The sequence below is a fragment of the Prinia subflava genome, chromosome 2, assembly GCF_021018805.1.
Source record: "Prinia subflava isolate CZ2003 ecotype Zambia chromosome 2, Cam_Psub_1.2, whole genome shotgun sequence".
Lineage (NCBI taxonomy): Eukaryota > Metazoa > Chordata > Aves > Passeriformes > Cisticolidae > Prinia > Prinia subflava.
The window spans coordinates 13,902,330-13,974,418 of record NC_086248.1 but is presented as its reverse complement, the minus strand read 5'-3'; the positions used below and the strand labels follow the sequence as shown (position 1 = coordinate 13,974,418).

General features: G+C 40.3%; 1 protein-coding gene across 2 annotated transcripts; it reads left to right on the top strand.

Moving 5' to 3' along the window:
• The first annotated feature begins 16,788 nt into the window (after positions 1 to 16,788).
• Positions 16,789 to 66,727, top strand: LPIN1 (lipin 1). Of its 2 annotated transcripts, XM_063424750.1 has the most exons (21): positions 16,789 to 16,885; positions 26,407 to 26,607; positions 27,884 to 27,979; positions 29,194 to 29,531; positions 29,881 to 30,000; positions 35,600 to 35,729; positions 37,649 to 37,958; positions 39,397 to 39,490; positions 40,831 to 41,012; positions 41,890 to 41,983; positions 44,344 to 44,413; positions 47,015 to 47,092; positions 47,215 to 47,307; positions 48,649 to 48,716; positions 50,716 to 50,860; positions 53,534 to 53,682; positions 55,320 to 55,406; positions 58,094 to 58,246; positions 60,085 to 60,199; positions 62,228 to 62,331; positions 63,180 to 66,727. In XM_063424750.1, exons 2-21 carry the CDS (start codon positions 26,416 to 26,418, stop codon positions 63,337 to 63,339), a joined length of 2,778 nt encoding a protein of 925 aa, XP_063280820.1. In that variant the 5' UTR covers positions 16,789 to 16,885; positions 26,407 to 26,415; the 3' UTR covers positions 63,340 to 66,727. The 2 variants fall into 2 exon arrangements, with proteins under 2 accessions (XP_063280820.1, XP_063280812.1); XM_063424742.1 differs by lacking the exon at positions 47,015 to 47,092.
• The last annotated feature ends 5,362 nt before the right edge of the window (positions 66,728 to 72,089 follow it).

The window sequence follows — 72,089 nt, the reverse complement described above, 5'->3', positions numbered from 1 at the left end:
AAAGTAAATAAACAGAGAGAATAAAAAACCCAGCTAGGTTTTAGAGGGCAGCCCCAGATGTGGCCATTACCTTCCACTTGTCATGACCTTTATGCCTCTATGGAGGCAGGTGCCATAGGCAAATGGACAAAGGGTTCAATTCATAACATGAAAGGCTCATGCAGCTTTTCAGTGTACAGCACCCATTTTTTTGCTGTCGTCTTCCTAACCCCATCCCCACCCCTGAAATTCATGCCTAAATTTGCACAGAAAACAAATGGGATCACAGAAATGCTCCTTTCTGAAGGCTCCCCACAAGCTTCTCTAAGGTATTTGTAGAAGGTATTTGTATGTGACCCATGGCACAGTGTGCTAGCAAACAAAAACAGTGTCTGTGCGTGATGTTATTTGAAGAGCAGGCGCAGCACAGCAGCGGTAGCAGCTTTGCTCTGTGTACTGCTGGGGAGCCTGGGGATCCAGCACCTGGCACAAACCCAGTTTCTCAAGTCTTTAAACAAGCCTGCTGCCAGTTCAGCTCTGCTGCCGTACCTGTTTGACCAGGATCCCTCTGAACTAAATCAAGAACTTCTTGATAGTTCCTTCCTTTTTTCTCTTTGGAGAGTTCTCTGTTTACATGACTTAGCATGTATCTTGTGTCTCAGACTGAACATCAGTGGCTCAGATCAGTTTTGTTTGCTCTGCATCATGAACACCCAAAATTTACAGATTCTCCGTGGTTGCAGATCCTACACAGGGCCAGATCTAGCTTTGAACTCCTTTGCCTTGTACTGAACAGTGAGGGTTTGGATGACCCAAAGCCTCACCAAGCCTAAGCTGATCGTGCAAGGCCATGGGCAGTGTCAATGCTGCAGTAGTGAAGCTCAGCTACCCAGAGCTTTCTGCCCCTGGCTGTGAGGAGGAGCAGCCATTTTCACCCCTCTCTGGTGAAGGGCATGGATTGCCCTCTTCCATGGTCTGGGGAAAGCTGTGGGTAGCAGCTGCCATGTCCAGGGCTGCTGGAGAAGTTGCTCAGGGAGGCCTCTGGGGCTGGAAAGGCTGATGCTGTGAGGGAGGGTGGGGTGAGCATCAGGTGATGTGGATACATCACCTCATGAAACACCTTTTGGTAGCCTGGGGCGGTTCCTAAGAGAAACATTCCCAGGTGCAGTGTTAACTGCAGGCATTAAAACATCTGACAAAAGCAAGTGAGGTGGTGGGGCCACCACCTCTGCCAATGGTGGTGGCAGCCAAACACGTTCCACCCTGCTGAATGGTCTGTGGGAGATGACAAAACTGCCCTTATCAGCACGTGTTGCAAGATGTTAGACAAACAGCCGATAATTCTCTCTGTGAGTGACTAGGGTGAGGTTAAGAAAAGGGAGGAGCTCAGCAGGAGGAATCCCGACCTGGCATGAGGCTCTTTCAGGGTGTATTTCAAAGACCAGAGTCCTCTGTGTTAATCCAGTCCTGGGATGTACTCAGTGTGGCTAAATGAGCAGCTTCATAGTGGCTTACCTCAGTCCTTAATTTTATCTTTATTTCAAACTCACTTCAAACTGTGGTGAGCAAACCACCATGCTGCAGTTTGCAGTGGCTCCAGGACAGAAATGTCATGGATATTATTTTCTTTTTTTTTTTTTTTTTTTTTAATTTATGGGCTGTATTATTAAAAAACATTCAGCTTACATCTGGATTTAAAAATCATTTAAGAACTTGATGCAGTACACTGGGAGATGAACTCATTGAGAGCAGCCCTGCAGAGAAGTACTTGGGGGTTCTGGTGGGTGAAGGACTGGACAGGAACTGGCAATGTGCATCCTCAGCCCAGAAAACCAAATGTATACTGGGCTCCATCAAAAGGAGCTCTGGTGACACCCTGCCTGCAGTGCTGCATCCAGATGTGGGGTCCTCAGTGCAGGAAAGACATGGACCTGTTGGAGCAAGTCTAGAGGAGGGAGACAAAAATGCTGGAACACCTCTCCTATGAAGACAGGCTGAGAGAGTTGAGATTGTTCAGCCTGGAGAAGAGCAGGTTCTGAGGAGACCTTAGATTTGCCTTCCAGTACTTGAAAGGGATTATAAAAAAAGAGAGAGAACAACTTTTTACATAAGCAGGCAATGATCAGATAAGGGGGAACAGATTTAAACTAAAAGTGGAGAGATTTATATTATATTTTAGAAAAAAAAGTCTGTACTGTGAGGAGTGAGGAACTGGCACAGTTTCCCAGAGAAATTGTGGATGGATATCCTTGGAAGCATACAAGGCCAGGTTGGATAGGAATTTGAGCAACCTGGAGTAGTGTGTGGCATCCCTCCCCATGGTGGTGGGGGGTCAGAACAGGATGGTCTCAAGCCATTCTATGACTACAGTGCAGGTATCCATGTTTTCAGGAAGGAAGGGACAGGGAGAACACTGCTCACACTGCAAGAGCTGCCCTGGCACCCATGCTGTCTCCAGAGAAACAGAGGCTGTGAGGGCTGGACAAGCAAGAAGACTCCAAACTGCTGTGATCTTCCCACCCTACACCTGCTCCTCTGTCTCCATGTGATCCCTTGGGAGCCTGGAACTACCAGGGCTCTGAGCATAATGGCTCCTTTGACTTTGGGCAAGGTTTGAGTGAGGTGATAAAACAGAACTAGTTTCTTGTTGTGCTTCCTCTGCTTCATATGATAAAACTTTGACTCTGGCTTTCATGTTGCAAACTACTTAAACTGTTCTGTGGTCACATTTGTGGGCAGCAGCTCCCATGTTGCCTCCTACAGACCAGTGGCTTTATTTTAGTAGCCCTCTTATAGAAGATAAATATAGACAAGGGTTTTTCTTTTTGTTAGAACATCAAGCCATTTAACCAGGAGCTCAGTACTGAAGTTTCTGACAGAACTCCTAGTAGTTACATTTTTTTTCCCACAACATTTATTGATGTCCTAAGCTTTGTCTGACTAGTTACAATCTCCAGGAAAATTAAAGTTGTCAGTCAAACCTGACTTATTTGAGAAGTTAGGAAATGGTCCTCTTACTTTAGGTCACTTAGAAAGGTAATAAGGTAATGGGCACTTGGGTTATCATCTTACCTTGAAAGAATGTGGCTCTCCTTCCTCTTCGTTGCTTAAAATTACTCTGTAGTAGAGATAGCATCACCTCACAAAAGGTACCTAGTCTGGTTCTCTGTGAAAGAACAGACCAGCTGCTTTGCTGGCATCCATACTACAGGGAAAATGTAACTGACTCTGGGCATCAAATGCTCCTTAAGAGAAGTAATAGGATGTTTCTATCTGGTATTAGCAGAAATTAAGCACTCAGCGTGTACTTAACTATGTTTAGAGGCATGATTACTGTAGGAACCTGATTTAAATTACTTCACTAATTCAGAACTGAGTAACTTTGTTTACAACTCAGGTTGCATCAGTGTGATGAGCTAAACACCAATCAGGTGATATTGTGAGACTGAGTCAGAAGTTTGAGACAGAAGAGCTGCTGAGGTCACCCTGCCCATCCCTTGGTTACTCTGCTGTGCTTCCCTATGACTTGTTTCTGCACTATTTTTTTTAAATTCAAAACATTGCATGTAACAGGGTTTTCATCACTAGTTTCTGAATTTTTTCCCACTGTGAGATTTCCTTGTTAGGAAAGAACTCCTGAAAATAGACTCTTATTCTGCTATGTCACTTTATCACAGGCTAATAGACTACAAAGCTGGAAGAGACTCAGAGATCATCTGGTCCATCTCTATGCCTAGAGGCAAATTCAACTATAATTAAAACATTTCTGTCAAATGTGTGTTCAGCTTGCTCTGAAAGATCTCAGCCTCTTCCGGCAGTACCAGAGCTTGGGTGTTCCTACTGTTATAAAGTTTTCCTAATGCCTAAATATTTCCTGTTTCATTTCATGCTCACTGCATTTTCATATCTCTCCCAAGGGGGCATGGATTACAATTACTACTGCTATTTTTTAATTGCAATATATTTATATAAGATATATTTTTTCCTCTAAAAGTGAGAGTATGAAATATAGACTAATTTGTTCCTCTGCAGATATCAGGCCATATCTCTGAGTCTTCTGTTTTACTTCACCTTCTATCAGCTAAAAGAAATATCTTAATTCTTAAACACTCCTTGTTCAGTTGGGAAAAGTACAGTTTGGCTTAATGCTAACAGACTGGGAAATATAGGGTCATAAAGACTCTCTTAAGGGGTCAAAGGGCAAATCTTGCTTTGCACCATAAATTAAAGTTTTCTTTAAAAAATATTGAATTTCCCCTGACAATTTAGGAGTATATTATTTATTTTAGACATCAGGAGAACTGTGCAATAATGCTTGTGGTATGCCCAGACTCCTGGAAGGAAAAAAGTTCAGATAGCTCCAGAGGAGATTGAGATCTCTTGGCTACACTGGTGGTAGTAAACTAAACAGTGACAGTGCCCATTCTCTGGCTTGGACACTACCTGGTGTGATCCAGTCACCTCCTGCTATTCAGCTCCATCAGCACTCAGAACCAGCTGGCCTCCTTGAGAGGCCTGTTGGAAACGCTCTGTGCTCATTCCCAAGCTGGGAGCTGCCAGCTGCCTGTGGCAGCACCCATGCCAAGTGCTGTTTTTCCAGCAGCAGGGCACAGGCCAGAGTGTCCCAGCGCCTCTGCCTGTGCCTTGACTCTGATTGTCTTGTACAGGCAGAGCACTTGTGTCTTATTTCACTAGCTTAAGTGCAAGGTCATCTCTTCCTCACATTAGCTTGTTCTCTAAGGTCAGCAGGGTGCCTGCTGAGGCTGGCACAGCTAAAGGAGAGATTTAATGCATTGTGTCTGCTTTAAAATCATTTTTGCTCATGTCAGTTTGCATTTCCAAGCCTACTAAATAGGAAAGGCCTATGATTTACAACTTGATTTACAACAGTCACTCAAAAAATGGACAAAATATAATTCATTAAATAGGAATTTTTTCCATTAATTGCAGATCTGAATGAAAGCTCCTTAGGGCTGTTTTTCAAATGTGAGCAGGAACAGAGATTAGACAACTCAAAAGATCAAATACATAACTGCAACATCAACTGTACTTTCAAAATGCTGGCAGGGATCCTGGAGAGTCGCGTGGTTTTTGCACGAGTACACAAACAATGTTTTACAGGACTGTCTCTGATCACTGTTTTTCAGAGGAACTGAATGCACAGGCAGCAGCACTTTTGTAAAATTACCAACTCTGTTGCAATACACTGTTGACTTTTCTCCTAATGAAATGTACTGTTTTCCTGTGGCAGCTCCTATTACGATGTTTCTGAGATTTATTTTTTGGATCATGGAATTTTGATTGTTTTTGAAAAAGAAAGAAAAAATGTGTGCTTGCAGCCCTGAAAGCCAACTGTGTCCTGGGCTGCATCAAAAGCAGTGTGGGCAGCAGGGCAAAGGAAATGATTCTGCCCCTCTGCCCTGCTCTCATGAGACCTCACGTGGAGTCCTGCACCCAGATCTGGGGCCTTCAGCACAGGAAAGATGTGGAACTGCTGGAACAAGTGCAGAGGAAGCCACAATGGTGATCAGAGGGCTGGATCACCTGTCCTCTGCAGACAGGCTGAGAGAATTGGGGTTGTTCAGCTTGGAGAAGGCTCTGGGGAGACTCTGGCACCTTCCAGTACCAAAAGGGACAACAAGAGAGCTGGAGAGGGACTTTTTATGAGGGCTTGTAGGACAAGGGTGAACATCTTTTAACTGAAAGAAGGTAGGCTTAGATTAGATATTAGGAAGAAATTCTTTACTGTAGGGATTGTGAGGCACTGGAACAGGTTGTCCAGAGAAGTTGTGGGTGCTTCCTCCCTGGACGTGCTCAAGGCCAGGCTGGATGGGGCTTTGAGCACATCAGTCTCATTAAAGGCGTCCCTGCCCATGGCAAGGGGGTTGGAACCAGATGTTCTTTCAGATCCTTTTTAACCCAAACCACTCTATGACACCTCTTAAACACAAACAGGCACATGCAACAGGAAAATGGAATTATATTGAATTCAGCATTTGCATACAACATGCATCTGTATTTCAATTATTAATTTATCCTGCAAGAGTATTTTTGATCATTTAATTATTGGTGTAAGAGTGCCAGTGTTTTTATTCTGCTTCTGAGAATAGAAAAAATAGACCACTTGTTAAAACAATGGGCCATGTGGAAAGAGATGCAGGGAGCATCCTTAATTCAGATGCTGGAATTCCTTTGTAATGCAGAAAAAATAATTTAATCAGGGTGTTTTTCAATTTTTTAATATGATAAACGGAATTTATAATATCTTCTAGTCCATAAGGTTGTTGAGAGACTTGGTAAACTCTGTTTGAATACTGTGGTGCAATCCTTAGTGGAATGTTCCAAGTGCAAGATATTGTTGTGAACAGAGAAGGCCCATGTGCCCGATGTCTCTGTCCTCCTCTGATTGTGCCACCTCCAACTTACTTGTCACATCTTCCACGTGAAATGATATTCTAATTATACATGTACCAGAGTGTATCAGTTTAATTACCAGTGTAATTAACAGTAATGGAACCCTTAAGAACTGGACCTACCAGAACTAGGTGAATTTATTTCTGTAGTGCTTCTTTTGCTATTTCTGACTGCTCCCTATTTGTAATGGTTTCATGGTCTTTATTCAAAAGAAAGAAAGTTCAGAAAAAGGATCATCTCATGCCTTTTGTATTTGCTCAGTCAAACTCCACAGAGTATTCTGGGTGTCATAATACTTGAGAATGATACAGAGCATAATGTTTTTTCTTTTTTCCTAGTGTGCATTTGTGTTTGAAAAATGTTGAGATTTGAATATGAGGGAATATGGGTATTTTGAGAACACACCACCAGCAAATCTGGCCACAACTCTTCTAGGCAAGAAAGGGAAATCTTTCAAATTATTTGTTTATATCATCATCATCATCATCATCATCATCATCATCTTTATTGATCCTGTAGAGTCAGTCCTTTCAGTATGAAATTACACAATGGAATAAGAAGTATTATAAAATGCAGTTCAGAATTTCTCTTTAATAAATTTTCCTTGTATTTATGTGTCCCTTCATCTCCAGCAACACTGAAAGCTTACTCTACTTAGTGGGTATTAATTAATGTCAATATGTCTTGCAACTCTGGCTTCTTTAAAAATGAAATCACCATTCACTCCACTTCTGTGTGTTCATAAAGAGGCTGTCACAGTAATTGTCACCTCAGCTGTGGGCTCTGTCTCTGGAAGTGCAGTCTCTCTGCTGAGGCTCCTGTGCTGCCTGCCTGCAGAGGAACTACTCATGGAATATACTCATGCCTCTGCTATGCAGACTCTGAGCACCGGGTTGCTTCAAAGGGGCTGAAGTGTGTTCTTCTTGTTCTACAGAACTGCTTTTCCTGTCCTACTGGGTGCTAGAGGTCTTCCTGTACCATGAACACATCTAGGGATGATGCCATATGAAAAGATCTTTGGTATACCCATCCTGCAAAAGAATAAACAGAGACTGTTGTCTATGCTTCTTCAGAGCTCACAGAATTTCCAAGTTCTCTTCAGCTGATGATACAGATCCTACCAGAAGAGGACTAAATCCTTCTGCAAAACCCCTGAAAACTGAGGTAGTGGAAAGAGAATTGAGAACATTTGTCAGTCCAGATAAAAAGTGAGGATGACACAAAGGCCATGTGGCTTACAAAGGAATTTTAGGAGAGGTATTCATTGAAGCTGAGTTTCAAGGACCATAATTGAGACCTGTACATATTAACTTCTGTGTATGGTTAATTAACTGCATTATTTTTCATTATGTTTTGTGTCTTTCAGATTCCACTGATGAAAGATCCTGGTTGGATTCGAAATGTCTGGACGCGCAATCTAAATGTAGGAATTTAATTGTTCATTTGCTTTTTAAATCCAGTGCCCTAGAGCAGGCTGAGCTTGAAGCCCAGTAGACTTTGGTAAAGCAGGATGAGGAGTGTTTAATTCTTGCCCACTTCCTGGTACCCAGTGCAGAGTGTCCAAGTGACACTCTTTGGACACTGTGTTACTATATGTCACCACTATAATGTGATATTATTATTCCTGTGAAAGGCTGGGTGTCTCTGTGAAACTGGTGGCCCTCATATGTAGCCAATACTAGCAGGATAAGGATGGAAACAACATAAAAATTTGGAAATTTGGCACCTGACCTGAGCAATAAGCACAGTGTGAACAAACCAGGGACAAATGTGAGATGGCAAGACATGTCCCAAGCCAGGGAAAACGTGCCCAGACATCCTTGCTGCTGCACTCCTGGGAGGCAGACAGCACATCTTTGTGGTGAGGTGGTGGTCTTGGGACACAGCTATGGAATGCCAGAAGAGCCACTCAGGAGAAGGAATGGCAGGGCGAGAACAGCACTTCCCACAGCAGTTACAGAACTGCCACTGCTGCATGGCTGGGGGAGGAGGCAAAAGAGGCAGATCCAGGGAACAACCTGGTGCTTGTCTTAGTCACTCAGGACTCTGCTCCTCAGCATGACCTACCCTTACAGTGATGGTGGGGCAGAGCATTTAGAGGCTGGCTTGACTGAAGTCACAGGTAAGTCCACAGCATTTCTATCCAGCACCAAGCAGAGCTGTGCAATCACATCCACTTAGCTGAGCTATTGGAGCCACTGCCCAGCTCTTCACAGATGTATGAGCCTGGGTGGAGTGTTGTGTTAACATAGCTACACTGCTATCTCATGTAAATCCCACTCTGGGGGTTCCACACAACCTACACAGTGCACTGTAGGACATTCTCTATGGCTTCCAGAGGAACCTTCCTGATCCAGGAGCCTGTGGAGACTTGCTTGTGGCTTGTCAGTGTGGGAGCTGGTTGGCAGAGCCTGGCAGCGTCTCAGTTGAGTCTGGCAGATGTAGGAAGGTATGTCAGCTTCAACAAATTGAGGATCTAACCTTCATGCTGAGCTTGATATTAGCAGTGTCACGTAAACTGGACAGCTAGATAAGCCAAACAGGCAGTCTGAAATGAGGATGGGGTTGGTTGCTGTTGGCAGGGGTTGGGTTTGGACATGCAATTGAATAGCTGTGCTTTGCAAACAGAAAGGTACCTGGGAATTCAAAATCCTGTAAAATACACTGGGAAGGAACTCCATTTAGCAAAGGACAGCATAAAATGTGAAAATTAAACACATGTGAAGCAACACTACAGATGTGATCTTTTAATTCCAAACTTTGGGAACATTCAGATCTGCATTCAGATGAGATTCTGAAATTTAAAAGAACATCTGCTGGGTAACCAAAAAGGCCATGTGAACTTGTGCTGTAACTTTGAAAGAATGGAGGATAATACATATTTTCAGTAAGATTATACTTAAGGAAGGATCAGGTTATGGGTTATTTGGGCAAAATTTCGAATTATTTTAATGTATTAGTACTATGATTTTTGTCCAAAATTTCTCATAAGCTAGTACAGAAATGCATGCAGAAGAGGAGGAGGAAGAATTCTGTAATATGAATGTGCTACATTTAAAATCTACTCTACACAAAGAAGATTGTGGAAAACTAGCTAACCACTAATGATAAAAGAAATCTTAGAGATTGTGCAAATAAAAGAGGTTTGAGCTGTGCCAATATCTGCAGAGAGAAGTTAGCAGTATGAAACAGAAAGTGAGAAAAACATATCAGGTTCAATCCGCCACAGGAAGCAGAGTTACACAGAACAAATAACATCTGACCTGGACAAGGTAGATAAGCAATAAGCATGATCAACCCCACGCAAGCAATGTGAAAAACATGCAGGGTGAATGAACTGGGCTGTGATCTGGGACTGCAGGGGAGTGACATCTGATATCACTGGGATGACTGCACAGGAAGGCTTTTTTGTTAGTGCCCAAATTGCAGTGTGAGGGTTGGAATGGGGAAAACGGTGTCTGAAGAATTCACATCAGAAGCAGACATGTACCTTGACATGACTCTGAACTACCTGTGGGTATGACTTTGCTTTTTATTCTGTTAAATAGGATTATTTGCTTTGCTTTCTGACCAGTCCTTTGTCTCTTCTTGTACTATGGCAGAGCTTGATACAAAATATTGCTTTCCTGTTGCTAGTCTTGCTTTTTAAAATAAAAAAAATCTTCACCTGTGTGAAACAATAAGCAAGCCCTCTGCTTGTATAATACAGAGCTCACTGGTTTCAAAGGGATTATATTGCTCTGTGTGAACTGAGCAACAGGCCTGACACTTTCAGACTCTAAACTCACTGGGATGGGAATTCTCTTTGTGCATGATTCGATCAACACAATGTGGCTGATGTGAGTAATAGTGAAACAAGCTGATGTTTTTGTGGGCAGAAGCTGCTGGCTTTGAGAGACTGTGCATGGTATGTAGATTTGTCTGAAGTAGATATGCAATGAGGGTAGCAGGATTGAGGCAAAGTACCTGATGGATTCTCACATTTGCATAATGGAATATGAAAAGCATACAGGCCACCAGAACAAAGGCTTTCTGTTCCAGGATGTGCTGGACCTAATGAAATGGATTTTCCTAATTTCACCAAAGTGTATTATTTCCATAGATTTACACAAAGTGCTTGTTTTGACACACACTTCTGCTGTATTTATGGAACAAGGATAAAATATTTTCACAGTATGTTAATTCTTGAATGCCCCTTTTTTCTCTAAACAACTCCGAAACATAATGTTTTTAAACAATTCTTGCATGTGTGTGCAAGTGGTGGTAAGCTTTGTTCAAACAGTGAACAGGAATACATGGAGACAGAATTGACCCATTTATGTAAGGGCAGGATCTAAAGAGCTGCATGCAGAGCAGGCAGGGTTGATAATACATTCATTTATAGTATCTTAATACTGGACTAACTAAAACTGTTTCAACTTTGTCAGTTCAACACTGAATGACATTTCCTTCTGATGGATCATTGCTTCCTGAGAGCCAATCAAACACATCACACTTTGTGACCAGATTACATAGACATAATAAATCTTCCTTTAAGATAGGTGTGGTTCACTTGCAAAAACTGTTGTGAATTTTAGACTTCAAGACTCTTTTACACTGAAGTTTTCATTAAAGTTTTAATTTTTGCTCAGCTTTCAACATAATGGCAAAAATCAGAGAAAAAACCTGCTTTTTTTTCAAACCACATTAGTTAATATATCCTTTGTCACAGCAAATCTAAATTTAGTTTTCCAAATAATTATTTTTAGACTGATGAAGATGAAATTTTGTTTAATTATAGTTCTAAAATAACATTCACTACTATGTTCCTGGATTTTAGAGCTATAACACTTTTGGAGAGACTATTCATTTTGATGCAGAGTATTTTGAGGGAAGGATTTACTGAGTAACCTGGGACACTTCTGCCACTCTTAGAAATCTGAACATAAAACTGACATAAAGTACCATTTTCATGACTGCAAACTCAATCACACCTATTAATGGTATTAACACTCCAGTTGTAGGAATCATAAAACTTAAGCTGATTTCTCAGATAATATCACATAGTTATGCAAGTCCCTACAGAAGATGTAATGAATGACAGCAGCTAAAAAAAAGACATAAATAACAATGTTCCTGCTTTAACACAACTGACTTAGCAGTTCCAGTTAGGGTTTTATACAAGTTCTCAGCCTAAATCAGGAGAATGAACTGCTTAGATAAGAGAAGGAATGCAGTATTTACTGATTAACTGCCCAAGATCAATCCAAATAATTAAAGAGAATTTATTGTCTTGTGATGTGCAGGATTTCATTCTGTGCCTCAGCTTGTTCCTGGGATTTTCACACAATTTTGATCATTAACTTTATCTATATCAATGTATTTTTAAGAACAAAAGAGCCCAAAACAGTAAGATTGTCAGCTTTTACAGCAACCAAGACTGAAAAGATTATTTACTTAAGTAAAATATGCTTTTAAACATTGCCTCTGTTCCATTTAGCTCAAATCTTGTCTGATAAAAATCTATCACAAGAATTCAATTATTGATTGTACTTTGAATTCAAAACAAGCACAGTCCTTGGCTCAAACTGTAATCACTAAAATCCCCAAAAATGGAATTAAAAGGAAAACACTTCTAAGAGAGAGTATCCTAAACCAGTATCTCACCTCTCCCTGATTCACCCGATACAGAGCCTTGAGGTTAAAAATCAGAGAGATCTGAAATCTGTGCTGCCAGATTAAGGTGTCTCCAAGTCTGGCACAGAGGAAGGAATGAGAGGACAGTGTGGAAAGATCTTAGGGCCAGAGCTCCTTTGTGCCTTGCTGTTACAGAAAGCCCTGAAAAGGGAAAGCAGAAGTCCTTCAGGTGGAGGCACAGGACCCACAACTGCTGCAGAGCCTGAATTGGGAAAAGTACCCTTTTAAATGTTATGCACAGTTGTTTAAAACAAACAAAACCCCAAACAAAAACCTACTGCTCTAACCTGGTTATATTCTGTCACTTCAAATATTCAAGAAAATTGAGCATTAGTGAGAGAGGAAAATACTAAGTAGTAAGGGGTTGCATTATCTCACTTTTTTAACAGCAAAATTAATAAACCTTTCCTTACTTTGGGTGAAGGGATGAAGATGTGAACTTTTGGGCAGTACCTGCAGAAGCCTTCTCCCATCACTTCAGCAGTGAGGGAGACAATAGCCACAGTCTGCCTCTCCTCCTGCCAGGCTGCTCACAGTCCCACATCTGCCTCTCTCTTGAGGGGAGATTAAAACCTTTTTCATCCAGTTTATATGACAGCCAGAACTAATGGAGAACTAATGTACCTGGGAGAGTACAGACTTCTCTCACTTCAAAGCCAAGCAAACCTGCTTCTTGTAACGCCAAGGCAGGGACAGAGTGCCCCTGCAGCCACCAGCAGCCACACACAGCACAGCCCCTCCTCTACCCTGGTCTGCACAGAAGTGAAGAATGTTTCTGTCACAGAGAAGCACCAAATATTGCTACTTGTATTATAAAACACATTTTAGATACTTCATTCTCTCAGTAGAGTTACAGAATGAACTTCAAGCTGACCTATATTAGCACTTCATTCTTAGCCCACCAGAGGAAAAAGCTTTACACAAAATATCTGTTAATCATCTTATAAGTGCAGCTGTTACATCTTTGCTACCTACAGTTTGCCTGGTAAGGTGGAAACTACACAGTTGAACTAATGAAGATATTCAGTTTTACAATCCCCAAGCAATAACTTTCAGAACCTATTTGCAAGGATGATTTGATATTGGTAGGCACACACTCTGATCTGAAAATTTCAGACATGAGGCTGAGAGAAAAGCAACAAGTTTCTCAAAAGAAGGAGTTGGTTTCCAAATATCTTTTTCCTCTTTGGGATTAAGATTGCCATTTTAGTTTCCAAGCATTGCAGGTACTGTGAAGAAAAGATTATACCCTGGGAAACAGACCAGCTTGTTTGAAGTTCTCAAAGCATGTTTTGTACTATTTTGTTCTGAACAAATAATACTGATGATTTTGGTTTGCTGTGCTTTGAAAACTGTATTCTGGACAGAAGCTTTACTTGTACAGATGTATTTGATGATGAAAAGCTAGGTTTTGGGCTGGAAAGCATTTCTGTCCATGACAGGATGGAGGAACTGTGTATGATTTCTTATTTCTTATATGTGTGTGCACTTAGACATCAGTATGTATTTTACCTGAGCAGGATACAGGTCTGTGTTTGAACAAGCACATGCAGGAATTGTGGTCTTGGCCAAAGAAAGAACACATTGATGATTTCACTGTTATATCCTTAATCTCACATTGCAATTGCTTTGCTTTATCAGGGCTCAAGCTTTTCTAAGCTTTTTCAGATTATATTTAGAGAGCTCAGCTGCGGCTATTTACAGATTTGGAGCTAAATTGCTTTCTGATGAGATTGAACTGGTACCAGTGTACCTCCAGCAGGGTTGATATATTTAGCCTCTCTTGTTCCTAATTTAAATACTCCTATACTCTTCGGCTTTGATGATATTTGGATCATAGGAGTCAATACAAGTCTCTGTCTCTCAGTAGGTTAGTATTTTGTAGCAGAGAAATTACTTTAGATTGAGGAAAGATCTTCTAGGATATGAAGGAACCATTGAGGTACTCATGGGTTTCCATGGTTAGATGTGGATCTAGAGGAATAAGAAAGGCTCTTCTGAGAACCTTCATCATCAAGCTTGTTATATTCTGAGAAGCAAAAAAAGACTTGTCTAGTGGTTCATTTCCTAGAGGTCCCTGTTCCCCCTTTTTTTTTCTTTTTTTTTAGTGAGGGGGAGGAAAGGGTGTATCTGTCACAAAACCAAATCCAAAAGTACTTGGTTCAAAATCAAGTTTGGTTATGCAATGCACGCACTGATGGCATGAGAGATGTTATCATTACAGATGAGCATTTTGGGACATGATCAATGCTTCCTGCCCTGCCTCTAATTCCAGCTGCAACAGTTCCTGGAAAATTGCAATCCCACATTTGATTTTTTACAAAATAATCCTCTCAGTTTTGCTGTTCACTGGTCATTGCTGTGCCTCATTGACTAAAACTTTATACTACTTCTGATGACATCACAGTCCTCCTGAGGATGATGTCATCATCTCACTTCTGAACACAGAAGTCAAAGAAGAAAGAGAAGAATTTACAGCAAATGATTACAATACTCAGGAACTGTGATGATACAGAAAGCAAAATCCCAAAGCTAAAGCTGCCAAATGGCAAGAATCTCAAGGGGACAGATACAAAGCAAAAGCAGCAGCACAGTCAAAACCAGCAATACGTTAAAGTCAAAGCGGGGGGAGGGAATATGTTAGAAATCTCTGCAAGTAAATAACAGCTATGTATACTTTTAAAAAATTGTCTCCAATCAAGCACTTAGAGGCAGATTAAATGCCAGTATCTACATGCTACAACACCCTGCACTACTGTGCCTTTAAATGAAGGATGAAATGAAATACTAGATAATTGTACTTGAAGGAAAAAGGAAGAGGAAAAGAAAGGGGGAGAAAAAGTGAACCAGACAGAGAATTCAGTAGATTATCAGAGGCAGCTGTGGGTACTGTATAAAAATATCTACTTATGTTAGATGTTAGGAGAGAAATTCCTTTGTTAGCTTCTTGTATTAACAGGCATGGGATTATTTACCAGTATGTCTCTTTGTCTACTGACTGCCCACTGGCAAGAGATTAGGTATGAAATGCCTGGGAAATGAAATTGCAGTTGTGTGTTACTTTCTCTTTGGGACTAAGTATACACCCTTGTTTGTCATGCCTGGGCAGAAACAGTCTTCACTGACTTTTCTGTTCTAAAGCTGAAGTGTACTCATTAGTGTAGCTGTGTAACCAGGAATGGAGGACAGAACAAGAGGCAGGGATTGGAGTCTGAGTTTGCAGCGGGTCCTATCACTCAGTGGCTTTGTCTAAGCTGTGAACTGTCCAAAGATTAGCCAACATGGAGAGAGAGCTAAGAGAGCTGTAGGAGAAAGACGTAATGCAGAAGAACAAGTTGAAGGATTACAGTTGGGTGATGATGTAGAGAAGATTCCAGTAAGATTGTTTTGGAGTCTAACCAGAAATTTAACAAAAATGGAAAGCTTAAGCACTAATTACTCAGCGAGGTCCTCTTCCCAGGCTTCAGCTGCATGTACATTTTGGGCACTACAACATGGAGATGCAGGAAATCCAGTGCTCAGAAACTTGTTTTCAAGCCTAAAACTATTGAAGCAGGGTGCTTCAATAATGACCTTTTTTTTTTTTTTTTTTATGTGTGTGTATATATAATCTTTGTCATCTTTTTCCCCCTCTGTGTTACTCTGTTTCCTGTTCATTTGTCTTGCACATAGCACCATCCTCTCCTGAGCTCTGTAAACAAGACTTCAAAAAGGCCTGGAAGATTCCTCCATCAGTTCCTTCTTAACAAGGACATCCCCTTCCCTTTTTAGCTGTGTACGGCGATCAGTGCAAAGGGGGTTAGAATACGGTTTACATACAAGGAAACCACAATCAGGTGGAAAAGCTTTATTTCATCGCATTTATTTAAAGCGATGAAGCGTCTGATGCTGAAGGACACGTTCCCCATGGCGATGAATGCTAGGCTCTGGCAGCCCACGCGACGCCTATCACGGACCTGCCTTTGGTCAGCCCGGCTCGGGCGATTCCCTCTCCCGTATTTCCCAGCCAGGAACCTGACCCGCCCTCGGCCGCGGGATCACCCCACAGCACCGCGCCACGGCCCGGCCCCGCCCCGGGCCCGCTCTGCCTCCCCCGGCCCCGCCCCGGGCCCGCTCTGCCTCCCCCGGCCCCGCCCCGGGCCCGCTCTGCCTCCCCCGGCACCGCCCCGGGCCCGCTCTGCCTCCCCCGGGCCCGCCCCGGGCCCGCTCTGCCTCCCCCGGCACCGCCCCGGGCCCGCTCTGCCTCCCCCGGCCCCGCCCCGGGCCCGCTCTGCCTCCCCCGGCACCGCCCCGGGCCCGCTCTGCCTCCCCCGGCACCGCCCCGGGCCCGCTCTGCCTCCCCCGGGCCCGCCCCGGCCCCGCCCCGGCCCCGCCCCGGGCCCGCTCTGCCTCCCCCGGGTCCGCCCCGGCCCCGCCCCGGGCCCGCTCTGCCTCCCCCGGCCCGGCCCCGCCCCGGGCCCGCTCTGCCTCCCCCGGCCCCGCCCCGGCCCCGCCCCGGGCCCGCTCTGCCTCCCCCGGCCCCGCCCCGGCCCCGCCCCGGGCCCGCTCTGCCTCCCCCGGCCCCGCCCCGGCCCCGCCCCGGGCCCGCTCTGGCTCCCCCGGGCCCGCCCCGGGCCCGCTCTGGCTCCCCCGGGCCCGCCCCGGCCCCGCCCCGGGCCCGCTCTGCCTCCCCCGGCCCCGCCCCGGGCCCGCTCTGCCTCCCCCGGCCCCGCCCCCGGGGCGGCCCCGCCCGGCGGCCCCAGCGGCCCCGCAGCGTCCCCGCGGCGCGCACAGAGGCGGCGGCGAGCGGAGCTGCGGGAGCCGGCCCGCGGCAGAGGTGGGTGCCGGGGCTGTGGCGGCCGCTGCGGGAGGAGGGAGGCCCTTCCTCCTCCGGCTGCCCGCGGGCAGGGAAGGCAAGGCCAGGAGCAGCCGAAGGCAGCGGGGCCGTCCGGCCTGGGCATCCTGGCGGGGCTCCGGGCGGCTGCCCGCGTCCCATGCCCGCCTTTCCCTGCGGAGCCGCCTGGCTCTGAGCAGTGACAGCTGTGCCCGGGCTGCTTCGTGCACGGGGTTTGAGGGAAGATGCGGCGCTTTCCAGGTGTCCCCTCGGAGGGAGGCGCCCTGTGGGGATCTCGGTTCGGGGCCGTCCTCAGCCGAGCTGGGTGAGCTGGTGGTGGCCAGTGCCCCTCTGTGTGCTGCTGCTTCCCCTTCGGCTTTAGGCAGTTTGCTTCCCTTTGCCTGGCAGCTGCTGATGCAAATCGCTGCATTATGCCACTGCTTCACTAATACTTTCCCTGAGCTGGAAAAATGACAGCGGTAACAGGACAGAGGGATTTAATGACATAGCAGAGCCTGGCTAGCAGCAATGCAATGGCAACACAGGAAACTAAACTTTCAGATATTTTGTATTTCTTTTAGGTTACACCTCTCTCCCCCGTATTATTTTTCTACTGATTAGTATATTTCCTCGCAAATGTGTCTTGTGGGGAGGAGACAAAACACTGCAATATTGTTATCCCCATCAAACAGAGGAATTGCGTGGAGGTAGTATCCCAGCCTTGATATTGCAGACTGTCTAGCAGATCATTTTTCTTTTCCCTTGTAAAGTCATCAGTCTTGACAGATCTTTTGACTTCTAATTTGGCACCTAGTCTGGAGGGTGTTTTGAAATGGTTTATTGTCTGGATAACTTTATCTGTGTCCCTGCCTCTGCTGTCTCAGGAAGCAAACACTGGTAAATGCTTAGTGTACATACATAAGGTTTTGTTGTCATCAGTGCATGGTTTGAAGTTAGGTGAGCTCCTATTACAGTAAAACGAGCCTGCTTCCATGAAGAGAACTAGAGAAAAACTGGGGAGACAGTGGAAGAAATCAGATAGAAAATGCTAAATCATAAATGTGTTATGATTTTAGGCATAATGCCATGGAAATAGCTTCAAATGGTTTTAGATACTTTCTGCTTTTCTTATAGCTCCAGGTCACTAACGCAGATATCAACTACCTGATAATTTCTGCTCACCTGATGCAGTGGGGCCTGTTTGTAAGGGAGTTGGGCAAATTTTAGTTGTTGACCCTTTTCCACACCTGAACACGTGCGGATGTACAGATTTATCTGTGACCATATATACACACAGCAGTCATCAAAACCAGTTGAAGTACAATAAAAGCTTTGAACTCTGAAAATGGAGAAAATAAAGAGTCTAATGAACAAATTTGTTTTCAAATCCTGCTGAGAGAAGGCATGCCAAGTCATGTGAGGTGTCTGTATAGAGTAGAACTACTGCTGTTTTTCCACTCTGATTTATGTTCCCTCACTGACAACAGAACAGTAGCACAGGGCAGCACAGTACATGACTAACCACAAATGCTTCAGCTACTACAGAAGTTCTTGGTTCCAGGCATCAGTTTGTACTTTTCAATTTGCTGTAAAAATTTGAACTCTTTTGTGCAGGGCCAGTCCAAAGGAGTCTCAGTCCTTCTGTAGATTCCCTCAAAGTGTCTCCATGAGGAGAGAAGCACTGTACAGTTGGGAAGTTAAGGTACAACGAGACCAAGGGAAATGTGGAAGGTCTCCCAAGAAATATCTAGGAAAGGAGTAGATGAGTCTTGAAATGTGGCTTCAGGACTGCCTGGAATTTCAGTAGAGGTGTCCCTTGTGCACCACTGACTGAGTTTCTGTCTTTTGTAGTAGCAATTGTATGGGTATGTGGTGAGTCAAAACATCCCACTGATCTAGCTGGAATTTTTTTTTTTCTGGCTTTAGTGGTGTTACTTTTCAGTGCTGATGCAAGGGCAAGATTTAGGAGAGTGGAGAATATTCAGCTGGGAGGTTGGTATGGGCACTGTGGTTGTACCCTTCAGCTGGCTTTGAAATTCTCCAGGACTCCTGTGTACCAGTTTGATACCCTGACTGTGGGGTATGGGCCAGTGCTCCCTTTGTTTGAACACGGGGATTCATTGCAGGCAAGTTTTGAGTCTTCAGTTTGAATTTTTGATTTTAGCTGCTCTCAAGAAAATATGCTGTCCTTTACAGGGACTTCATGAAGTATTGCACCAAGTAGATTTTAACTGTTTGAAATACAGTGCAATATCAGAACCAGAGGAATAGTCATCTCATATTCACAGCCCATGACTGTGAGTGAATGTGAATGAGTGGGTTCTTGGAGGGACAGGCAGCTTGGAAGATAAGTTTGACATTTGATCCATTTGACTCTCTGGCTGTTGTAAGAAGTTGCAATTTTTGGCACTGGCCTTGGGTAACTTGGAATAGAAGTCAAATAGTTCCTAATAGAATTAAGCCCAGAATAATCCCAACCCTGAAATATTTCTGGAGGTTTGACTGACAGGAAGCACCATGCTCTTACTCTGGTGTAGAGCCAGCCACAGGCTGAATTTTGCTTTCGGATGTGGGACATGGAAGTGAACTGCACCTGTCTCCCAGCTGACCAGACGTACTGTCAGATCACCTGCAGGAATGTGGTCTGTCCCATGCAGCTGTGACTGTGGGGAAGTCTGGGACAACTGTGAGTGTAATCAGACTTGGACAGAGTTTGCCCTCCTGTTTACAGAACAAGCAAAGTCACACTGCTCAGCAGAGTTCTCTGGAGTTCTCCCTCAGCAGCTTGTCCAAACTGGGGTCATGGCTGCTTATGGCTTCCTTTCAGGTCATGTGTCCAGGTTTCCTTTCCCAGGAAACCACAATGTGCAAGAAGAGTGTTTGTCTGTGTCTCCCTTGGGTGAGCTTGGAGTGCTGCAATTGGGATATAGCCACAGTGGGAGACCCTGCTTGAAACCAGTGGGAGTTACACCCTCTGAGAGTAAAGCCTCAGTAACTTACCCAAAATTATGTGGGGATCTTGTAGGAAAGTAGAGCTCTAAACTGAAGTCTTCCCTAAGTCCCGTACAATGTCTTCATGGCTCCTGTAGAGAAAGTAAATCCAGGCTCTGATTTTGCTCTGAAAAATGCACAACCTTGGGGTTCTGCTTGGGCATTTACTCAAAAAAGGAGTGGGAATTTGTGGCAGTGACTTTAGGTTGGATTGATGTAGGAACTCACAAATAGTTAAGAAAAAGGCTTTTGAGAGTTCTTAATGATTTTCAGTTTCCTGCCTCAAGTGGCTTAAAATACTAAGGGATTTGGATGTGATGATCAAACAGCATTAGTGACTTTACAATGTAGGGACACTTACTAATAAACAAAACTATATATTTAAAAATAATAGAATGAAAGTTATTAAGAGCTTTTATAGTTAAGAAGTCAACATTACTGTGGTTGTTGTGTAAACATGAAGAGCTAAGCTTAATTTGGAAATATTCCTCTAGAGAATCTTCATCTGAAATATTTTCTTATCTCCCCTACCTTTCTATCATGAATCTTTTTTTAGAACATAACCTCTGAAACTGTTTTTCATGGTAAAGAGTCCATTAGTTAAATGGACTCTTTACCATCTATAAAGAAATTCTATTAGTTGCAGTAGAGGGATTAAGTGTTCAGATCTGCAGACAAAACTGAATTGTTTCAGAGTCAAGAAAAGAAATATTTCATATGCAGTAAAAGAGTGTTGATAAGCACTGACTTTGAGGTATTATCATTTACTTATTATTTTTTGTAAATGAGGAATAATTTTCTCAAAGGAACCACAGTCTGATTCCCAAATACAGTCTGGTCTCTCTCAAGCTTTAAATCTTCAAATCAGAAACCAAGGGCAGGTCAGGGGACCAGCTGGACCAGGTTTGTAAAACTGTCATAGTTTCAGTGTCAGCAGCAGAGCTGCAGTGATGTATTTTAACTGAACACTGGCCCATCAATTTTTGTCTTCAGCATTTCACAACTTGTATGGATGTTTTTAGGAAGAAAGCTGTTTTGTTTTGTGCTTATGCTCATCATTTCAGCTGTGGACCAGGGTCTCATCATATCAAGTATTAAAAGTGTAACTGAAATATGTGTCTGTATTTTTGTTGTTTTTCGTTTGTTTGTCTGTGGGTGGGGGTTTTTGTTTTAGTGGTTTTTGTTTGTTTGTTTGTTTGTTGTTATGTTTGCCATTGCTGCAAATCTTCCTCTCCTGGCCTATAAAGCCAGTGCACAATCACAACCACAGAGCCTTAGGAAAGGGGCTGAAAGAGACCTAAATGCTGCCCAAGCTAATTCGTGATGACCAGAGCAGCTAGCACCATCTATTTTATAGAGCTCTGTAAAGCTTTAAAAGAAGATGACTGCTTCTAAACTGGCCATGGGAGTAGTGCCCAGTCCATCTTAGCTCCTTAGCTGTGCCTTGGAATTGTTGGGAGAGTGCTTATTGGCCTGTGCCTAGAAGAAGCAGATTTTGAAATTTAGAGGGATTCAGTAGAGATGTCCAGGTTGGAATGGTCAGGTCTGTGATGGGATATGGGTTGATTTGCTGCCTTGGGCACAGGCACAGCAATGTCTTTCCCAAAGGTTGCAGTTGCCTGTTCTTAAACCAGTCCCAGCAAATGTTTGTCCTGTTTTCAAAATGTTCTGCATTGGAAATTTCATATCTTCCAGAGAAATGTGTTCCACTTTTTAATTACCCTTACAGCATGCCACCTAAATCAACTGCTTTTAGAGCATGTTGAATAGCACTTGCATCCCTTAGTAATTTCGATATGTGTGGGTATAATTCATTAATGCTGTGGCACTGGGCGAGACACCACTTATTGCAAAAGGAAAAAAGGCCCTTAGTTGCTTTTTAGTATTTTATTTTGAAAAATGCAGTAAAGAAAGATGAAATGGTAAGGGGAAGAGCTGAGCTGTAAAAAAATCCCCAGAAAAACAAACAACCAAAACCATGCCACAAGGGGTACAATTACTGGCTTTTCCAGTGGAAATAGGACAGAGTCTGGTGTACCTGTATGAAAGAAGTTGATTCTCTTGATGACAGTGTGTTTGATCTTACTGTGGCATCCAGCAGAGTGGGACTTGAAATAATTAATTTTGTTAGGTCAAACTTTGCTAAGTGAATAAATCAGTTAAGTAATAAGTGAGATCACCTAGCTATTTATTTTTGACTTTTTTTTTCCACATTATGATAAATTCTGAAAAATGGCTGCTGTCTTTAACAATCAAAAGAGTTGGAAATTTTCTGTGCTTTCTGGAAGGTGATGCTAGTTAGATTTACATTAAAAATGATACTAGAAAATACCTTGACTTTTATAATAGATGCAAAATGTAGAGCTGTAAAATGTCTTCTGGCAAAGAACAAAATTCAAACCGTATGAGAATCCTGACAGGAGCAGTACAGACTGTTCTCACTTGCAGCTTAGATCAAAGGATTCTGAATTTTCCCAGCACAAAAAAAAAAAAAAAAAAAAAAAAAAAAAAAAAAAAAAAAAAAAAATTAAAAAAAGAAATCTGTGCTTTGTCCACTAACATGGTATGAGAACAAGAGTTTTAATAAACTGAATACAATGAACAGGCAGGCACTGGGGGTTTAATCCATGATGTAAACTCCTGTTTACTGCTGAAGTTGTTGCTGCTGTAAGTGAAAGACTTATTGGCATGGCCAGAGTGCAGTGCTGCTCCAAAACCACAACCAGTCCCTCCGGGGTTTGAGGAGTGTTGGTTTCTTGGAGTGCTGACATGGCATGGACCAGCTTTAGGTTCAGAGCACAAACTTACAAACCTCAGACTCCAAACAATCTCAGCTTTACTTGGCATGTGTAAAAAGTAGGATAGAGGGCCTACAGTCATCAAGAGTCTAATTTCTGAACTCTTCCCCATTTTAACTACAGCGTCTTTTGTTCCCTACATTTGAAAAATAAACCCATTTTTGTCAGTTGCTTGGGGAAGTGGGGTTTATGTGATCAGTCTCCCAGTCTGTCTTTCAATTCCACAATGACTCTGTTGCACATGCCAGGTTCAGCCCAGCTTGAGAGGAGTGTCCATCACCAGCTCACAGTTTGAATGTGGCACTTTTTTAAGGGATAAGAGATTTCCACTGTATGAGAGCAAGCTATGCTGCTGAGCTGTTTGGCCTGAGGATGGTGTCCAACTTTTTAAATTGGTGGATATAAAAATAATCTTTGTGTCCAAAGACAGGGCAGGCAGAGTAGCTGTGATTTGTTGTGAGCAAGAATAGTTGCAAAATTCTGTTTAGGATATTAGAAGTCCAGCTGGTGTAACTGGTAAAGAGGATATGTGAGTCCTCATGTTTGGATTGTCTGCCCAGAACTCTCCCAAACAGTGGGGTTTATGTATTGTCTCAGCAGCTCTTTCTCCATCAAAGAACTCACAGCTGTTTTGCATCCAGAAATTTTGTTACTACAGCAGGCCAAGCATTAACTGGGTTGAACTATACTGTGTAATTCTGACCATCACTGTCACTGTCTTTGCATTTAATTTAGCTCAATAAGAATGTTTGTTTTTGTGCTTTAGGTTGGAGAAATGCCTAGTAAAAGCTGAAGTATTTTTCCATAGCAAAGGGATAATTTAAAAAGTTTGCTTATATCTGCCACCCTGGAGGCTGACTTCAACTCTAGATTTGTGCATGTGTCATGCCAACTTTGTTAAGAGTTTAGATGGTGGCCCCCAAGATAATTAGAGGTCTAAGACCTTATGACTTAGTAACAGAGGTCAAGAACAGTAGTTTTATTTATTCTTCAGAATACTCAGTTACTTTTTGGGGGGTATAGAGGAAACAGCTGGGATATTAGAAGTGCACAGTGTTAGGAAAAGAAGCAGTGGCACAAGGGAAATTCAGATTAGGTATCGGGATGAAAATTTCCTCTGTGAGGACAGGGATCAGGACCAAGGTTGTGGGCAGCCTTGTCCAAGCTGTCCCTCCTTTGGTAGACATTCGGACCCAGGTGACCTTTAGAGGTCTGTTCCAACCTGCTGTTCTGTGACACAACATAGGGTGTGGGATGAGTTTCAAGTGCTGTTCCCTGTGAAACAGCTTGCCAGTAGATTTGCATTCAGGAAGGCAATGTTTCTGTGTACAGTAGGGGCCACAAGTGCTGATAGCAGTTCAGTGCTGAAGAAAGAATTATAAATGACATGAAGATTTGTGTGTTGGTTTTTCAGTAGGTGGCACTTTCTGGATGCCTGAATTGAGGGCTGTGCAGAAAGGCTTCTCCAAACACTATTTAGGGATTATTGTTCTGTTAGTTAACATCTGTCCTGGTTCTGGCTGAGACAGAGGTTTCTTCCTAGTTACTGGTATAGTGTTTTGGATTTAGGATGAGACTAATGCTGGTGACACACTGCTGGTTTAGGTGTTGCTGAGCAGTGCTTACATCGTGTCAAGGATTTTTTGGTGGCTTATGCCCTGCCAGTGACAGAACTGGAGGAACATAACAAGTTGTGAGGATACACAGACAGGGCAGCTGATCCTGACTGACCAAAGTGATATTCCATACCGTAAACCATCATGCTCAGAATATAAACTGGGGGGGAAATGGGCCATGGGCTGCTGCTTGTGAAATGGCTGGGAATTGGCCAGTGGGTGGTGAGCAATTGCATTGGGCATCACTTTGTATGTTTTGTATGTTGAAATTCTTTTATTTGTATTACTATAATTTATTAGTATAGTTATTATTACTTTCTCCCCTTTCTGTCCCATTAAACTGTCTTTCTCTCAGCCCATGTTTATCACTTTCACTTTCTGATTCCCTCACACATCCTGCTTAGGATAGGGAATTGGTTGTGAGTGAGTGACTGTGCACTGCTTTGTTGCTGGCTGGGGTTAAACCATGACGTCATCTTGTATGTTGAACATCAAACAGAAAATCAGACAGATTTTTTTTTTAAGTTAGTGCCTAGTTTTAGTCGTTTTGTGATTCACTCCCTGGTTGTCAGATGAGGAAACCATGATTGCTTTTCAGGGACAATGACTACCATAAATAATTCTTCCTTCAGAGCACAGTTTGTGTCCTGACCCGTGTGCTGCAACAGAAACGGAGAAGAAAGCAAAACCTCAGCCCACTCAATGTGGAGGGACTTTTGAAAAAAAACCCCACAGGTTAACATTAGTTAATTAGAACAGCAATGCATGGAAGAAAACTGCCTTAATTACAGCATTTCCTAACTTTCTGACTTTTTTACTCTAGTGCTTTCATGGCATTTTTTAAATAGTCTTTTGTTTATAACTGTAAATCACAGTTTAAATTTGGAGCCATTTTACAGCATCTCATACATCTTTTTGTTGTTTGTGAAAGAACACAGCTGAAAGAGTCTCTATTGTAGCAGATGCTGCTGCTGTGCTGTGGCTGTCTCAGGCTCTGAGCTCAGCTCTGTTCTCATCACCATCAATGGGAGTTTCAGCATTGCCTGCCCTGCAACTGTTTAATTTATTGATGTCCAGGTGGTGTAGTACAGCCTAGCAAAGAACTTGTGTGTGAGTCTTATGCTCTATCCTGCGTGCACAAGGACTTTGATGAAACCAGTATCTTGAAATCTGCAAGAGGTGCCGGAAAAATAGTGAAAACAATAGACACTGGAAGTCTTTAAAACCTAAACTTTTCAGGACGGTATCTGCTTAAATTCACTCATGTTTTGACAGCCATTGAAAGATTTTCTCATTTTTTAAGCATGTCTAAATATGCATGTTAGTAATTTCTGGGGGACTAAATATATTAAACAGGACGTGTATTAATAATGTGGAAGCAGCAAACTAAATGCTAAATACTAAATAAATGCAGGAGCAGGGGAAATAAAGCATGGTTGAAATCACTTCAACCATCAGCATAGGTGTAATTTTTGGTAAAACTGCAAATACTTTTTGAAAAGGCTGTCTGAAACAAGAACAGTAAAGCTGCATTAGGAAACAATGTTCGGATGGTCTGAGTTGAAGGTTGCTTGTCCAACCTAATGCATATCTATTGTCTCAATGCATTGTAATAGTCTTTTAATGGGAGAAATTGCTGTAAGATGGGAAAACAGTCTTTGTCTTTAGTGTGGTGTAAAATTAGATATGCTCAAGGCTGTTCCCTTCCCCTGCCCTTAAAAGCCTGTGGAAATACACAAGAAAAGTATTTCTGGTGTTGAGGACACAATAAATGATAGGAGGAGATGTTATTCTGGAAGTATTGCTTTTTTCTTCAGAGAGAATTGGAGATATTTATGAGCTTCAGAGCCTCAAAGTCTGACAGTGGTTTTGAATTCAACTGATTTTAATGAATTTTTGAAAGTTATTACAATTTCCTGACTTACAAGGTCCCTTTTGTCTTTTAATAGTTCTCTACAAACATGCTGTAAATAAATTAGGTGAGAAATCCTGATTTTGTGCAAAACTGTTAATTTGTGAAACAGGAGAATACCCCACTGCAGGATTCTCCATCTCTCAAATGTCTCTAAAATACAAAGCAGGGATCAAACTCCAATTTGTTCCACCTTTTGCCTTTCAGGTCCAAACCATGAATTACGTTGGCCAGTTAGCAGGGCAAGTGTTTGTAACAGTGAAGGAGCTCTACAAGGGTCTGAACCCGGCCACCCTGTCGGGATGTATCGATATCATTGTTGTGCGGCAGCCGGATGGGAACCTTCAGTGCTCCCCTTTCCACGTTCGCTTTGGGAAGATGGGAGTGCTGCGTTCCAGGGAGAAAGTGGTAAGAAAGTGTCACAGTTTCTAAATGTCCTGTCTGAGAGTTAACTCTAACACCATGGAAGTTACTGAATGTTTTTTGCTCTGCTAGTTGAAGTTTTCTTTAAACACCGTTTATAAAGAGCCTGAATTAAGACAAGCTTCAGTTAAAATGGTTGTTACTGATTCTTGCAATTCAGAACATAATTTGTAAGACATTGACTATAATAAAAAACAAAACTGGCCATGCAATTTGTAACATTTTTGTTCAATAAAGCAAAATTTCAAATGTGCTAATTTGAACCTATACTAGATTTCATTAGTGACTCATTAAAACCTCTTTCTTTGACATGTTCAATGACCATTCCAAAAAGGGAGATATTAGTGAAGTAATATTTTCAGATAATAGAACCTTGAGGTTAATTGAATCTAGGAAAAACAGTGAGGACCTTGAAATAAATATAACTAGGCTGAGTGACCTGGCAGTGTATCAGATGTGAAATTACCACTGTGACAGATTATTTTAGGAAGTAGTTTGTAACACCATATTGTCTAGTTTCTAATGTAGCTAGAATTTTCAACAGAAAGATCTTAAAGTCAGCATGGACACTGTTAATTTCTTACTTAGATCAGAAAGAAATTCCAATATTTAGAATCAGTAGAAGCTGAATGATATTACTGTGCCAATGATGTACTGTGTCCTGAAATATAACATAAATTTAGACTTGTTCAAGTCTCAGAAAAATTTACAGTGAAAATGGAGTTGATGGCAATCCTGGTTATAGTCAAAGAGAGAGAGATCCTCCTGAGAAGATATGGAGTTAGATGTACAGTGATATGGTAAATGTATGGAAGGAATAGACACAAGAATTGAATGTAAAATTATTTTTCTCATTTGTGCTTCTCGCAGAGTAAAGAGAAGGCTCTTTAATTAATTTGAAAGACAGCATATTAAGAATTTGCATTTGGAAGTACTTCTAGCACAATTAAAAACAGGCTATGAATTAAAAGAGCAAATAGATTTGGGTGGCAAGTGAAGCATTCAGAATTACATTTTAAAAGATTCAGAACTTTATGTAATAAATATAAATCTTTCTGAGTAGAGGAGCAAGGTATCAATGAGCTGAACAAGTTAGAAAAACTTTTTTGTAATTGATGCTTTGTGAAAGGGTACTGAAAGAAATAGAGTAGCTCACTATTTCCTGTTTATTATAAAATTTCCTACACTTCCCTGAGAAGAATTTGCCCAGTGCCAGCAGAAGAATTTTTTTTCATATGAGATTATATTTATTTCCTTCCAGGTTGACATAGAAATTAATGGAGAGGCTGTAGATTTGCACATGAAACTAGGAGACAATGGGGAGGCCTTTTTTGTGCAGGAGACAGATAATGATCAGGTAAGAGTTAAAACTACTTTTAATGCATAACAAATCTGATGCCTGTTCTTCAGAGTCAGTTTTGAGTTTAGGAATCTTGTTGAAAAATATACTTTCATCCATTTTATAGTTCTGAAAGTCTCTGGACAATATTCTGCTGTGGAAATTTAATGCTATGCTGCTACTTTGGGGATTTTTTCTGAATTGCTGAGATTTGAAAATGCTGAAGATAATCATATGAATGAAAAATAAATCATGTGCATGCCAGTGTGTGAACAGAAATGGCAACTACAGAGTTCACATGCTTCAAAGTTGTGTGTAAGAGATGAATGTCCTGGGACCTGTTTTTTGCAGAAGTCTTTAATTTGAACATATGCACCAGATTGCCAGTAAAAGTGCACATGCTCTATAAACATCTGTGCTCACATTAATTTTGGTGTTCCTGATGAACATGATCTCACAAGTATCATTCATGTGGGGCTGTATTTAAATGAGAATGTCTGCTATAGAGCTGTGGTTAAATACTGGTCCAAATAAATTATGGTCCCAGTAACTTTGAGTAGTCCACATGTAATATATGAAAATTTTTGCAGGCATTTCTCTTCAGATAGCCCCAATAATTTTTGTCACTGTCCAAAGTAGGATGGGTATTCATATTCCTGTAATGAGTATGATATTACCAGTTTCAGGTGAGAGCTTTGTGAATGTGCCTCTCTGTATCTTTATTTTTAAAATTTTTATGTGGTAACAGTTACTTGGTGACTGAAAACTGCTGGAAATACTTCCATGAATGTCTAGAGATGTATATATATGATTGAATAGGATGTTTGTGTGACCTAATTATAAAGCACTGTCCTATCTGACTACTGTCTGTCATCTGTGTTGAAAGGGGAATTGCATTTTACAAAATGTTCAGGTTTTAAACTAAGATTTTGTTTCTGCTCTGTATCTTACATGAGGTGGACAGAGACTTGCACTGTAACCTGGCCAATACTGGATGCTTAGAGGATGCTGTATTAAGAGTTTTGTCCCTGCTTTGTCTAAGGAGATGCAGCTACATCTGCAAATTCCCATATGCCATAGGGGCATAATAAGCATCCAGATGTCTAATCCTTGTTACTTTTCTGAGGAGTAAATAAATGAGATTTTGGAAATTTGTGCATAGGTCTTAGAACCAGTTGTATGACTGGTGAAAGAGCTAACATATTCTATGGTTTGAATTTTTTCTTTTGCAGGAGGTAATTCCTTATCATCTCTCCACATCTCCCATTCTGTCTGAAGGGACTGCCTTGATGGAATCCCAGCTGAAGAGGAATTCCATAGACAGGATACGAAACGTGGACACCAATGGATCCTCACAAGTGCCACCCCAAACCCATGGATCCCAGCCTTCTACTGAAACATCTCCAGTGTGTAGCTCTGTGAAAAAAAGGAGGAAGAAGAGGAGGAAGTCAACTCATAAAATAGACAGCTTAAAAAGAGAAGACACACATGGAGACACATCAGAAGATGAAGATATGTTTCCCATAGAGATTAGCTCAGAGGAAGAAAAAGAGCCAGTGGACAATTCAAGGTATCATAGTGGAATTGAGATATGTAATGAAAACCTGGGTTAATGTTCCAGTCCTTGCCTTCTAGCAGTAATTTCTAAGTCAGAACATATGGCTGATGAAGGTGTTACTTCAAAAATAAAGCTTTAGGCTAGAAAGCTATTGGGAATGTTAGTGATTAAAGTAATGAAAACGACATTAAAAACATTAGAATCCTCTGTAGTGATGTGAACTAGATGGTTTGAATCAGATAATGTTTCTTTAGCTCAGGTTATACTAATTCTTCTCTGAAATAGGGTTTGTTAGCTGAGGTATATGAAAATTCAGTAATTGGGTGTGTTTTTTAAATATCACTTCTTTCCCCCTATTTAGGATCCCTGTTCCAGATGTATTTGTTGATGATGTATCTGACATAAAGGCTTCTGCAGTTTCTGTGCTTTCTCAGTCTGCACCTTACCCTCATTCAGATGGAGAATGGTCACCTCTTCAAAGGTACTTTTTCTGATAGTACAGTTCTAGATAGTACCCTAATTTTAATTTTTCCATTAGTGTCTTCTATGTGAAATCTTCTATAAGAAATCTTACTAAAGGTTTTGATGTCAAACATGATCAGTGACCATTATTAGATGAAAGGTTTTATATTTGCAATAAGATAGTGTACCAAAACATCAGGTTGGCTTGGTCCTTGATGTGGCAAATGCATGCATACAAATGCAGGTCCACAAATTCTGAAGAATATTTTTATCTGTTAATGTCACTGTTTGCATATAAATACTGTAGAGAGGATGAATGTGTTGTGAAATCTGAATATTTGCCTGATGCACACACCCTGTAAGGGCTTCAGTGAATGTAGGTTTATAAGTCTTCAATATTTTGAGTATAGTCCTTTTAAGGATTTCCCAGATAGTTTATATATAAAAATAAGACTTTTAATTAAAATAAAATAAAAACAAATATGAGCTTTTCATGTTGCTTTCAATATAGATATATTTACTGTGTGAAAAGAACACATACAGTAATTCGCTTACTTTTTCCTGTATGTGTATTTTATGTGCATGTGTATACCTTTGATGTCAAAACAGAGCAGTTTGGAGCTCCCTTTTTTGTATCTGTTAAAAAGGGACAATTTTTTTGCTTAGTGCACTGCAGTGTAATTCCAGTTAAGTTTCTGTGTGTGTGTGCCCCATGCACTTGTGCTCTGTGTTCCCCACGCAGACTGCTGGAGTGCAGCAATATTCACAAGACCTTGTCCTAGGAAGTCTAATCTCAATATCCTGCCCCTGTGGTTGAGGGGCAGAGGAAGGGAGTGTGAGGAGATTATTTCAGGGCAATGGCTAAATTGAACTGGTTTGAATTGAATTCTGGAAGAAATGTTCTCCAGGGCCTGTAAAGCTCAATGTGATTGGCTTCACCAGGCTGCTGATAGCATTTGTCAATACCCTGCCCTTTCAATGGCTTTTGGAACTGTGTGTTCTGTTTGTTTCTTGATTGCAGTATCCTGGATTTTGAAAACGCTCAATGTAAATTCAGCGTTTGTGTAACTAATGCACAAAGAGTTTGTTAATCAGCACTTTGAATATAATGACACCCTGTCTTTCTTTCTCCCAACATGCTCTCCTGCCCAGTGAGGCTATAGATTGTACAGGGCACACCACTCTCCTCACTATTCCAGCAGATGGAGGCCTATCTAACTCTTGTCCTCAACAATCTTCTCACTTTTCTCTTCCAGACAGGTAGAACAGTTGCCCTCCCTCTTTTCTGGACTGCTTTTTAATCCATTTAACACTTTAATACACCTCTAACACATTAAGACTATGTGAACTGCTGTTGAATTTATAACTGTACTTATTGCTAACCCAGACACTTTGAAGGTGGTTTGGAAATCACTTTCTCTGCTTACTTCTTTGTGTGCATTGAGTAGAGGTAAGTTACCTTGATGAATCATCCACTGGAAGAGGATGGATATAAAATCATGTCGATGAAAGCCTGGGGTAAAAATCAAGTTCATTAAGATGATAAAAACCCCAAAAAGGAAGAACTTAGCTAGTGAATTCATTCCTCTGAAGACTGACAATTCCACATAGCTTTTTACGATCAGTATATATTTTAATGACATTTTTATCCCAAGGTTTTCCTGAGTTGTTTGCTTGTGCATAGATTGCTAAAATAAAAACAAAACAAAAACCTCAGAGATTAAGTGAGCAATGAAAAATGCAGATCTTGTAATGAGAGGAACCCAGTGCCAAAAGAAAACTTCTCTCCTTTGTTCCATGGGAGAGGAGGAAAGACATTCTGTATGTTGGGTTGCAACCAGGGGGAAAACCTTGCAGAGTAAAGATGACAGTAGATAAGGCATCTTGGTTAAGGTTCAGGAGACTGAGATTCAGCTTTTGTGGTAGTGTAGGATTCTTAATTTCCACAGAGCTAGAAGTGTATACACTTTCTGTGTTATGTTAAATTAAGAAGTCTCAATTCTGCAGTCAAGCTCTTTCACTCCATTAAGTTAGTGGAGAGAGGAAACAGCAGTGTTAAAAAATTTAAAGTAGTAGACTATGACCTCTACAAGCTTTGAGTAATACATGAGGCTAAACTAAATACTCATTGCTTATATCAACATAGTTGCTATACTAGGTGCCTAAAGCTGTATCGAAACGGATAATCTTGAGGTTTTTCCAGCTTCTAGGTCTGCCCTCTTTGCCCTGACAGTGTTACAGCACCAAATCAAAGTGAGATCCTGGGATATTCAAAACTGTTCTCCTTAGCATGTTCTCATGGCAAGGAAGGGCAGGAGCACAGGTTGGGATGGAGCAGTGATGTATTCTGGGTGGCTCCATGAACTTTGCTGTGGAGTTCACCAGTTCTTGCAGACCGGATAGACATTTAAAGTGCTATAGCAACTTGCCTGAGTGAAGCTCTGTGTTTGCAGCTGTTGAAATAAGAAATGCTTGGTGGGTCTTTCAACATTTTTTTTCCCTCTGTGTGAAATAAGGAATGCTATTATGGCCACCTAAGAGGAGGTTCAGAGGGTCTCAGTCATTGCAGTGACATGTGCATGATGTAGGCCTCTTTTTGTCACACAAGACAGGGCTTTTTCTCAGGTCACATTGCTGCTTTTTCAGGGATCTCCGTGCTTCCAGTGGAAAACACTGCACTGATCATTGTAGTCTATTATTGCAGAACTGCCAGCTACAGGCAAAGTCCTTGTTCTTTGTCATTAAATTAGATTAAATGCAATCGTAGCTGTTGCGGAATACACAGGACTGACACAAATATTCAGCATCTATGGGATGTGAATCAGAGATGCTGCTCTAAATACCTGAAATTTCCATTCCTTCTTGTGTACTGCTGACAGGATGGGAGGCTCTGCTTTGATCTGCAGTATCACAGCAATCTGTGCAAGGCAAGGAAATTTCAGCTGGACTGAGTCAGTGTATAACCTAAGGACACAGGAATTGCAGGACAGTTCAGCCCAAGGCAAGCCCACATCACTGGGCAGCAGTTGCAGCAGGAACTTTCACAGAGCAGAGCTCTACCTGCTTTGACATGCACATACATGAGTGCCGTATTTCTGGCACTTTCATTATGTCTCTGAGAATGTAATCATGGTGCTGAGTAACAGCTCGGGCTCTTCCCCACTCAGCTGTGTGCACAAGGGAACTGTATGTTCAGGGAAAATGATGGGGAAGACCAGGTTCACCTCCACCCCAAATCTGTTTTCTTACTGCCAAATGCAGAGGTTCTACCCAAGCTGAAGCAATGCCTCTATTCTCTGAGAGTCTGAGTAAGTGAACTTGGCTGGACAAAGACAGATTGGAGATTTTTCTAAGTAAACAATAGGAATCTTGGAGGTTAATATGTCTGAAGTGCACAGGGTATGTAAGACTTGAAGTGACAAGGTTTCCTTAAATCAGGATATTTTAGGCTTAAAGCAGCAGTAGTAGCATTATTGTCTACTGATATTTTCTGAAGTGCTCAGGCTGCTGATTTCCAAGGTTTCAATGGCCTCTAAGTATGAAACATACTACAAATACTATAAACTTTTCAGTGGGAGATGTTGAAGTTGCTGAAAAACCCACTAGGCATTTCCTGAATCCTTAGAGCTTGAAACTACTTTTAAAATTGCACTGTATTGATTCCGTCATCTGTCAAATTATAGGTTATACCCTAACAACTGATAAAAACTTGAAATTCTTAGGTCCTAAAATGATGGCTTGTAAATTTTGTAATTTAATTAGGTAACATAAATATCTGTAGCTAAAAAGTCCTAGTGTCTGTCCTTGTTCAAAGTGTATTTTACTGCATAGATAAAAACACTGAATAATGTAGATAATTAGGTTGCTGTTATTTCAGATGTGAATGTGAAGTAATTGTTCTGCTGTGATCAGTGAACTCCCTACCAGCTCTACAGAACATTGAAAAAAAGGAGACTTTACAACACCCTCCTGTAGCTAAAAGGGAGAGGGACTTTTCACAGGGGCATGTAGTGACAGCACAAAGAGCAATGGCTTTGAACTTAAAGCTTGGACTTCTGGCAAGAAAATCTTCACTGTGAAGGTGTTGAGGCACTGGAACAGGTGGCCATGAAAATTTGTGGATACCTCATCCCTGGAAGTGTTCAAGGCCAGGCTGGATGGGGCTTGGAGCAATGTGGTCTCATGGCAGGGTGGTTGGACGAGATGATCCCTTCCTACCCAAACCATTCTATGATTCTACCTTTATATAAATTCTTCATGTTTGATGTTTATCTTTTTTTTGAATAAACTGAATATCTAAACCAGTCTGGCTCTTTCACAGAACTGCAGAATCACAGAATGATTTAGATTGGAAGGGACCTTAAAGATTATCTCGTTCCAACCTTCCTGCTATGGGCAGGGACATCTTCCCCTAGGCCCCTAGTACCAGAAAGTCCTTCCCCTAGGACTCTGAACAATCTCCAAATTGTTCAGAGTCCCATTCAGTCTGGTCTTCAGGGATGGGAAGTTCACAAGTTCTCTGTGCAGGTTCCTCACCACCCTCTCAGCTTTCTGTCCACAAACACCCTCAAGTAATTCTTCCCAGGGCTGCTCTCAGTCCATTCTCTGCCCTCTATTGGGATTGCCTTGACTCAGGCATGGCACCATGCACTTGGTCTTGTTGAACTTTGTTGTGTTAGGCACTTCATGAGATGGAAGCCTTTTGTTTTTGAGAATGAAAGAAGCTCAGTTTGGATCTTTGGAATGTTTAGGAATTATTTAGGAATGTTGTGGATTCTTTTGTTGCTTTTAGTTTTTACATCAGGGTTGGATGAGTATACCAAGACATGTTACAGCTCAGATAAAAAATGCAAGCTTTGTTCAGGAGGTTCTGGAGGAAATTCTATGACCTGTGTTATGCAGAAAGGCAGAGCAGATAATCTGAATTTTTCCTTCTGTCCTTGAAATCAGTGATTCATTAGTTATTAATGACTGACTTGACATCACATTCTTGACTTCACCACATTAAAAACATGCTGATAATTTACTAATTAATTTATAAATATTTATTATCAAATAACTATCAAAAGAAACATATGTTTCAACTGAAAGAGCTCAAATTCTTTGTGTAGCTCTCCTGCTGATTTTCCTTATAAACATCCATCCAGTGGTCGAACTGAACAAGTTAGAAAGGAGTCAACTGGATTTCTTAGATTAAAGTATTACTTACTCAGAATAAGGTGTCTTATTGATGTGAGTAATTTCTGCACTTTGCATACATTATAACAATACTAACATCTATTCATCTGCTGCTGCTGGTACCACCCGCATTCTTTTTTCCACACAGAAAACCAAAAGTGCTCCTGAAATGTTCAGGTCCAGTGTTCTTGTTCCAGCTCTTTCAGCTTCTCAAATAATACTTCTCTGACAACACTTTCTGAAAAAGGTCTCAACGTTTGAATGCCAGTGTAAGAGGATCCTGAAGTGTTTAAATTATTTTTCTATGCTTTCATACTTTCAGTTGGCTCTTGATTGTTTCAGTCTTCAATTCCTTATATTGGTGGACATCAGTTTGGAAAGTGCTAAGTGCTTTGTGGTTTCTTTTGCTTTTATAACATTTTTTGTTTGTTTTTCTTTAGCCCATCAGATTCACGTCCTCCTACTCCTCAAAGTGACTCAGAATTAGTCAGTAAACCTACGGAGAGAAGTGGACTGAAGGATAATCCCCACATGCACTGGGCATGGGGAGAGCTACCTCAGGCTGCAAAGGTATCCGATGTAATTCCTGCTAGCACCTCTTGTGCTTTAATAGGGCACATGTGCTTAGAGTACTGCAGACTGATGAAGAGGAAATGGATCCTGGTTTCACATATAATTACAGTGTTTTATGTAAGAATCTTATTCCGAAGGAGGTACAGGAAAGTACCTAATGGCATGGATAGTCTCAATACTGATAATATACAGTAGAAAATGAGGAAGTACCTGAGACCCAGTCTTGTAAAAGTTAGAAGCTTAAAAACCAGAAAAAATCAAACCCAATGTCCTTTGGTAAATCACTGAAATTCATAAATTATCTTAAATGGAAATTAGGTGCTTGGTATTAACACCTTGATTCACAGAAATGAAAGTGGGCTGCTTCAGTACAAAAGCATCCAGAGACACCTGCAGTTGTGTATCTGTGGATGTGCAGACGAGCTGTTCTCCTGGCTGGTAGGGCTGGCTTGGTGCCTGTCTCCTCCTGGAGCCATTTGTCCCAGTTAGGTGTGGGATCTGCAGCTGGCAGCGTTGTTTGCAGTGCTGCACAGACACTGTGGGCAGCTGCCCACTCTGCAGGCTGGTCAGGTGCTGGCTGGCTCCTTGTGATGGCTCCTGTGGAGTCACAGCATTCACATAGGGAAGGAGAGCCTTAGGATTTACACGTGCACCATGGTATGAGAAGTAGAGGTCAGGTTTCAGTGGAATACTGCAACTTTAGGGGCTGGGATGGTGCAGTTTGGCACCTCCTGCTGAAGGCTGGCTTCTCTGCAGCAAGAACTGCAGGAGAGATGGGCTCACTCACATTATAAAGAGGAAAAATTGCTGCTTTGCAGGCCAGGGAAGCGGGCATCTTGTTCAGAAAGACTTCTATGTTCTGGTGATGGCACCAGAATTATAATGGCACTATTGTAATTTATTGTAATTAATTCCCTGGTGGTAATAGTGAAAAAAGGAGGGGTGGGGTTCCAGAATCCTTCATTTCTTTAGAGGAGCTCTGGTCTCTTCTTTAATATGGTGAGCTATGGTGACAGCCGGTGGTGAGCTGTCTCATCACTTCTGCACTATTCTCCTCCCCGTGTGTATTACAAGGGATTTAGGAGCTATTTTCTGCTCAAAGAGAACTAATTTAAGTGCACAGGTCCATGCGGGAGTTCCAAATTGGCATTTGCAGTCTAGAATGAAGAGTTTCCTGCTAGGAAACTCAGGCGTATCTTTTTTATCCCAGTCACACTCCCTGGTGTATTTTGCAAATCTCACTCCCAGAGGCTTTTCTCTCTGTAGTCCCTGTCTATATCCCTGGCCAAGCTAATCTAATCTTGCCATACCTGAACTGGGAGTCATACTTGGGTGCTGTTGAACTTCATGTAAGAGTTGGTTGTTTGCTATGACATGAAGGTTACAGCACCTGTGCAGCTGCTGCTGTAAGTTCAGCTCCTCTCTGTGCCTTTGTAAGAACACTTCCTGTCCCACACTCAGAGAAGATCTGGAATTGTTCCTAAAAGTGATTTAAATTCTAAATTTGGGGATTATACAGCATCCTGGTGCCTGAGACCATCTTGATTGTGCAAGGACTCCAGTCTGCAGCACCTTCTCTTGTTTGTCAGGTTTACTTTCTGAGGGAAAGCCAGGATTGTCACAGGAAGAGAGGAAGACAGGGTGGGAAGTGGGATGTGCAGGTGAATGGAAAATGAAGACTGTAGAGCACATTGCAGAACAAATTTTTCCTGATCCCAAGATGAAAATAAATTTTGCACAAACACACAGCAGAGAGATCTTTTGCATGTTGTAGTCTCTATCTCAGTGGTGGCTTTCTGCTGTAGTTGGTCATCTTAACAGTCTGATATCATTGGAGTGAATAGAACAGGTTAAACTCCGGCTGTTGTATTTTTAAGAACTTTTCTGTGTAGTAATCTGTTTTATTTTCCTCACAGGCCAGTTCTCTGCTCAAAGCGAAGGAGCCCAGCATGGGAGATGTAAATCCTTCTGAAAGCACTCACTTTCGGGTCATCCAAAGTTCTGCTGTAGAGGAGTTTAACACAGTGGCTCCTCTGCCTGCCCTTGGACAAGGAGATGCAGCAACTGCTGATGAGAGTGAGCCCTTACCAGCTGAGACAAATAGGGCAGAGCCAGAGCTGCCAGGAGCAGCTGAACCCCCATTGCCTGCAAATGAAGATATAAAGCAATCTGCAGCTTGCTCAGCTCAACCGACTGGCAAGACGGATTCCCCTTCCAGAAAGAAAGGTAAAGCTCTTGATCCTGCACTTTTATATGCATGATTTTATCTTCAAATTTCATGGTGATAAAGCATCTTATTGCCATATAAATTAATCCATGCCCTGAAAGCACTTTCAGATCAGGAAAGGAATAAGCTTTGGAATGAGCCTTCAAAACCTGAGTTGTGCATCAAGCTGTTCACATGAACTTCTTGGTCTGAAGTTTTTGGCAGCTCTGTGCATATAAGCAAGACTACAAAATTTGCTCCATTTGACAGATTCAGGGATTTCACTTTTATGTATCAGCAAATTGTAGATCTGCTGGTTCATGTGAGTGATGTATTGCTGGTAATTGTGGAAACTCTCTGCTCTTGTGCAAAGTTGTAATATGTCTTTTGCACAATGAACAGATTTGCCATAAAAAAAGGTGCTTTTGTTTTACATGCTTTTCAGTTCTCTGTGGTACATGTCCTATCCTGATATGTGAACTATAACTTCGTCTGCTTTACTGTCCGAATTTCTAGGCACCATTTCCATGGTATTTTATAGCAAGTGAAGAAGTGTTACTGTCTTCACATGAAATTTATTTTCTTACAAATGCTCTGTTTTAGAGCACTGATTATTCCACAATTATGTAAGCTCTGTATAAGCCACGTTTGTGCAGCTGCTTTTTAATCAGTAAACATACAAGTTTGTTGGCCTCTTCCCCATGCATTCCACTGTCTTTGAAAACAAAAAGTGATGTGTTTCTCTGCTTACTATTCAGTTCTTGTATAGATTTTCTGATTGCTTTTGTGATACGTGGTGTTGGAAATTGGGACAGTGAGAAGTTGTGGGTTTGAAAATTAATTCTATATTAGGTTTTGGCCTTACAGTGGTTACTTCTCTAGGTGTACTGGCAACAACAGGACAGTGGTGATCTGTTTGTCCTAGTGACAGGCCTAGAAGGGGTGTGTTGTCCCCTACAGTGCCACACAACATATCAGCTGTATGTGCTTAAAAGTGAGTTGTCTCCATAATGAGCCAGTTATAGTGTGTTAGGGACTATACTGTTCTTTCCCTTTTTCAAGGAGGGATGGAAGATTAGTTCTCAAAGAGTAAATGTTCTGACTGCCATACTGTGATAGTAGGCCTATGCAAATACTTAGAACGTTTTCCTTTTGCTGTTTTCCTCTGGTGAGCACTGACTTCTGATTCACAGTGGTTTTGTCTGGGATAGGGAGTTTTTGGCATGTCTCAAAACTAGTCCTCTGCTGTCCCATTTTGTTAATTCATAATTTGAACAATGTATATAAACTACTTGTTTTGAAATTTTTAGCAGTATGATTTTGTACAAATACAATTCCCAAACTGTTATAACTTTCTGGTTTCTCAATCTTAAAATGAATAGCTAAACAGTAATAACAGCTCTGGATTGTTACTCAGAAAATGGTAATTAATAGGCTTATTTGTTCTGTCCCTTACAGACAAACGGAGCCGGCATCTTGGTGCTGATGGTGTCTATTTAGATGACCTCACTGACATGGATCCAGAAGTTGCTGCACTTTATTTCCCCATAAAGTATAAGTCCTTTTCTTATATTTTTATTTTTTAAAGAGCTCTTTTCAGCTTCCATATTTAGATTGAACTCTTCATTGCCAACCAGATAAGATACCTTTTTCAGGGTTCAAGCCGAGATGAAGGCAGAAGGAAAGAAAAATTTTGTAGAGAGGAATATTAGAACTTTTGGAAAGTGCTGCATTTGGACCTGAGAAAAGTGTTTGCAGCTGGTTTTCTGTTTTGGTCAATTAAGCATTATATATTAATTGTGGATGGTTATGTAATATACACTGATGTTTGTGAGTGTTACTCACATGTCCTGGGAGAGCAGTTGGCCTTGGGATATATTTATCCCTATGTTCTGACTTATTATCATAAAGAACATATCTTACTATTAACAGTATTAGCAGAAAATTATTGCTTTAATGTTGCTATACTGTGGTTGATTCTCCTATAAATATGAATATGAGAAAATAATTTTTGGAAGGTGCATGACAGTGTTAGATATGAAAATACTGCACCCTGAACATACAATTTCCAACTTGTTCTGATCTTTATTGGAACCTCTTGCAACATTTATAGTTCTCTTTCAGCATATACTCTAGTCACTTGACAAAAGTTATTGAGCAACAACTAAAGTAGCTTGTGTACTTTTTTTTTCTTTTTTTTGCTTGCTTAAACTCAGCTGCTATAATATTAGCATTTCAATAAAACTGAGAAAGATTAGTTATATGGGGAAAATGTTGGATTGAAAATTTCTTTCTGAAGTGCATTCATATAAATCTGGAGTGGAAAGCAGAGTTTGATGAGCTTGCTCTTTGTAATAATGATCTCATCAGATCTTAAGTGGGTGTAATGATTTATTGTTTCTGTAAATGTTAATCCTAGTAGTTTACATGTAGAGTCTTTTATTTATATATACATGACACATAAATATACAAACATCCACATTATTTGTTTTGGTTTAGTTATCAGTTTATAGAGTTAATATAAATTAAATAATAAAACTTATATGCTTATTCTTGTTCATGTGTGGGAATGGTTCTACTAGTATAAACTCTGCTTATTGTACCATTATTTTTTCTATAAAGATTATGCAGTTTATTGTCTTATTTTCCTAGCTCTTATGTAAATAAGTGAAGCTATAATTATACATGCCTAGTTCAGGCAAGTAAGTGGAAGAAATCTAATATTGGAGGGCACAAGAGGCCTATATTACTTTGTTTTGTTTTGCTGTAAAATTTAAACAAAGCATTTTCTTTTTTCTTCTTTTTCCTAAGCATGTATCACATATGTACAGTGCTTGTTGAAGGGGGTGAATTTGGGAACGAGCACACTGAATTCCCGATTCTCTTTTCCAGCGGGGACACCGCGCAGAGCAGGAGCGCGGCCGAGGCGCGGCCCGCCAGCCACTCCCCGCACTCTGCCGGCAGCTCGGGGGTGGACAGCGGCGCCGAGAGCACCTCGGACGGGGCCCGGGATCTGCCCTCCATCGCCATTTCCCTCTGCGGAGGCCTGACTGAGAACAAAGAGATAACCAAAGGTACGGGATGACTCTGCGAATTGCAGACGTGTGCTGGCAGCTGCCTTTGAGCTTCCCAGCCTGAGGCTGCAGAGCCCTCCTGTGGCTGTGCGCAGCACTGGGCTGAGAGGATAAACACTGGCCATGAAATGGAAACTTCCTGGAACTTCTTATGACTTTTAACACATTTGAACAACCCACTATATATGAAATTTTTTGGAAGTATTTTGTTGCTATTTTTACTTCCTGATAGTGCTATGTTTTGTATCACAGTAGTGTTAATGATACTTTTGCCACTTAGTACAGTATATGGCTGGGAAATTTACAGCTCTCGAAGCAGGAGTAAAAAAGGTGGTCCATAAATGGGGACATGAGGAGGAGTTGAAAAGTTTAATCTGATTCCTGTCCTACCTCCAGTTTCTTGTGTAACTTTTAGATAATTCACAATATGCCCTAAACTTCCAGTGGCATAATGTGAAAATAAATGTTTTAAGACTTGCACTTTCTGCATAAAATCACATGAGCCTGATGCTACCCTGACTGTTGCTCACAAGCTACTTATTGAAATGTTCCAAAAAAACTGTGATTTATTTGAGTCATACTGTCTTCTGAATCACTTGTAAATTACATAATTTTTCTAAAAGGAGATTTTCGTCCCTCACAGTTCTATCCCTGAGATTTTACTTTAGGTTGTATTTTGAAAGGAAAGGCACCCAGAAACAAAGAAACCCTCATTCTTCTGAGATTGAGAGTCTCTGAACAGCTTGCTTCCATGTTGCAGTTAAATCTCAGTACCCTTGTAATGAAGGTGAAACCAATATGCCTGAGAGGTTTAGGTTGGCCCGTCCCAGGCATCTGTAAGTGCATGCTTTACAAATGTAACTTCTTTTTCCCACAGAAGAATTCTTAGAACATGCAGTAACATATCAGCAGTTTGTGGACAATCCTGCTATCATTGATGACCCTAACCTTGTGGTTAAGATTGGAAATAAGTAAGTATATTGCAGAAAAAAAAAATACTGTTGTAACAAAGACACTTCTTTGTTACTTCAGAGCATTACATCAGTATAATTGTAGCTGAAAACCAGGTTTTGAATGTCTGTAGCTTGGATTCATCCAGAAAGAGTCAACTCCCTTGTGAATTCAGGTCCTTCTAGTTACCTTTCCTCCTTTGAATTGAAAGTGAAGTGCAGTTTCAGATGACCTATTACAGCTAACTGACACAGTTTGAATTTCAAGAAGCTGTTATTAAATGCTAATACTATTCACATTCAATTGACAGAGTAAAAATGTAGGATGATGTGAACTTGCCAAGGCTTGCCCTGAGCCAGTTTGAATAATTAATATTTACAGGGCTATGTCAGTCTACTTGCAGTCACTCAGTACCAAGCATTTTTTTTTGTATATACTGAATATTTTGCTAATATGCTTCTGTGGAGGCATTGCTTTTCAAGCCTTGTCAAACTTCACCCACTGAGTACGAGGCTTCCATTTGTGCAAGGCTAAGAGACTATTTTGTGTGTTTATATTGTGGCTGCAGGGCTGTGCTGTGGTCTAAGCCAGATGCAGCTTTTTGGAGGGTTCTTGAACTTGGGAGTGTCTTGCACCCTGCAGTGTTAGAGGAGAGTTCATGGCTTTGTGCTGTGCTTAGAGAGGTCTGGTACCCTTAGCCATAGCTGATGCAAGGCAGGTGTACCAGGTGATAGTTTGTGTTGTGGATGCTGCAGCCTCGTACCTGTCCCTCTCTGGTGTCTGAGGTGAGTCACTTACTACTTTCCTGACACTGTTCTCTAAATCTGATGGTAGAATTTATCTGCCTGCTGAATGCATTGGGAAGAGAGGAGAGCTTAGTGAGGATCTTAATGTCATATTCTCTTAATGCGGTGTGAGCTTCATCTTCCCTAGGCAGTGGATACTGTAATTGTCCTACTGTCTGCAACAAGAGTTGAGCCAAGTTCAATGTATAATAGCAGGAGCTTGACAGACTACAGCCTCTAAGTTTCATGTAGTTCCTTGATAGAAAAACAGTGAAAAAGCTTGTAAAAATGAGGCTTATGCTGTGATAGGGGAATATAGTAAGGACTGTAGCTGAGTGGATGCAGCCAGAGAGTTGTGGTCAGCAGCTCTGTCCAGATGGAAGCTGGTGATGAGTGGTGTCCCTGAGGGTCTTGGAACTGGTGCTCTTCAATATTTTTGTCAATGACACAGACAGTGGGACTGAGTGCATCCTCAGCACATTTGCAGCACATGACACAAAGCTGAGTGGCGCAGTGGAATCAACAGAAGGAAGTGATACTATCCAGAGGGACCTGGACAAACTTAGGAAAAGGGCCCACAAGAAACTCATGAAATTCAACGTGTTAAATGCAAGGTGCTGCAGCTGGTTTGGGGCAGCCTCAGATATGAGTACAGGCTGGGAGATGAAGTCATTGAGAGCAGCCCTGGAGAGAAGGGGGGGTTCTGGTGAATGAAATCTGGACATGAGCCAAGAGTGTGTGTTTGCAGCCCAGAAAGGCAAACGTGTCCAAAGCAGCGTGGGCAGGCCGAGGGAGGGGATTCTGCCCCTCTGCTCTGCCCTGGTGAGACCCCACCTGCAGGGCTGCATCAGCTCTGGGATCCCCAGCACAGGAAAGGCATGGACCTGTTGGAGCAGTCCAGAGGGAGGGACATAAAGGTGATCAGAGGGCTGGAGCACCTCTCCTAGGAAGACAGGCTGAGAGAGTTGAGGTTCAGCTTAGAAAAGAGAAGGCTCTGGGGAGACTTCATTGCAGCTTTTTAGTACTTAAAGGGGACTTCAAAAAAATAGAGAGAGCAACTTTTTGTATGGTAATAATGATAAGATACAGGTGAACAGTTTTAGATGAAAAAAGGAGAGGTGTAGATCAGATGTTAGGAGGAATTGTTTATTACTATAAGGTTGGTAGGTTACTGAAACAGATTGTCCAGAGAAGTGGTGGATGTGCCATCCCTGGAAGTGCTTAAGGCCAGATTGGATGGGGCCCTGAGCAACCTGATCTAGGGGAAGAAATCCTTGCCCAAGGCAGGTGAGTTGGAATTAGATGATCTTTAAGGTCCCTTCCAACCCAGCCCTTCTGTGATTCTTGATGACTTGAGTAATGTGTGGCAATACCCTTTCTACTCAAAGCCTAATTTCTCTTGCATACCCTGAAAAATATGTGTGGTAAATAGCTGTGAGCATTCTGTGGAATAGGATTGGTCTGTTATTACCAGTGCAGGCCAGAGTTTGAGCTGTGCTTCATGGCTTTAACATGCCAGGTGATGAATACCAGGTGGGTTTGAACTGGGACTTTGGGATTACAAAATGCTGTAATTGTCTCCCTTGCATGCCCAGGTACTACAACTGGACAACAGCTGGTCCCCTTCTGCTGGCAATGCAGGCGTTCCAGAAACCTTTGCCAAAGGTGAGATTGAACATGAAGGCTGCTAAGAGGAGGAGTTTGGAAATGATGCCACTGATTAAGGGAGGGAAATGGGTTGTTGTACAAGAGAATCTGCACATAGGTAGAATCTACCCACACATAACCATTTGTCCATCTTGTATTACGGCCTAAACAAGGACTGAGTTTGGTCTGTGAATACTGTTTGTTTGCTAGGGTAAAGTTATTACAACTATATTGAAGTAGGAAAACTTCTTTTTTACTTCATTAATATGGATTGTAAACATAAATTATATTGACCTGTTAGTGTTTGCTGTAGCTGAATACTTGATGTTTGCTTTGTTTTATGTGTATATATAAACAGCATATATTATTAAATATAAATAACCTTAGTGAATAAGCTTTAAGTACTAGATTAGGAAGTCCTACAGTTTGCTAGCTTTTTGTTTCTCAGTTGGTTGTTCATAACCCAGGTAGATAGTGCCAGATAGTTCTATGACTGTGTGACAACTGTTTGTGTTGGCTTATATAAATGTGCTGAAGAAGTTAGTTCAATGCCACATGACCTGGTGTCACGTGGGTCCTCGTGACAGAAATACTGTAAATGTATATAAAGAAGTAGTATCACCACTATCACTGTTTTGTGTCCTGGTTAGACATGGATTTAATAAATTTTTGAACCTAAACTTTCCTCCTGCCATTTGCAGCACTTCACATATCTTTGGGATTGTTCTGTGTGAATTTAAATGCTATCTCCGTTGCCATTACTGTGGACTAAAAATTTCTTAAAAGCCTAGAATACTCTCTGCCAATGTTTCCTTCTTAGTGCCACATTACCTCTGTGTACAGTCATGTGCAGCTGTATGGTACCATCCCAGTATAAAATAAATTGAGCCTAAAAATCCCAAGTATCTGGTAAACATGGCTTGAATTTCAAAGATGTCACACAGCCAGATGTTTTGTGCATAACTGCAAATGTTCTAGTAATCATCAAAGATGGGATTCATCCTATGGAACTGAAATGCCCACAGTTATCCTACTCTCTATTTGTTGGGTGCTCACACAGTGTGATTCAGACCTTCATAGGTGCCTATTGGGTCTTCAGTGGCAGTAAAAATAATGTAAGGTAACTTCATTTTAAACACTTCAAAGCCTGAGCCAGATATCTTGGGTTTGGCCTAGGATGGCTAAATGGAAAGAAGTGCTATAAAGTATTTTCCATGTTACAGGAGATGGCAATTCCTTCAACAGCTTTATACTTAGGTCATTATACCTATAGGTTTTCAGTTGAGAAGAATCTTCCGTGAGGGTGTAATTCAATGTGCTTGGGTTTTTTAATGGTTAATTTATATTCTGTATATATATATATATATATATGTATATATGCTGATAACTTTCTAGAGAGAACATTTTCATTTAGTGGAGAAGCTAGTATTTATAGTTGGAACAATCTGTATGATTGGAAAGGTTTACTTGGTTTACTGTACCTCTGAAACTAAAATGACTCATTTATGTTACCACTCATCCTACTGGTTTTCTTCATGACTTGTTACTTAGAGTTTTGATTTACTGTAGTTATGAAGCTAAGGAATTTAAATACTGAGATACTTCATTAATAAACAGAGTTTAGGAAGTGTTTGAAAACAGAAGTTTTTACAAAAAAAGTTGACTCATGTTCTGTAAAATGCACTTAAATGCACATCTAATTGTAAGCATGTAAATTCCCTCACTAAAAGTCTATAGGACATCTGCTTGAAGTTGTTGATGTGTTTGAGAATCTCCTTAGATTGTAGCCATTGTTTTCAATGGTGGCACTCTATTCTGCATTGCTCCATCTGCTCCCTGGTTTTTTTACTTTGTTCGAAAAACTCAGCTTTATTCCTCTGCCATTTCTTTTTTTTCACATATACTTTAGGTATTATAATGTATAAAACCTAAGGAAAGGTAAAGAAAAGGGATCCATTGCCACACATTATCTGAACACAGCCCCCTCTTAATTGCTAAGAGTTCTTAGAATATTTTTTAATTTTTTTTAAAATCATTAATCAACATCACAGCTTTCATTTGGTGACCTTACTTGCAGTGGAAAGCTGTCAGCTGAGAAGTACAGTGGCCAAACTCTTCTAGGGTGTACCAAACCCTGTGGCCATTTTTATCATAATATTTTCCCATTCCATCTGTTGCTTCTCTCTGGGTAAAATAATTCAGCTCCCCCTGTTAAAATGCATAAGGTTCCAGTCATTATGGATATTGAAAGAAACTTTTCTAGTAGTGTCTAGTGTGTAGAACCAAAGTAGAAAAGGTTTATAAACAATTCTAACGTTTTCAGTCAAATTCATAGCATGATAATTCATAAACTGATAAAAGCTAGTAACTTTGCATTTTTCTAAGCTGGTGATTAAATACAAACTTTGTAAATAACTCTTGCATGTCAGTTTGTTGCTGTTTTGTATGATGCCTCCTTCAGGAATTGATATTTGTTTTCTTTTTTTTAATGTATAATTTGTACTAAATAACTTACAAATGGCAGGTTCTCCATTCTAGACATTATACTAATATCTCTTTATGCCTTTTTTCTTCTTTAATTTGATTTATTTTTCATTTTCCTTTTAAAAATACCATAAGTATTCATGCTTGAGTTACTTCAGAGCAGCTCTGGATACCATTAGATTTTGCTTTAGTAGAATTTATGGTCCACAGACAGTATGTTTACTTTTATTCTATTTATTATCAGTTAAAATTGTGTGTTTGGCACTTTTTCATTTACGTATGTCAGGTTGTCCTTTACTTTGGACCTTTTTTATGTTACCATCCATTTATCACAGGCAACTGTGGAATCTATAATGAGGGACAAGATGCCCAAGAAAGGTGGAAGATGGTGGTTTTCGTGGCGAGGGAGGAACAGCACTATCAAAGAGGTAAGCTTAAGAAGCAAGCAGAGTTTTCTTCTGGATGCAGTGGTAGGCTGGGTATCTGCATATTCAAAACTTCAGGGGGTAACTTGGTGCTCAGTTTGACTGAGGATATACACACTAAACACAGTCTGAAGTCTGGTTTGTTTTGAAAGCTGTTTGTTTCAGAAAGCTTTGGATCAGACCCTACCTGAAACATTTGCCTGAAGAATTTTGGCTGTACATTTATTTTCATTACCCAGATCTGAGGCTCTAATGTCTAATGTATTAAATCTCTGTTTGGAAACCTAGAATCAAAGAGTTGTGCCACTAATTTAAAGTTTTCATGCAGATTACCTTCCTTTCTGGATCTTTCTTTTGATGGTTGAAGAGCAGATATATACAGCAGATATATATGTGTAGTAAGAGCTGTAAAACTCAGCAAAACCTAAGATGGTAAACTGATTGTATATATTGGTTTGAAAGTCTTTTTAAGTTTCTTTTCAGAATATTAGAGGTTTGTGATAACAATCTTAAAGTCATGGATGAGCATTAGAAAACTGAAAAAACCAAAGCTTTATATGAAATATCGTTGGCTAGTAAAACCTATTCATATTAATTTATACCACTGAAGCATTAGTACTTGAGGAGAGAAAATGAATTCTAATACAATTTTATGGTTGTGCCTCAGTGAAGAACTTCTTTAACTTTGCATGAAATAACCATTGTACTGATCTGTGGGTATGGGTTTCAGAGCATGAGATTTTAGTTTTATAGTTGTCTGAGGTTTTTAGGATTTTCTCTGGAAGTATTTGGTTATCTCTTGAGCTGTGGCAATTTTAAATGTAACTGTGTAAAGCAGAACTATTCACTGTTTAAAAATCTTGTAGAATGACTTTAATAGTGTTCGGCATCTACTCAAGATAAAAGCAGTTTAGAAAGTTTTACTGGATTAAAGATGTAATGATTCTATGAAAGGTAATCTGTGGGGTTTTTTTTTCCTTCTCCCAAGTCATACTTTGCTTTTTCAGGTGAAATTTAGCTATTTGAGGTGTATGAACTGAGTAGCTATGGAGCTGATCCCAGAACTTCAACAGTACTAGATGTTAAACCTGGTATTTCTCTACTTCTTCCCTGCAAAACTAAATTTTAATTATTCTTCTGGGTTTTATAGTTTCAGTTTTTAGTTCTTTGTGCTGCCTTTATTCTTTAATGGTTTTATTTTGCCTACAAGCAAAGGAGACAAACATGCTGTTGATTTTTACCAAGTTTGTACAAGGCAGAATTTGATTTTCAGATATTTTTCAAAAAACATCTGCTTTCTGCTCAACAGGAGATGCACAACTACTCATGCTTGTATTTTTACAGGAAACAAAGCCAGAGCAAGGTGAGAGTGGACTTACAGAAGACTCGTCACAGATGAGCAGGGCAAACAGGTACCCCCAAAATCATCTGTACCTGAAACAAGCAAGAGTTACCATTTAAAAATGAAAGCAAGTTACCTCAAGTATTTGAACAAAGAAATACTGTGTCAGTAAAATAGTTTTAATTTGTTACTCATTGCACCACATAAGTGCAAAACAGGAGGCCCCTACCCATGGCAGGGCTGCAGAGTGAGTGCACTCTGGCATGTCTGTGGTTTGACTGGCAGCCCTGGGACACACATTCCAGCCCCTTGGAAACAAACTGCAATTGGAGCAGTTCTCCAGAGCTACATGAATTTCCCTAGAGTTTTTAAGGGAACATCATAGATGAACTCAAGCTGTTGTCAGATCCCAGTTGCTTAATTTTTTTATTTATTTAGATTTATGACCTGACAAATTAATTGGTTCCTGCATATTTTGGAAAGTTAAGGGACTTTCCAGAGTGTTTTTCATAGGCAATAGTCATGGTTTTCTGTTATTTCTTTCCAGAATTGCAGTAGTCTCTTCCTTCTTGTTCTCCTAACGAATTACAGAGTATAGCCTGAAGCTCACCTTGGAGAGTTCCATAACAAGAGTTGTGGCTTGCTTTGGAGGGATGAGTTAGCCAGGGACAGCTCTCCTACCTTGTCCCTTTTCTGTGCATATGGATCTTAATGTAAAGATATCTTGTTTGTGCTGGCTGCAGTTACAGCTGAAAAGGGCCAGATTCAAATATGCTTATGCTCATTGAGTGAGGTTCAGAGGTCACCCTTCAGAAACAAAAAACTCTTCATTCTTTCTGGTGGTCAGCAGTTGCAGTCCAGGCAAATGTGCTGGAAGGATTCCTCATTCTGTAGGGGAATAGCTGTTTTCTCTGTTGCCTCTCTGAGACTGAGAACCAGAGTAAATTGGAAAGGTTGATTTTCTTTTTAAGGATGACAAGTGACATACAGGTCTGCTTCTTACATGATTGTTTAAAGATAAGCCTTAAAGTGGGATTAAGAGTTCAAGCAGACTAGATTCTGAAATGGGTGTTCTTTGTTTAAATTTTAACTGGCCTTGTAAATCTCTCATTAAAAATGTATTGTTTACAAGCAAAATGTGACAAGTGGGATGTTGAATAAAGCTTTTGTGATCACATGTCACAAAGGATAAGATAGGCTTTTAAATGTTGCTAGTCATGACATGCAGTACCTTGATATTGAGTCAAGACTTCCTAACATCAAACAGCATCCAGGTGTGATTGAAATAAAAGGCCAAATACTGATTGTTTTAAAAATGAGATCTGAAAGAGTTTTAACTTACACCTATAGTTACAGTTTTTTTTACTGTAGGAAAACTTTCTTTCTGAGGAAGAATACCCTTAAAAAGTTTCTAAAAAAATGGCTCCAGCAGAACAAAAGTAATTATTCCAATGTGTATTTAAACAGAATACTGTGAAGGAGCTCAGGTTTTAGGACTTTTCATCATTGTATTCTGAACAGGGTAATCCTGCAAATCCTGGAAAAGAACAATCCAGTTATCTGAAGTTGCTCATTGAAAGAAAAGGAGCAGGGGTTTTGTACAGTAAAACTTCCATAACCTCCATTTTTTTAACAATTAACTTTTAAATTCTTTTGGGAAGGAGAGAAGAGGGAAAGACAAAGCCAGCATAAAAAGTGCCTCTTTCTTCTTTTGAGAACAGAGAGATTTTTAGTAGTTATAGTATCTAATGGGTATTATTTTTTTATCATATGAGATTTCTGAGTTAATACAGTACATTAATTTATATTCATTAAAGTAATGAAAACTGTTGTTATAGCCATTCACTTCCTGTAACAATCCAAGTTTGAATAATGGGGAATGTGTGAATGAAAGTTTGGTACTTCATTGATAGATTAAACTCATGATATGAATGACCTCCTGTGAGACAGTACTTGGTAGCACAGAATCAATGACTTACTTGGTGACTCACTGTTAATGCATTTTTAATGGATACTGAGATGCATTTACTGACATGATAACATCATTTTCTGTGTGTGCAATGTTCCAGAATAAAAGATGAATCTTCTTCAAGTGATGAGGACCCTAGAGCTGCCAAACAAAACCTCGGGTCATTACAAACCAACTCCAGTCATCTCTCATTATTGTCTGGAATCAGTTACAAAAAATCACTTCGACTTACTTCTGACCAGCTTGTGAGTTAATTTTAAATCCTTGTCCTGAAATGTCATTTCTTATACAACATGAACCTTTACTGTTATTCAGGCTTCAAAGCTTAATTGGCTCTTATGTCTTGCATTTAATTCTCTCTCATTATATTTTTCAAAAAAGCCTTTTCCCTTCTCTTTTCTGTAATAAACTTACATGTTGTTCCCTGCAGCAAGTGCTGGGGTTTGGAGATGGGATCTCATTTAGGAAAATATCAAAATTAAATTCCAAAATGTGTATTTGTCACCTGACTAAGTGTATTGGAACCACATCCTTTCTTGTAGTATGTGAAATGTGTATATGTTAACAGGCCTCTCTTCTTTCTCCTTCCCCCTTTTCCTTTTCTCTAGTTTATAGGCAGATAGTCACATTTTGCATAAATACAGTTTTCTGTTAGAAACTTCTGGAAGAGCTGCTTGTGAATTTATAATGCAGCCAAGCTATTGATTTCTTTGGAGCTTATTAATTTCTTTGAAGCCAATTCTCTTCCTCTGTGACAGAGATGTTTTGGCTAATGATGACAAAACTGTTGCAGTTTTGTGTTCTGTACATTTCAATTTGATCTGGAAAAATGGGCTACTATAGGAAAATACTTCTTGTCATCTTAGGTACAGATAATTAATTTTCAGAAGGGAACCCACACAAGGCTTACAGCATTTAACAGCCCATCACTCACTGCCTGTATAATTTGTAAGAAATGCAGTTTTTCCCAAGAGACACATGAGCTGTGTTGGTTATTTTCTGTTGCAAAGGGAAAGCAGGGGTTACACAAATAAAATGGGACTTTTCCATTTCAGAAACCTTGCAGAAAGTAGCTGAAGTTAAAACTGTTCTTAAATTGGTTTCTTGATGAAACAGTGGGTGAGATTCATCAGTTACCCATGCGTTCTGTATTCTTACCTCCTTCTCACTATTTAACTAATTGAAAAGTTGCCATGAAAGATAATGAAGAAGATACACTATGAGTATTAAATTCCTACAGGTCTTGGGAAAATGAACAGCTAGGTTTGCAAATAGAATCAAATCAGTCGCCTCTTGTCCTGCATGTCACTAAGTGGCACAGGGGACAGTGAAGGGCAGCAAAATGGGAGAGTTAAAGATAGTTAGTGTAGGCTGAAGGGTAATAATTCATGTGGTGTGAGAGGTTGATCATTGTACAGGAGAGATGTAGTACTGTAGAACACAAATCTCCCTAGAAAAGGTCTTAATTAGAGTGTATGGAACTTTTTGTTACTCACATTTCTCTCTGCAGATGTATCTGTCTTTCAGAATGGGGAATTCCCATAGGTGGTCCCTATTCTGTCATTTGTTACTGTTTATGGGAACATTTGGGGATTTTTTTTTGAATGTACCTGATTGTGAAACAGAATTTTTTTATTGATTTTGTTCTGTTCTATAAATCAATGCCTAGTATACACCACACAGGGTAAGCCGTTGTTATTTGGAATACCTCTACTGAAAGCAATAAAATTCAATGTGACCAAATTGGGTTGACTAGTTGGATGCCAGGTGCCCAGCCAAGCCACTCCGTCACTCCCCTTTTCAGTGGGATGGGGGAGAGAACACAAAGTGAATAAACAAAGAGAAAAACTAGTGTATTCTCTATTTCCCACCAGTGAGGGATGCTCAGCCACTCCCCAGAAAGCAGGGCTTCACCTCCAGAAGACAAACATTGTAAAAAAACAAATGCCCCACATTCCTCCTCTTTTCCATAACTTTTATATCCAAGCTGATGTGGTATGGTATGGAATACCCCTTTGGTTAATTTAGATCTGGCCTGTTTGTGACCCCTCCTAGGATTCTGCTGGCCCCCAGCCCCTTGATGGGGGAGGAATGTTGGAGACACAGCGCTGGTGCTGTGCCAGCACTGCTCAGCAGCACCCGAACACCCGTGTGTTACCAACACCTTTCCAGCTGCCAGTGCAAAGCACAGCCCTGTGAGGGCTGCTGTGGGGAAATGAACTCCAGCTCAGCCAGACCTAAGACAATTGCCCCCCCTGTTCCATTGCATTTGTATCATACTCAGTTGCCACATAATTGATGTATCTTCTAACTGTTCCATTGTATTTCTCATTACTGAAATCCCTCCTTACCCACAAATACAACTTGACTACATTAAACCTTCTCTATAGCAAGCATACATTTCATTAACTGCTATCCCATCCTTTCATAGATACATATTACTTTCCCATTTCATGGGCTTCCTCCACCCCTCCAGATCCATGGCTTGGGCTCCATTGCATCAGGCTGGGTGGTCAGGACAGGACAGCAGCACAGCGGATTGCTGGGCACCAACACTGGCCCAGCTCAGGTCATCATCGCATTCCCCTTGCTCCTTGCAAAATTCATTCAGCAGTTCTTGTCATTCCTGCCACTTTGCTTCCTGTAAGCATACAGCTTACACCACAGATTATTTTTCCCTCAGTGTTAAATCTCCCCGAGGCACATACTGGGTCTCCCCATCCTTCTGCATTAACCCCTGAAGTACACCCAGGTCTTTGGGCAAAAACAATCCCACAAATGGGTTTGCCTTTATAGGAGAAGAAATTCACACCGGTTTCCCCAGCCAAACACACCAAGGGAATGATCATGTGCAGCTTTTCCACTGTGTCCATGTCGCATGCTCGTTTGTTGATCATCTTGCTGATAATGTCTTGCAGAAAAGCTTAAAGCTCAAGAATGGCCCCAATGATGTGACCTTTAGTGTTACAACCCAGTACCAAGGCACTTGCCGCTGTGAAGGCACCATTTACCTGTGGGATTGGGATGATAAAGTTGTTATTTCTGATATTGATGGAACAATCACACGGTGAGTTCATTAATGGGGACGGACTTCATATGCAAGGATTTCCCCCTTTAGTTTAAAGGAAAATGCAATTAACAGGGAATGTTAATCACAGAATCTTCATATACCAGTGTTTTGGGAGGTTTTGTTTCTTGTTGTTTTTTGGTTTTAGTTTTTTTTTTTAATTTGGCTTTCAAACAATACAACAATCTTTAGCTGAATTCTTAATTTATTAGACACCTTCCATATGTGCCCATTTTTTGTCACCTATTGGTGTTTCATGATAGTATTTACAGCAGTATTGGAGGACCTTTTGCAAAATCTTAACCTTCTTGTTGCACCACACTTAGGAAGTAAGTAGTAATTAAAAGGAGTAATTAAAAAGAAGAAACATGTGAATTTTGTCTTAAATGGCATTCCTGGGGCATTCCAGTGATATAGGCATTATTACTTAGAAAACTAGACTCCAAAATCAATGTCAGAACGAGAATCTGATAGTAAGTTTCAGATTAGCACTTTGGGTAAAACTCATAATTTTGGAGTGACCAAAATGATTCACTGACTTGCTGGTTTCTATTTATTTAGTATATTTAACACTGGGGAAAACAATTATGTGTGGAACAGGGAAAGCATGACATAAAAATACAAGAATTGTCTTTTGAAGTGAGATGTTTAATTTGTTTTGAAAGAAATTTCTTTCAAAATCAAACTTAGCTATATCTAAGTAAGAAAACGAACAAGGAAAAATAATTTTCAAGAGCAATCTAAGGGAAATTAAAATACTTGATTTAAATGGAAACTCTGTTCTTTCTTGTGATTTATCCATTGTACGTCAAACTTCTCATTTGGTGCCAATGTAAATTAACATCTCTCCCCACTTTGCTTTCTTCCACTTTGCTTTCTTAAGCCTCAATAAAGTGAGTGGGATCTATTCTCTCTGCTATTGATCTGCCCAGAGTTAGTGAAGCACTTCACCTTACAATGCCAAAGCAAATCTATCCTGAGCCACTGCCCAGTATTTCTTCCTTTAAGATGCAAGTTATTCAGGGTGTGGACTTCTTGCTGTGTACAAAGCTTAGTCAAGCAAGATGCTAATTTGCAGTATTTGTTATTGTAGTATAAATAATTTTCTCTCATATAAAGCAGGAAATACATTGAAGGCAGAATGAATATTTCAAAATCGTTTATACCTGATCAACTCCTGGCTTAATGTGGAGAAGTTAGTTTGAAGTAGGATAGATTGAGACTTACCTCATACTTTCAATTTCCCATAAGCTTCTATTATTGTTAGCTTCGGTTTATTTAGAAAACATTTAATGTAAACCTCAAAAAGTATTCTTAGCACTGGTGACCCCCTAGAGGTCTGATTGATGGCCTGTGTGCTGTGACTCTTGTATTACCTATTGGGGCACAAGCTTATCCATCTTGGGGCACAGGAGTAATTTAAACAACATGGCCAAGGATGAGCATGTCAGTCTATCTCAAAAAAAAAAAGGAGAATAAACTAATTGTCTTCTGATGACAGTCAATCCCTTAAAGAATAGGTATTCTGTATTTTCATTTGCAGCTACCCAAGTAAGTTAGCAGGATTTGTAATAAATATACTGTTATTACAAGTATGGTTTTTTTCAGTTCAGTTATATTGTTTTTCCTTTATTCAGGTCAGATACTTTAGGTCATATTTTGCCAACTCTTGGCAAAGACTGGACACACCAAGGGATTGCGAAGTTGTACCATAAAGTGAGCCAGTGAGTATTCAGTAAATCTGTTCATGCGTCTGTGGCTTCTTTGTGTTTATTCATTTGTGCGTAAAAACTTAAATTTCTCTAGGCTCTTTTTAACCTATGAGGGTGACAATTTCATCAATATCTTGTCGCTTCAGTGATGCTTACATAGTGTAAACATCTCCTGCACGATATCCAGAGCCAAACCTGCTTTGTGATGACAAAAGAAAAAGCCCCTGTCTGTGAGTGGGGATTGCTCTTCCAACCATCCCAAACAGATACAGACAGTTCCCAAGACTGCAGTAATTTGAATGAGTTATGCAGTTGCTGCAAGTGGAACTTTATTGCAAACTGGGAATTGCAGCATTATTTATTCATAAGATGCTAATACACCTTCGTTTCACTCCTTTTTGAGGAGCCTGTGAAATGCATAAAGACCCTGTGGCCCAGGGTGGTCACTGTAGTTGAAATTCTTCTTGCTGAACTCAACTTACCTGGAGTTGTGCAGGGATGGAAACTAAAACATATGGGATGAATCTGTTTGGGAGAGTTCCCTTTCTTTCCAGTGAGTAGAAAGGGAGTTCACTGGAACAGCTTTGAGTTGAACTGTCTGAACATTGGGCTTCTAGTCTAGCAAAATACATCTCATCCTCAAAGCACAGCACAATGTCTAATCTTGACTAGAAGTCGATCTGTTTTGGTTACACACTGCTAATATTACTATTGTTTTATTTGTTGTATAAATAATGAGCTTCAAAGACATTGATGATGACCTTCTGCTGATTGTATAGTTTATTTTATATCTGTATGTAAGTGCTGCTAATCCATTGTTGAATTGCAAGGTTAGGAAGGATCAGTTTTAAGGTATTTGTGTCATTGGTTAATTTTGAGAGCAGGTGACAATAAAAAGTTGCTTAAAATGCAATTTAAATTTATTGAAAGTCAATAAGGACCACGCTGTGGAGGGCCTAAGGAAAAGGCTTTAACCTGGCAACATCAGTGCTTTAGCTGCTGTATTATAGCCCAGTAACTGACCTGCACTGATGTTCCACAGTAATAAATACCTTCCATACCATGGGAGCAGATAAAGGACTAGGATTCGTTACGTTTACTTGTGGCTTTTACATCCTATGTAATTCTTGGAGAAAGATCTTCAATATACCTGGGATCCAACCATGTTTAGAAGAAAATGTTTTTTTCCTATTAGCTCCTGAAGAAGTATCAGGAAACAGTGTATCAGCTACGCTTTAGGTCAGTTAATGCCATTAGCATTGTATCCAGGTATGACCTAGAGCAATTTATTCCAGAACAATGGGGATGTTTCTTCTGATGAATATGACCAGGAGAGAAACAATTAGACTGTACCAGCTCATGTATGGTGATGTGTGGGAGTGCCTCTAGGTGAGCAAGGCTAGTGCAAAAGTACAGGTGCACTGTTGCTTTCCTGGATGCATTTTGCAATGAAGTCAAGCCATTGTGTACACTGGAAGATCAGAGTATGGGGATTTTTGTCATTACACATTGAGAGAAAAAAAGGAAATGAGGAAAAATGAGTTGGTCTCTGAATGGGATCAGATGAAGTATCTTGACTTTAATTTTCATAAGGAGGATTAGTGATTGCTGTTTCATTTTATTGCAAGAGTGTCAGCTTTTCTTATATTTTTAAATTACCATAAGTGTTTGAAGAGCCTGTGGTACACATCACAACTTTCCTCTTAGTTAATCTGCTTTTTCTGTGTACTTGAGTTATGCTAAGGTTCGTTTATTGCTTTTTGTTTTACATGGATGACGAATTATAAATTATGGATGTTGAAATCTAAATTATGCCAGGGACACTTGTCTGTGTGTTAGACATACGTGTTCACAGAAAAGATAGGACAGCCTGGGAATTCACATGCTGAGTTCTGTGTATAACCTCTGCATTACATTTGGTGAAAATGTTAATTAATTTTTTTAATTGCAGTTGTTATTTCTGTGCCTGCCAGCATTATCAGTTGTTAGGGCTTTGATGATCATAAGCATAGGGGAAAAAATAGTCATGTTGGTTTTCAAATTACTGAGTTAATTATGTCGAGGCTAGATATTACAGCTGAACACCATATAAATGCTTAATAGTTAGATCTAATGACCATGCGTGCACTGAATATAGTATTTCTTTATTTTATGAAAAGTAATTTTTTAATAGGAATTGGAAAGTAAGCTGCTATTAAGTTGAACTAATATCAGATAGGATTTGGTTCTATCCTGAACAGAATCAAAGTTTATATGAAAACTTTCATTTCAATCTCAAGTAAAGATTATTTCTTGTTGTTAATACAACAAAGGCCAATACACTATTGTCTGCTTTTTCCTCTTTCCAAATGTCTTTTCAGTTAATTCTAAGCACAGTGGTTCCACCACACACGGGTGGAAAGGTAACCATAAGGAATCAGAAGTCCTGAGAGGAGCAGAGATAAATGAGCCCTCCTTAGGTGTAATCTCTAAATGCAGTGGGGCAAGATGGGTTTTAATGATCCAGTTTTCTGGCATAAATGTTTTTACTCCTTTTAAATTAAGTCTGGGTTAAACATAAGACTATTTAACACCGATGATTTAATTAATGTAATAGTAAACCCCCATATGATGTAAACCCCCATTATAATGTAAGATTATTAATATCCCAACACCTGCTTTATTTTTACAGTGGTTTCTTCTTTTATATCTGCTTACAGAAATGGATATAAATTTTTATACTGCTCAGCACGAGCTATTGGAATGGCAGGCATGACCAGAGGATACTTGCACTGGGTCAATGAGAGAGGAACTGTGCTGCCTCAGGGGCCAGTTTTGCTGAGTCCAAGCAGTCTATTCTCAGCTCTTCACAGGTAATGCAATTTCACTTTTACAGAGGAGGAAACTCGGAGGTTGGTGGAGGCTGAATTATCAGTTTTTTTAAATGGGAGTGCTTGAAATAATTCATAATTTAATTTTTTCTTTTACATATTGGTGCAAAATTTAATTAAGGAGAAATTTCCTTAGAGAAAGACCAAAATTCAACAGTTATTCAATATCTGGTTTTTGCCTAGTTTATATCTTAGATGTATATTAAGACACAGATGTGTTCACTGTATACCTGTAGATACTGCTTGGTGATTTCATGTGTTTAACATCACGTGTTCATATTCAGCTGTAGGAGAAATGTGGACGTTTTCATAGCAATCACTCTTGTCTTTACCTGTAAGGTGTTCCAGTTGGCATAAGTATATTTTTGTGGAAGTTTATTTCTTGGTGGGTTTTGAAGAAATTCATGGGAAAACGAAATTAACTTTTTAATATGCCTGACTGCACTGTGGGTTTCTGTGAGGACAATGTTATCTTTTCTAGGTGTTGGAAGTGTGGTGAGTGAATAATAACAGCACTATTATGAATATTGTACCTTCTGCCTAATTCAGTGAAGCATGTCAAGTGATTACTGAAAATATTTTAAGCTGTTAAAAGCTGCTGTGACAGGATATATTTCATTAGAATTTTTAATGGAAGGTTGTTCAGATGTTCTCCTGATTGAGTGACATGCTACAAGCTGTCTTACCAATCATGTTCTAAATATAAGAAACTATGGAGGTATTACAGTGCGTTTCTCAGACTGATTAAGTAATAAATGGAGTGAAAGGTAGTTACTGTTATGCTCCTTGTATCTAGAAATACATTTAGAATTATACTCCTTTTGGTATCTTGTTTACACTAAGGAATGCCCATCTTTCAGTGTACACTATTGTAACTGCTGAGGTGTGTGGGCAATAAATGACTTCACTGTTTTATCCATAGATTTAATCCTTGTGGGTTTGAGATCAGGTGTATGAGAGACTGAGGAAAGATGGTTTTATTCATCTGTTTCACATTCTCAGACATGGATTTATACAAGGATCTGCGGTTCAAATGGGCTGCTTTACTCCTATGAAGCTTCTGTACTATTCACATCTTCCTTGACATATGTGTTGGTGCTAGGATCTTATATTCTGAGCTTCTTAAGTGCTTTTGTGTCATGCTGGCATCTTCCTGTGTTATGGGAACTCTAGACTCTGCCACCTGTTCAGTCTTCTTGCCAAGAGAAGCTGTTGTGAAAGGGCTTTTGCCCAGAGATGAGAGAACTCCTCTATTCATTAATGAATTCTCTATTCTGTAAGGAGCAGCTGAAGAGAAATAGAAGATTCCTTTATTCCTTAACTTTTGCTCATTAACAGTGGTGGAAGACCTGACTGTAATTCTGTCTTAACAGGCTGAGGTGCTTCTAGCACATATGGTGATTGCAGTCTTTTAAAAAAAAATTAAAAAAGCACCATAAACAGTGAGGGCTGATATAATCTATGAATCATTCTGCAATTCTCAGGAGGCAGTTTACTTGATAAGAGTTTATGCCCCATTTGGATTGTTTTAGCAGCTACTCCCTGTAATCTGCTATCCTTGCTCAGTAGCCATCATTGTAATGTAGCCTTCAGTAGAAGTTACCTTGTTTCAGAAGATTTATTTACTGTGCCCATTATGTAAGCTTGGGAATACAGCTTTGTCTTCATGGGCATGAAGTCTTCATAACTTCTAAAAGATTTATTGGAGAAGGATGGATGCCATGCAGTAGTGTCTAGGTAGGTGAAAATGTTGAATAAAGAAGATAAAATAGTTTGTATTTCATGTGTACTTACTCAGCTTCCCTTTTTTATCATTTCAGGGAGGTCATAGAAAAGAAGCCAGAAAAATTTAAAGTTCAGTGTTTGACTGACATCAAAAATTTGTTTTATCCTAACACAGAACCCTTTTATGCTGCTTTTGGAAACAGACCTGCTGTAAGTAATACCTGAATTTATTTCTGTTGCAGAGAACAGAAACGTTGCTGTTATTTAATGGCTCTGTTGTATTAGAACCTAGAAGCTTTAAGTGAGATTTAGGAACATTTTATTGGGCCCTGTACAGAGGAAAATATTAAGGTTCTTCCTCAAAAATACTGTGATGTAGGATTCAAAGACGGAAGAGCAGCAAAGTAACAATGTTACTAATGCATAAATTAGCAGTTAAGCTTGTGCAGAAACAGTGATCTCATTTTAATTCACACAGATAGAGTGTCAGTGAGATACCTATGGGCAGACAGAAAATATTTTATATTTATATTGGTGGGACTTCCACTTCCAACTCCAAGTACACTCAAAAGACTTTGAATGTCCCACTGAAGTCAAAAGGTTCTGCTTTGTATGGAAAGTGATATATTTGACACAGAAAAGGAAAGACAGATCTCTGTCACCCATTGGAAGACTGCATATTTGAGCTCTAAAAGGCTCCTGCTCTGGACCAAAGAATGCTGTTATGCATCTAGAAAAGGAAACAATCTCGTGGGCTTGGGCTGAGGGGGGACCCTGGCACGTGATTATCCCTTCTTTAAAAGCATTGTGTCAGAGGTGATAGAGATCCTCACTATCCCACTGCTGGATTCAACTGTTTATCATAGGCAGCTTAGTTTCCATTATTAGGGCACCTTTAAACATATGATTATGAAATAACATTTTAAAAACTTCTGTGATGTTGTATTATGGATAATAACTACCTCTAGTTCCATTTTGTTCAACCTCAGGGAAACATGCATTAAAATAATGATTTTATTTTAATAAAATTTCAAGTAAAACAGTAAGTTACTGTTTCTAAAGTAATTACTAGTAGTTCCCTCCCATGCTTGCTGCCAGAGTGCAGGCTTCAGGTGTACAATGTGCCACATGCTTTGTATAGCTCAGGATCACAGCTTTATCAATTTTCTGCTCTGGGTTTCCTGGTTTTGGTTTGGTTTTTTTGTTTGGTTTGGTGTTTCCAAGAACAAACTCAGGGAAATTTCTGTACACGTGGATGTTACAGGTATAGACAGTGCGTGGACTGCCATGATGCTGAATTCTTAAAGTGACTTCTCTTCATTTTTTTTCAGTTACTTAATTTTTTTGAACAGTATTTACAATATGGATATAAAAATAAACTTTGTGACTTCAGTAACATTCCAATTTTTCACTATCTTGGCTTTTAAACCCGTGATTTACATCACAGACTGGAAATTGGTTTTGCTCTGATCTTCTGGGAGATATTTTCAACTTTGCTTTTGTCAAGCTTTTTCTTCATAACAAATCAAAATTTATTTATTGTTTTCCTTAACAACCTGAATTTCTTAGAAGGCATTTTTAACTCTGACTTCTAATTGTACTCCAATAATTGTATCTGCATTACCTGCTAGGCCTCACTGCTGCTGTTTTGGCATGTATTTCTTGCTTTCCCTTCTTTTCCCCTTGCTCTGACATGGAGTATCACATGTGAATATGCCACAAATCTGAACTCAAGAGCTAAGTGATGGCTTTAGTATAGACATATTTGTTATGAATTTTGTGACCTTGTCCTTAAAAGAAAAATCCTGTTTTATGCGTCAGTTACATCTTAACCTCTCTACACTGGTGTAACACACTTGGTACAATGCAAAAAGGACATTAAATATGCTCTGAAAGAAAAATGAAGGTGCTAATGCTCTTACACCAAATGTCATTAGTTCTTTACTGAATGTTATTGTTGTGTCAAAGGAAGTTACTGAAAAAATGAACATGATTTTGATTAACAGTTTAAACTGAAGTGGGAAACTTTTTACCTAGCAGCAATTTGCTTGTTTCATGAACATTTCATTAGATTGACCTCTTTTGTAACATAATGGAGAATTTCAGGCACACAATAACTAGGTAAATTTAGTACCAGGTCTGTGCAAATACAGTTTTTTGTGTAATATATTACAGCAAGATTCCACATGATTTCGCAAAGTCAGAATCACGACTTTTCTTCTTTCATGTTCTTTTTAGGATGTTTATTCATACAAACAAGTGGGAGTTTCTTTAAACAGGATATTTACAGTTAACCCCAAAGGAGAACTTATACAAGAGCATGCAAAGACAAACATCTCATCGTAAGTAATCTCTTATCCCTAACACTTTATGGGCTAAATTAATTTGCTGTGCTAATTTATGACTCAAGTTGCCCAAAGATCCATTCAATGTTAATAATGAAAGATTCCTTAAAATACTTAAAAAAAAAATTAGAATAAAATACAGACTTCCCACTTTCCTTCAGTTAAACTGACAAAAATAAATTTTTTGTATTTAGTATAATATATTCCATCTACTTTAGTCATGTAAAATATTTAGAAGTGGATGATTTTGTCTGCGTAAAAATGAGACTCACTAGTTTGCTGATGCCATCTGCCTTTTCCTGGCCTTTTTAAAATTTCCTTTTCCTGGATCTTCTATCTAGAAGAGCCAGAAAACAAATCTGAAGAGAGGATCAAGTGCTTCCAGCATGAGCCTCAGGCACTGGTAGCCCCTAACACTGGAATGGCTTTTAGTAATGTTAAGTGTTAGTGTCCTTAATTAAAAGACAGCCATATGTGTATAAAATATGAATAATCAGTTGAGCAAGGAGCTGCTTGAGCCAAGCTGGACAGAGATGGAGAAGCAGAATGTGGTGCTTGAATATTTTAGCAGATGATATGGGTGTAAAATGGCATCTGTTTCTCACTAGGTAAAGTATAATTTGTTAGAATGAACGGATTAGAATGTGTTTCTTATCCTAACTGTGAATCCTTTCTGGAAGCTGGGCATCAAAATTAAATTTTGTTTTGTTCCTTTGAGGAGGGTGACTTGTCCAGCTTGTGTGTTTGTAAATGTAGTCATGCCTTAGTGATTGTGGACTTTAGGAAAGTTGAAAATAAGATGATCTGAAATGATTCAGCATTCTTTTAATATTTTTGTTTTGCAGCTATGTCAGACTCTGTGAAGTGGTAGATCACATTTTCCCTTTGCTGAAAAGAAGTCATTCCTCAGACTTCCCTTGTTCTGACACCTACAGCCAGTTCACCTACTGGAGAGAACCCCTGCCACCGTTTGAGACTCAGGATGTGCATCCAGCCTCATCTTAACCCCATCTCCAAACTGTTGGTCTCACCTGAAAGAATGGGTTGGCTTGTGTTGAAAGGACACCACTTAGCTTTTGAGTGTTGGCAGTTCAGCTGGAATCTGTGGAATTGTGAGAATTGTATTCTTCTGTTGTGAGCAAACTTAGGAATGTTTTTTCATAATTAGACAGGTTTCAATCAAGAGGAGTCTTGCTAGAAATACGAATTGCTTTTCTAGGTCCTCTCCCAGCTCCTCGAATTTTGCCATGCACTTTCATTATATAAGGTCAGTTAGAAGTGCAGTGATATTGGAGCTGCAGTTAAACATGCCATTAGGTTTTACAGTGATTCCACATCTGTTCTGCATCACTGAAGCCATCTTCCATCCTGTCAGAACCCTTGCCAGTAAGGGAGCTGAAGGTGCTCACCATTCCTGACATTATCTGGTGACACTGACATGGATTGCAATCTATATATCAAAATTCTTCTCTGTGAAGGAGGAAATGACTCTTCCCCTCTCCCCTTGCTTGACCAACAACTGTTTGTTTAAGAGTTAATTACTGGTCTAGATCCTCAGCAGATGTAAATCAGTGTAGCTGTCAAAACCAATTGAGCTGTGTTTGATTTATTCCAACCTGCTTTGACATGGGACATTTCTGAGGAAATAAATTATGTGTAATCTAAATAGAAAGTAAATGAAATAGGATGGCCAGATTCTTCCAGTCTTTCTCAGTTTGAGAACCATCATGTTTCAAGAGTAGCTTTTTGGAGTGTGCAAGTGGAAGATACAAGCCACTGTGGATAGTGCCCACCTTACTGGAGTGGGTGATTTTCACTAAACACATCTTTCCTACACACAGCGTGCTGAGGTTAGAGATTTGTTACTGAGCCAAAAATAGTCAGGATTTTATCAAAATGGAATAGTTTTGTTTGAAATATTATTTTGGTTAAAATGTGATTTTTGATGCTGGTGAATGATGCATCTCAGGTTTTTACTATATGGATTTTTTTGCTTTGTTTTGTATCATAAAGAATGGATACTTTTAGTGCAATTTACTCTCCTTTAAGGTAATAAAATCTCCTTCTTTTTCTTTTTTTTTCCTTATTTATCCAGACACAAGCTGTAGATATTGTTTTTGACAGCCTTAAGATTGAACTGTGTGCACTAAAAGCAATACTGTGGATGAGCTGATAACATTTTCCAAGTGGTCTGCCTTTACACAATGTGGTACTTAAAAATATGGACTCCAAGTGCCCACATGCCAAATGATTTCAAATGTGTTGTAGTTAGGAAAGAAACTTTATTTTCCCTTTTGAAATATACTGAAAAGTCTAATTGCTGTCTGAAATGCTGAAAATGGCATCATGGTTTTCTATGTGCATTGTATTTCAGTATGACTCCACTGGTGGTTCACGAGCTGTAGTCTCTGCCAGCTTGTGATCTGAGGCTATGGTGTGTGTTCTGCAGCTGCTTTGTAGTGTTTTCACTTAGGAGTTTAATAACAGGAAGGCAGAGTGGTCCAGGAGATATTTTAAGATGTGATTATGTTTGGTTATCACCCAGAAATTTGCAAATGGCTACTCTATATCTCATTTGTTCTGTAACAACAAATTCTGTTTTTATGTGTCAAGAGTGATAGCAATGTAGATAGGATGGTAACTCTGTAGGGGTTTTCTAAGTTTTACTACTGAAGAGTTTATCTGGGATGCTATTGGGCCAATTTGTGATTTCTCTGTGCCTTCAATAGTTATGAGAACAAGTGCAATGCTTTATACAGCTGCAGTGGGCAGTGGAGAGCCCTCCCTAAGTCTTCCTTTCACATGAACGTTGTTACTTCAGGCAAGGTAAACGGACATTGTGGACATACCAGGATTAGACACAAAGAGGAAGAAATGAGTGTTTGACAAGCCAGAACTGATTGTGTTCTCTTGAAAGTTTAAAGAAAATGCAAATACCTTTTTACTTCAAGGTGTAAGAAATATGGGGTGAATTTTCTGAAAGACAATCAGTGGGGATTGCAGATTGCCAAACCGAGCTGGTTGCATCTCCAAATATAGTCACACTTTCCATTAATTGTCTATTAATACTTGTCATTAATGATTGAATAAATGGATGAATGTACTAGCTGCATCCTATTTAAATTCAGTTTTGGTAAAGGCTTATTTCAAGCCATTTATTATGTAAAATATATAAAATAAACCAACCTTTCTCTTCAGCAAGAGGCTGTCAGTTTTGTGGTTTTTATCCTTAACAATAGTTAAAATCTATTTTCCGAAGATACTACACACAGCAACTCCCACCAGAAAAGATGGTCCCTGAAAGTTCTCCACAATTAAAGCCTTTGATATATTTATTTATAACATAATAAATAGGCAATCCAGAGTTGTTTGTTGCCTTTAGTATTTAAAACCAAATGATAGTTTGAATGAGGAACTGTTTTAATTCAGTGAGCTTGTGGCCACAGTGCAGTGCTGGTACAGGTTTTACCTGGAGCTGCTGCAGAATTTGTCCCAGAGCTTTTCAAGATTTGGGTAAAAAGGGTTATGGCTGACTTGCTCTAGTGTTGGTAACCACCTGCCTCAAGGCTGAAGTTGGGCTGCATGACCTCCAGGGGTCCCTTCTGACCAACTTTTCTGTGATTCTGTGACGTTCAGCACTTCACTTCTGGCTTGCTGCATCCCCCTTTGTATCCAAAATTGAAATATAGCCGAACAGTGTCAGGAATGTGTGTTGCTGTAACTTTTATCAAATTTACTGACAAAAAAGACACATGAAAATCAAGGCTTTGACGTGCTAGAAACATCACCATACTTTCCCAGAAAGTATAAGACATTTTGATTTGGTAGCTGTATAATTTAGCATAATATTTAAACTGTTTTGTTAATTCATATAGAAGAAAAAGGTATGGTTTAAAATTTGCTACTCTTTCTGTGAAAGAAAAAAATCAACCTTGCTTGTGGTGTAATGCTGGTTTTTGTTACAGAAAGAATATGTTGACATAAGTATGCAGACACATTAAATCACAGTAAATTCTATTCATTAAATACACAAAAACTAGAATATGCAGCAGTGAGGAGTGACTAATGTTTATTTTCTTGATGCAGATGACCACACCACTCTGTCATGGGGGGGGGAAAGAAAGTTGTACTTGTGACATTAGTTATGCTGAAGATAAAATGTTACTGCTGTAATTTGGGGAAGGAGGAGAAAGAGCTACTGGGTATTTTTTATTTGTAGATATGGTTTGTTATTATTTGAAAGTCTATTTATATACAGTGTTTACTCTGTATATGTATGTGCTACTGCAGTGATGAAAATAGTTTTAACACTTCATTTTGATCTACTGAATGCAACAAGGGTAGAAATATATATTGTAATAAACGCAAAAATAAATTTTTCCTGACTTTTCTATTTTTCTGTGTTCTTTTTATAATGGCAGAGTGCTTTTGCAGAACTGCTCAACCTGTAAAGCATGGCTTTTGTATCTCCAGTCTCCACTGCCTGTTTCTTACTGGGGCTATCCAGTGTAACTCACATTGTTTTTGCTGTTCAGCTGTGGTGTGTTACACAGAGCCTTTTAAAACTGAAAGAGTTTACCGAGGGAGACGGGGCCAGGATCTGAGCTCGGGCTGTTTTGGGCCACAGGAACAGCACCTTGCAGCCAAGAGCAACCAGACAGGAACTGGAGCAAATTGGAGCAGTCAGGAATCCTATCCCACCCCAGAATTTTTTGAATCTTTCTTCTGTCTAATTCCTAGTGTGACCTAAGCAAAAGCTGTCCATCTGTTTTGAATGGGGATGTTGTCATCCATGGCAATGAGACCAGATAGCCTGGTTTTTGGGGCTTCTCTTCTGTGACATAGGCTATCCTGCTGGGGAAGAGCCAATAACCCTTTTTTTTCCTCCTGTCCAGAGCCAATAACCTTTTTTTCCTCCTGTCCCTGAGAACACAGTGCTGCCTTTTGCTCCCACTGCCAGGTTTGCTGAGCAGACTCGCTGCTTTGTAGAGATACTGCCAGGCTTGTGCGTGCTGGTATGAAAACAAAGATGTTTGGGGTTGATAAGGCTCTGCAACATCTCAAGTTCTCTGTTAAAAATACAAGAGCAGCTGTATTTGGGCAGCCTGCAGTCACTGCTTCTTCAGTCTTCTTTATTTTCTGTATGTCTCTGCTTTGTATAAACATTTACCCTGGAGCTCTGGAGACAGATTTTGAAATGAAGGTGCCCTTTTAATTAAAAGTCAGAGAAATGGTGCTTTTGCATCAGCAAACAAAACTTTATAAGGACACACTCATTGCCACTGAAATTTCCCACTGACACCACAACAGTCTGAGGGAGCAAGCTCCTTACGAGCAAAGCCCAAAAATTTGGGGGGTGGGGTGTCTTTTGATGCCATGGGGAAGGTAGGGAATATTTCCTGAATACTGCATTTTCATCCTTATAAATAGATAGCCTTAATTCAACATGCATTGCATATGCCATCAAGCACCTCAGGATCGTTCATTGCAAGAGACAGAAGATGGTTGATGGTAAGAGCTAGTGCCTAAAAATATAGCTAGTATAACTTTCAGCTCTTTTATGAGTTCATGAAAAGGTGAAGTCTGAAGGTTGTTCTAAGTGTGTTTTTCTTTGTTTATTTTGTTTCTTTCTTTTCATAAAGGTCCAGCAAAGTATGGTGCTGAAGGGAATATGCTCACAGTGCCATGACTTTAGGTAGTCTCACTCTTGTGCTTGCAGTAAAATACAGGCACTCATTGTGTTCAGTAGCATTTTGGAAATATGCAATCAAAGGGCTACTTGTAAATGGGAGCCAAGAGACGATGCTGAGGAATTACAGCTGTTGGATGCTTTGGGAAGAGACCTTCATCAGACCTTTCCAGCCACTGGGAAGTGAGGGAGAAAAATAAAGGTAAAATGAGAAGTAAGTTCTTTTTCTAGGGGGAGCAAGAGGAAGGAACTAAAACAGACCAAGTCGCCAAAAAACCACATTCTTGTTTCTACCCCTGTGCTGAGCCTGGGTGATGCTGGGTCAGGCACTGAGCTCTGCCTTGTGCCCCCTAAGCAGTGCAGCCTGGCAGCCCGTGTGTCTGTGCTGTGCAGAAGAGATCAGAGGGCCACTTTGGCTTTATTTGCCAAACAGAAGAGAATAACGTTGAACAAAAGGAATTCTACGCTCAAGTGTCCAAGGAGTACTGCTAACAGCAAAACAAAGTTGCAATTACAGCTAAATTTTAAGCTTAGGTAAGGACTAGGGCTTTTATTATTATTTCATGAACTTGGGAAGCAAAGCTTTCACCTGCCATATCTGCACCTCAGTGGTATCACACATGCATCCTCTTAATACCGCTTTGTGTGAAATAAATACAGTGAATAAATACAGACATCATCATTTTTCAGCCTATTTTAGCAAGTGTTTAACTCATCCCTCCCTGAGCTGAAATTTACACATATTCTTAAACACCTTGCTGGATTAAGCCAACTAATTCCAAGAAAACTCTGTACTGGGGAGATACAGTTTCTGAGCTGAAGAATTGATCTGACTTTACTAATGGTTACCCTTGGACCGGTTTTTAGCCGCCAGCACTGTCAGGTGTTCTGCCTACTGCCAACAATCTATTTATTGATACAGGAAATCCATTTTGCCTTGCCTTGCTTTTAATGAGTTTTGCAAGCAAGTGGCCCCTTCCTGTGACTCATTCTGTGTTTTCTGAGCAGGAGATTGTGGTTTTAAGTTTCACATTGGAAAGTAACCGCTGTGTCTGCTTTCCTTGTCTGCTGGAATCTCAACAAGAGGAATACATTTTGGAACAAAGAAATGTAAATGGAGTAGAACAGTTCATGTTTCTTTGCAAAATTGTATAAACATCCTTCTTTTCAGGACAGTTAAAAACACTAGTTAGAAGTAAAAATAAGTCATGTTTTAAAATAACAGCTTTATCTTAGAACATTAGTGTTAACACAGGCAAAAAAAGATATTTCCCTTGGTATCTCAATATGTGTTGGCCCTTCAATTTATAGGCAATAAATACCCAAACTTGAACAGTGGAGGCCTTTCCTTAATCTTACTGACAAATAATCAGCTCCATTAGCATCTGGATGGCTGCTCAGATATGCACAGCTATGATTGCAATCTGAAGTGTGAATAGCGAGTGCTACAGATTTCCGTCCAATTCATGATCCCTTTCATCTCTTCAGAATACTGGAGACAAAGAGGTAGGAGATGTGAATGTATTTGGTTTTGGCTTTTGCCAAAATTTGGTGGCGGAAGGAGAGAATCCTCAGCAGGCTTGGACCGTTAGCACTGAAAACTCAGATTTACGTTAAAAACAGCCATAAATACATCAAAACCAATGACCAGGACAGTTTCCATTCCCCATTGCTAGATACAACTATTTATATTTCAAGCTCGTGGCTATGTCTGTGCAGATAAATTGCTGCCCAGTAAAGGGTAGGGATGGTTTCAGGTGCCCCACCAACGGGCTGGCTTGGCCGGCGTCCAGCTGCCTGCCTGCACACAGGGGACTGCTGGCCCTGCTGACCCTCACGCCGTGCCCAGGCCTTGCCTGGGTCAGTGCTGCCCTGGCTGAGGTCACAGGAGACTGGACAAGCAGCGCTGTGCCAGGGCTGGGGCTCATGCCCCGACACTGCTGGCGTGTCTGTGCTGGGCCTGCAAAGAGCCAGGGCTGGGGCTTGGCTCTGGCTGTGGTTCCTTTCCTCATGCATGTCCCAGCTGACTGGCAATGAGATATTGGGACCTCTCTTTCCAGAGGCTCTGAGATGAGCTGTGCTCTTCCTATGGCTTCAGGAGATGCTCCAGGTCATCTGTAGCTCAGTTTGGTCCCGAGTGGAGGTACTCTCTGGTCCTGAACTGCTTTCACCTCTGTCTGCAGGGAAGCCTGTGCAATATTAACATGTTAGAGAAGCTGTGGTTCTGCAAGAAGGCCAGAAAAATCTAAAAGCTTTGCTAGCACAGGCTTCTTAGAGATGAAGTGTGGAAAACAAAGTGTGTACAAAAAAACCACAAAACAACCCATACCTGAGAGCAAATAAGTACATTGGGAAAGCAGAAATTCAACTGATCATGCTAAAAATGTGGCCTTCCAGTTACCCCTGTCAAGTGTCAAGTTCAAGCTGGCAGAGACAACAGTTGGAAGGAAAGACTATGAGGCTCAGAAATGAAGCAGCTTTACTGGGAATGTACTGAGAGGAAAGAGGAAGACTAAATATTATCCTACTCCTTTCCTATAGGAATCCAGATATTGTATAAAAATGCAGTGCCCTGTATTGTGGACTTTTTTTCTGATCCGTGTATTGTGTGACTGGAAATAACAGGACACATTTGTATTTCTCAGAGTGTGATGGGGTGGGGTGGTTTTTGGGAACATTGTTTTGTGTCAGTAACAGATTGTTTGGAGTTACAGTGACTTAGGGAGCAGTTCAGCTGTTCACACACACATTGCTTTCTCATGCACTCGCTGCACAACCCGAGAGCCTGCATAGCTATTGCACCTCTCTGCAAAGCTCATTTCTTCTCTTGCTCTGCACTGCTTTTCTGCAGATCATTGGCGTGGAATCACTTCCATTTCTTTTGGCCTAGTAAATTCTTGGAAATCGGGGCTGTGGTTTTATGGGTGGCTGATCTAATCTGGGTTTTTTTACTGCCTACAGGAAAAAGTCACCTTTCCCTGTTTGTTTCTCCTGATTCTCTCCCCCACCATCCCCTCTCTGTACTCCTGGGATTATTTTGTTCTGCATTAGGGATTTACATTGTCTCAGAGGGAAGTAGAACCTTATGTTTCTGTTTAAGTCTCATGAAACTAACCTCAATTTTACTATGTCCATCCCAATTCTATACTTGACCTCTTTATTCTTATAGTGATCATATAATTGTGGGCAGGCCTTATAAAGTGACATGCCTGGTGTCTGTCAGTGAACTCCATCAGTGAGTATGGGATAGCCACATTCAAATGAGAACCTGGGTGGTAACACACCACACCTAAAGGAATTGCAGGATCAAAACCACCTGCCTAAAAGGAAGGGACTAATACAAATGCAAAAACCTGGTTGCAAGTAAGGAACTGGATCCAGTCTATGCCCTGGCACAGGAATCTCGTGTTGACTGAGTGAATCTTCACTGTGCTTTGTGCCTTATGTCTCCATGCAGAAGGAGGGGATGATGGCAGTTCCCCTGTCCCAGACATGCCCTGCAAGCAAGGCTTTAATGCCAGAGGTGCTGCGATGTGAAACTGAGGGATCACACAACAAAGATATGTGAACCACCAGCAGTGGCTCAGCTTCTCAATGCCTGACAGTCAAGTTTTATCCTTGCTGAGCAAGAGAGATGGAAGAATGCTGTCTCCATTTCACGTCAAGAAGCAGAACATCTTGGTAGCCTCAGTAACATCAGCTTTCGTTTCCTGAGTCTGTTGTCAGGGTCCCAGGTGTCAGCCTTCAGATTGTTCAGAACAAGGATTGAGAGGAAGCAGGGAGCTTGGGGTATATCCTAATTTGCCAAGTAAAAGCTTCTGGCCCTCAAACTCATGAAGGCTAATGCATTCTGGTACTGAGGTAGCCTGTAGGATGCCTCATCATCATCCCTGTAGTAAGAGACTGCCTACATGTAGAGCAACTAGAAGAAGAGAACCACCTACCAGAAAAACCCAGGAAAAAAAGGTATTGTAAGTATAAGGATTTTTGGATTTGCTGGAAATGAGCAGTGGGTTCGGCTGGTGCACAGAAGCACCAAATTAGCATTAGTCTCTGTAACAGAGAG

Excerpts from the sequence above, each read along its gene's own strand:
- LPIN1 (XM_063424750.1), top strand. The coding sequence starts at position 26,416 with ATGAATTACGTTGGCCAGTTAGCAGGGCAAGTGTTTGTAACAGTGAAG. Across the intron at positions 30,001-35,599 it reads GAATGGTCACCTCTTCAAAG|CCCATCAGATTCACGTCCTC; the intron begins GTACTTTTTCTG and ends GTTTTTCTTTAG. Across the intron at positions 62,332-63,179 it reads GCAAAGACAAACATCTCATC|CTATGTCAGACTCTGTGAAG; the intron begins GTAAGTAATCTC and ends TTTGTTTTGCAG.